Source organism: Maylandia zebra, linkage group LG4 (assembly GCF_041146795.1).
Source record: "Maylandia zebra isolate NMK-2024a linkage group LG4, Mzebra_GT3a, whole genome shotgun sequence".
Taxonomy (NCBI): Eukaryota; Metazoa; Chordata; class Actinopteri; order Cichliformes; family Cichlidae; genus Maylandia; species Maylandia zebra.
The window spans coordinates 13,001,656-13,073,744 of NC_135170.1; the positions used below are offsets into that span (position 1 = coordinate 13,001,656).

Genomic DNA, 72,089 nt, shown 5'->3' on the forward strand with positions numbered 1-72,089 from the left:
ATTTTGCTCCTTGCTATTTTTCTATTTTCTTTATTATTTTATTTTATTTTAATATATTTTCTCCTACTGTGCATGCTGCTGAGTGACTGCTGCTCGTCAAACACATTTAATTGCAATGTTGACCCTGTGCTAACTTGCATATGACAAATAAATCTGAAAACTGAAACTAAACTAAGGAAAGAAGGATGGAAGGAAAGATCACAAGCTTTGTCACAAAGGAAAGAAGGATGGAAGGAAGGATCACAAGCTTTGTCACAAAGGAAAGAAGGATGGGAGGAAAGATCACAAGCTTTGTCACAAAGGAAAGAAGGATGGATGGAAGGATCACATGCATTGTCACAAAGGAAAGAAGGATGGAAGGAAGGAAGGATCACAAGCATTGTCACAAAGGAAAGAAGGATGGAAGGAAGAATCACATGCATTGTCACAAAGGAAAGAAGGATGGAAGGAAGGATCACATGCATTGTCACAAAGGAAAGAACGATGGAAGGCAGGATGACATGCAATGTCACAAAGGAAAGAAGGATGGAAGGAAGAATCACATGCATTGTCACAAAGGAAAGAAGGATGGAAGGAAGGATCACATGCATTGTCACAAAGGAAAGAACGATGGAAGGCAGGATGACATTCAATGTCACAAAGGAAAGAAGGATGGAAGGAAGAATCACATGCATTGTCACAAAGGAAAGAAGGATGGAAGGAAGGATCACAAGCATTGTCACAAAGGAAAGAAGGATGGAAGGAAGGATCACAAGCATTGTCACAAAGGAAAGAAGGATGGAAGGAAGGATCACATGCATTGTCACAAAGGAAAGAACGATGGAAGGCAGGATGACATGCAATGTCACAAAGGAAAGAAGGATGGAAGGAAGAATCACATGCATTGTCACAAAGGAAAGAAGGATGGAAGGAAGGATCACATGCATTGTCACAAAGGAAAGAAGGATGGAAGGAAGGATCACATGCATTGTCACAAAGGAAAGAAGGATGGAAGGAAGGATCACAAGCATTGTCACAAAGGAAAGAAGGATGGAAGGAAGGAAAGATCACAAGCTTTGTCACAAGTGCAATACTTTAATTTTCTGCTGCTCATTCCTGTGCAATATCCCATCTGCCCTCCCGTCATATTTCTTTTCAAGATTTTCTTATTTAATCACTAATGTACATATATTTATATTTATAGATACATATATATTCAGTCATCTTTTCTCTTTTACCATGTCTCTCTAATATTTTGCTCCTTACTATTTTTCTATTTTCTTTATTGTTTTATTTTATTTTAATATATTTTCTCCTACTGTGCATGCTGCTGAGTGACTGTGTGACAGGTTGAATGACTATTGCATATAAAACTGTTCAGTTAATACTAATTCATATCAGTTGATATAAGGACGAAAATAATGTAAATATGGTAAGAAAATGGTTAAGAGTTTATTATTTTTCATGTTATATTAATGGCTTTCATGTTACTTAAGAGAACTGCAATCTATACATCAGTGATCGGCTAGTAAGCCTTTTCTGGGATTGATTAGTAGTGTCTCTATTCTCCACTAGGGGGCTTTCGCGCGTTCTCCTCACTGCAATAAACTACTGCATGAGAGACGCAAGTCATAATCACTCTCGTGATTCTTTTCCCCCTGTTTTCAGGTAAAAGTGTTTAAAAGTTGATATATTTCCAATGTGTACACTGTTAAGATATTTAAGAGGTAATCCTTCATTGTTTTGTAAGCGTTAAAAGCATTACATTGCAGTTTTGTGCACATATACGTGGCGGTTTTGAGCTGTGTTTTGTACTGTGTAATGGCCATTAAGATAACGGCAGGAGCTAAAAACACTGCGATTGTCAGCCATTTTGTCAGGAAACCTGCTCAAGTATATGTATAGTAAGCACTTTAGTATTTCGGTTTATTATTTAGTGTTTTTCTTCCACCATGTGACATTTAGCAGTACAGAATGTGAAACGTTTCTGCTCATTTTCACTGCAATAAACTACTGCATGAGAGACGCAAGTCATAATCACTCTCGTGATTCTTTTCCCCCTGTTTTCAGGGGTGTAACATTTTGTTTCCCTGACCGGGAATCGAACCCGGGCCGCGGCGGTGAGAGCGCCGAATCCTAACCACTAGACCACCAGGGAGGCACCGCTGGGATAGCTGCTTAGATGTCCGGTGTCCACAATCTGCACATCGTAGTCCAAGCCAGCTAAATCCCCCCCACTACAACCCAGGCAGACTTCAGTGAGGAAAGTGTTGCTGTCGAGGCAAACTGGTAGCTGTGTTTTAGCGCATGTTTCCTGAGGCCAGCCAGAGATCATCAGGGGCTGCAAAAGCGACTCAGCTCAGCGTCACCCATACATGCAAAATTCTTCCAGCCTACTGCCACAATGTCTTTGGTGGAAGAGCTGCGAGAAGAGGTTGTGCGTGAAATGCACACTCTGTCCAAAGACCAACTAGTGTCAATCTGCGAGTTCCTTGGCATTGCAGAGAAAATAGATGTTAGCAGAAAAACACGACTGTCACTGCTAACACACATCCAAATACACATTGAGAGAGAAGGTATAACAGTACTTGAGGATGAAGGAATGTCAGAACTGTTGTTGCTTAATGATAAGATTGCTGAAATAATGAAAGAGACAATTGTTGAGACTGAACCAAATGCAAATGAAGAGGGTGATTCAGGACACAGAGAGCAACCAAATACTGCAACCTCACTGGTAACAGAGACAGCTAATGCAGTTAACACAGCAATTATTTCTCACTCCCAAGGTAATCGCTTTGTCCTTAACTCATCTGTGTCAAGTACCCCCCAACGACCAAGCCCTTACTGGCAGAAAGATTTCAAAATATCAGGCCAGATTGGCGAACCAGGTCAAAAAGACAAACTGACATTTTCCAGTCTTGCTCACCAGATCGAAAATGGACTGAGCAGAGGTTACTCAGAGCTTGACATTGTAGATGCTGTCATCAGAGCTATCTTGCCAGGTCTACAACTACGCAGCTATTTGGAGGGAAAAGCTCAACTCACCCTTCCGACTCTACGCCGCATACTGCGCTCCCATTTCCAGGAGAAGAGCGCCACCGAACTGTATAAACAACTTGCCTCTGAGGTACAGACCCCAAAAGAGACTGCTCAAAGCTTCCTGATGAGAGTTTTAGATCTAAAGCAGAAAGTCTTATTTGCTTCCCAAGAATCTGAGTCAGGACTCAAATACGACCCAGCTTTAGTTCAGCGTATGTGTTTGCACACCATACTCACAGGCTTCCAGAGTGACAGTGTCAGGATAGATATGCAGCCACTCCTGTTAGACTCTAAGACACCTGATGAACTCCTGTTAGAGAGGTTAAATATGGCTTGTGCCAATGAGGCAGAAAGGAAAAACAAGAAGAGATGTTTAGCATCACAGACTGCTACAAGTGTGAGTGCAGTGCAGTCAGATGATGTGTCACCAGCTAAGAACCCTGTGAAAGAAGTTAAAGCTAAGATACCACCCGAGCTTTTAACTGAGTTAGCGGAGCTTAAGACAGGTGTAGCCTCCCTGAAAGGTCTCAGTGCAGAGATAGCTCAGATTAAAGAGACTCTACAGCAGCCGGTGGCTGGTCCTCAGTCATATGCCCCACCACCAGTTATGCAGTATGATAGGGACCAGCAGTATTATAGCTTCCAGGGCCCCCGTCAAAGGCCACCACCCCCTCAGTATCCTGTACAGCACTACACAGGTAGTCCAGCCCGCCGTGAGAGGAGGTGCCACATCTGCCAGCAGAATGGAGTCAATGAGCGCTGCACCCACTGCTACCTCTGTGGGAGTAGAGAACACTTTCAGGCTGGATGTAGAAGCAGAGGTATGAGACCATATAAAGAGAAACATTTAAACCAGCAATGGTTACCACCGAGGGACGAGTGTTAACCATGCCCATCATCCACAAGTCCCAACATTGCTCCAACTGTAAACAAGAAAAGTCAGGCATGAGACAGTGTTCAGCATGTAAAAACGCACTTTATTGTTCAAGAACATGCCAGAAACAACACTGGAGACAACATAAGAGACAATGCACTGGCTTAAAGACTAAGAAAGAAAATGAGACTGTCCAGGTACCACTGTCGCCAGCTTATGTAAATTCCCCTCACAAAGTCACATCTCTGGTGGGCAGGCAATGTCTGGTTGAGTGTTTTCTGGACGGCCACAGGCTTCAAGCTCTATGGGACTCAGGCTCACAGGTATCAATCATCGATGAGAAGTGGAAAAAGGACTATCTGCCACACACAGAGCTGAGAGATGTAGCAGATATCATGGACACATCTGAACTCACCCTGACCGCAGCAAATGGGACCAACATGCCATATCTTGGGTGGGTTGAGACAACCTTCCAACTTGTTTCTGGAACTGAACAAACTGAGAAATTGACCATCCCCATGTTGGTAATGAAAGGCTTTCAGCTCACATGCCCTATTATAGGCTACAATGTAATTGAATACATTGTGAATAAGACTGACCAAGCTAAACTGTACAGCACAGTGAGAAAAGCATTTCCCAGCCTCAAAAGACACAAGGTGAAAGCTTTTATACAGGCTGTTAGTGCAGATGCAGTTGACGAGTACAAAGTGATGACAAAGAAAGACTGTATTACTGTACCAAAAAAAAGCCACATGCATGTTGAGGGTCATATAGCAGCAGGGCCATTTAAACAAGATATGGTCATGATATTTGAGCCAGACTTAAACCCCCAGTGGCCAGACAATCTTGAGTTTTTTGACACTTTGGTTAAAGTTAAGAAGGGTACTTTACCTGTCATAACACTAGGTGTCTCTAACCCAACTGACCATGAAATTGTCATTCCAGGCCGTACATTAGTTGGCTCGGTTCAGACTATTACAGCTGTTTTACCTGCCCAGGTGTTTGAAAAAGCCACATCTGTAGCTACTGTTAACCAGACAAATACACAAGCCCAGTGTAGCGCTAGCGAAGAGTGGGACCCACCTGTAGATCTTAGCCACCTGGGTGAAGAGCAGAGAGTATTAGCAAAACAGATGCTCAGAGAGGAATGCCAGTCTTTCTCTAAAACAGAAAATGATATAGGCTGTATTGAAAAACTGAAAATGACCATATCACTCAAAGACAACGAACCAGTCAAACGAACATACCTGTCTGTGCCACGGCCGCTCTACCAAGAGATGAAAAGTTACCTGCATGATTTAATAGCACAAGGCTGGGTCAGGAAGTCAGACTCGTCATACTCCTCACCAGTTGTTTGTGTTACAAAAAAAGATGGTACTTTAAGACTGTGCATAGACTACAGAGACCTGAATCGGAAAACCCATCCTGATCGCCAGCCCATCCCACGCGTCCAGGACATTATGGACAGTTTGGGTGGAAACTCCTGGTTTTCGCTTTTAGATCAGGGGAAAGCGTACCACCAGGGGTTCATGTCAGAAGAAAGTCGTCCACTCACTGCTTTTGTGACCCCTGGGGATTATATGAGTGGATTCGCATCCCCTTTGGACTTATGAATGCCCCTGCAGCATTTCAGCGCTGTATGGAAGAGTGCCTGGATGGGCTGCGCGACAACATCTGCATCCCCTATCTGGATGACACATTAGTTTACAGCAAAACGTTCAAAGATCACTTGGAGGACGTGAGAAAAGTGCTCCAGAGATTGAGAGGCTTTGGTATAAAGCTTAAGCCAAGTAAGTGTGACATGTTTAAGTCTGAGGTGCACTATTTGGGCAGAATAGTGTCTGCAGAGGGCAGTAAAGTGGATCCTGCAGATTTTGAAGCAGTCAAAGCACTCAAAGGTATAAAACCACAAAATGTTGGTCAGCTCAGAAAAATGTTAGGCCTTCTCTCCTACTACAGACAATACATAAAAGACTTCTCCAGAAAAGCAGGTTGTTTGTATGAACTGTTAAAAGCTGACAAAACCACAGAGAACTCAGACACCACAAAAGGGACAAGGGCAAGACCAAAGAGAGCCAGTCAAGTTGTGCCCTCCTCAAAACAAATCGTGTGGACTGACCAGCATCAACGTGCGCTTGAGGAACTAATAGACTGTTTGCTCCACCCACCAGTGCTGGGGTTCCCAGATTTCACACAGCCGTTCATCGTACACACAGACGCCTCACACAAAGGGCTAGGCGCAGTGTTGTACCAGAGACAAGATGGTAAGCTGCGAGTTATTGCTTATGGCTCCCGTACTCTAACAGCGGCTGAAAAAAACTACCACTTCCATGCAGGAAAACTAGAATTTTTAGCATTGAAGTGGGCTATCACTGACAAATTCAGAGACTATTTGTACTATGCCCCAACATTTACTGTCTACAGCGATAACAACCCGCTAACGTACATTCTGTCAACAGCCAAACTGAATGCCACCACATCAAGATGGGTCGCTGAGCTCGCTGATTTTCACTTCACCATTAAGTACAAACCAGGGAAGGAAAACAGTGATGCAGATGCTTTATCAAGAATGCCACTTGATGTCGAAACCTTGATGAGAGACTGCTCTGAGGAAGTGCCACCGGACACTATTGCAGCTGCTATCCAGGCCATTGAGGTACAGAAAGACACACCTGCCGCATGGACACTCTCAGCTGCAGCAATGTCAGTCACAGCAGACGGTGAGCCAGCAGAAGCAACATTCACACCCATACCAAAAGAACAGCTTAATGAAGCGCAAAAGTCTGATCCTGTTATAAGCCCTGTATTACAGTGTAAACAGACAGATTCAAAACCACTGCCCAAAGAGCTAAGAACATTTGACCCTAAGACAAAATGCTTGTTCAGAGAGTGGGGCAAGTTAAGACTAGATAACAATGGCATCTTGTACAGGCTCACTTCTGCCCGGAAACAGCTAGTCCTGCCAGATCAGTTCAAAAAGACTGTACTTGAAGAGCTGCACAATAATATGGGCCATCAAGGTGTTGATCGCACAGTGTCTTTGATACGTGAACGCTTCTTTTGGCCACACATGCAGGCAGACATCGAGCATTATGTGACCAACGTTTGTTCCTGTGTAAAGCAGAAAAAGCCCAGCCATGAAACAAGAGCTCCTTTAACAAACATTGTAACTACGCAGCCCTTTGAGCTGGTGTGTATAGACTTTCTCCATCTTGAAAAATGCAAAGGCGGTTATGAATATATTCTAGTGATAACTGACCACTTCACACGTTTTGCCCAAGCCTATGCCACCACCTCAAAGTCAGGCAAAACTGCTGCAAACCTGATATTCAATGACTATGCCCTAAAGTTTGGCTTCCCCTGTCGCATTCACCATGACCAAGGAGGTGAATTTGAAAATCAGCTATTCAGTCAGCTCAAGAAACTGTGTGGCATGGCCGGTTCTAGGACAACACCCTATCACCCAATGGGGAACGGTCAAGTTGAACGTATGAACAGGACATTGTTGCAAATGCTTAGAACGCTAACTGAAACACAAAAGTCAAACTGGAAGGAATCTATCAACAAGTTAATGTATGCATATAATTGCACACGTTGTGAAGTCACTGGCTACTCCCCATTTTACCTACTGTTTGGACGGTCACCCAGGCTACCAGTAGATATGCTCTTTGGACTGTACTCAGAAACAGATTTTAGTGACCACAGAGACTATGTTGAAAAATGGAGAAAGGGCATGGAACAAGCATACTCTATAGCAAATGAGAATGCAAAGAAAGCTGCTGAAAAGGGCAAAAGACACTATGACACAAAAGTAAGGAGTTCTGTGTTACAACCTGGCGAGAGAGTTCTGGTCAAAAACCTGACACCTAGAGGAGGCCCAGGGAAACTGAGAGACTATTGGGAGGACACTGTTCACACAGTAGTCAGACAAATGGGGCCTGACCTCCCTATCTATGAGGTAAGACCGGAGAGAGGCAGAGGGCGCTCTAGAGTGCTTCACAGAAACTTGCTTATGTCATGTGACCACTTACCTTTTGAAAAAGTGCCTGAAAAAGATAATCGTACAAGACATGAACAGAAAAAGACTGATAAACCTGTCGCTGTTGTGCCAGACTCTGATGATGAGGGCAGTGTTGATGAATACCGCTGTCATTACACACCACCTCAACCTGTGTCCCAGCCATCAGAACAAGAACTTCTCACAGCAACGTCTCAGCCCGCAGCTTCAGTCCCTGCTCTTGCACCAACACCAGAGCCTCTTGCTGGAGACCATCTGGAGGCGCCTGACCCAGCTGCCGTGGAGACAACTTGTGAGGAGGCAGAGCCCGCTGCAGGTGACATACCTGCCCCTCCTCCACCTGTGGTACTCGAGAGACTTGAGGAGGAGACACCTCAGCGGCCACAGCGAGAGAGACACCCGCCAAGACGGATGACGTATGACCAACTGGGCACCCCATCTTGCTACAGTGTTCAGCCAGCACCGCAACTGCTTCCTGTGTACCCGGGCCTGGTTCCATGGTTTCCAGCTGTGCAGTCATACTGCACCCAGCCCATTGGTTTGTATGGACTCCAGCAAATGTAAGTTGACACTTTTCCACTGATGACTTGAGAACTGTACTTAAAGACTGTCATCAAGAAAAAGACATGAACTTTTCCCCATCTGTGGATTATAACCATAGACAATAGACTTTGTGAAGACTCACATATGGACTGGTTATAGACTTTGTCTTCAGTCACCAGTGATGGACTGTGGTGAAACAGGTGTTAAACCCACAGAATTAAGGACATTGGTTCACTCTACTGTTGATGTCCTGACTACAAGAGAATATAGACTGAAAAGCATCTTGTTGGTATAATGTCGGGACGACATTTTTTGAGTGGGGGAGAGTGTGACAGGTTGAATGACTATTGCATATAAAACTGTTCAGTTAATACTAATTCATATCAGTTGATATAAGGACGAAAATAATGTAAATATGGTAAGAAAATGGTTAAGAGTTTATTATTTTTCATGTTATATTAATGGCTTTCATGTTACTTAAGAGAACTGCAATCTATACATCAGTGATCGGCTAGTAAGCCTTTTCTGGGATCGATTAGTAGTGTCTCTATTCTCCACTAGGGGGCTTTCGCGCGTTCTCCTCACTGCAATAAACTACTGCATGAGAGACGCAAGTCATAATCACTCTCGTGATTCTTTTCCCCCTGTTTTCAGGTAAAAGTGTTTAAAAGTTGATATATTTCCAATGTGTACACTGTTAAGATATTTAAGAGGTAATCCTTCATTGTTTTGTAAGCGTTAAAAGCATTACATTGCAGTTTTCTGCACATATACGTGGCGGTTTTGAGCTGTGTTTTGTACTGTGTAATGGCCATTAAGATAACGGCAGGAGCTAAAAACACTGCGATTGTCAGCCATTTTGTCAGGAAACCTGCTCAAGTATATGTATAGTAAGCACTTTAGTATTTCGGTTTATTATTTAGTGTTTTTCTTCCACCATGTGACATTTAGCAGTACAGAATGTGAAACGTTTCTGCTCATTTTCACTGCAATAAACTACTGCATGAGAGACGCAAGTCATAATCACTCTCGTGATTCTTTTCCCCCTGTTTTCAGGGGTGTAACAACTGCTGCTCGTCAAACACATTTAATTGCAATGTTGACCCTGTGCTAACTTGCATATGACAAATAAATCTGAAAACTGAAACTAAACTAAGGAAAGAAGGATGGAAGGAAAGATCACAAGCTTTGTCACAAAGGAAAGAAGGATGGAAGGAAGGATCACAAGCTTTGTCACAAAGGAAAGAAGGATGGGAGGAAAGATCACAAGCTTTGTCAAAAAGGAAAGAAGGATGGATGGAAGGATCACATACATTGTCACAAAGGAAAGAAGGATGGAAGGAAGGATCACAAGCATTGTCACAAAGGAAAGAAGGATGGAAGGAAGGATCACAAGCATTGTCACAAAGGAAAGAAGGATGGAAGGAAGGAAGGATCACAAGCATTGTCACAAAGGAAAGAAGGATGGAAGGAAGGATCACAAGCATTGTCACAAAGGAAAGAAGGATGGAAGGAAGGATCACATGCATTGTCACAAAGGAAAGAAGGATGGAAGGAAGGATCACATGCATTGTCACAAAGGAAAGAACGATGGAAGGCAGGATGACATGCAATGTCACAAAGAAAAGAAGGATGGAAGGAAGAATCACATGCATTGTCACAAAGGAAAGAAGGATGGAAGGAAGGATCACATGCATTGTCACAAAGGAAAGAACGATGGAAGGCAGGATGACATGCAATGTCACAAAGGAAAGAAGGATGGAAGGAAGAATCACATGCATTGTCACAAAGGAAAGAAGGATGGAAGGAAGGATCACATGCATTGTCACAAAGGAAAGAAGGATGGAAGGATGGATCACAAGCTTTGTCACAAAGGAAAGAAGGAAGGATCACAAGCTTTGTCACAAAGGAAAGAAGGATGGAAGGAAGGATCACATGCAATGTCACAAAGGAAAGAAGGATGGAAGGAAGGAAGGAAGGATCACAAGCTTTGTCACAAAGGAAAGAAGGATGGAAGGAAGGATCACATGCAATGTCACAAAGGAAAGAAGGATGGAAGGAAGGAAGGAAGGATCACAAGCTTTGTCACAAAGGAAAGAAGGATGGAAGGAAGGATCACATGCAATGTCACAAAGGAAAGAAGGATGGAAGGAAGGAAGGAAGGATCACAAGCTTTGTCACAAAGGAAAGAAGGATGGGAGGAAAGATCACAAGCTTTGTCACAAAGGAAAGAAGGATGGAAGGAAGGATCACAAGCATTGTCACAAAGGAAAGAAGGATGGAAGGAAGGATCACAAGCATTGTCACAAAGGAAAGAAGGATGGAAGGAAGGAAGGATCACAAGCATTGTCACAAAGGAAAGAAGGATGGAAGGAAGGATCACAAGCATTGTCACAAAGGAAAGAAGAATGGAAGGAAGGATCACATGCATTGTCACAAAGGAAAGAACGATGGAAGGCAGGATGACATGCAATGTCACAAAGGAAAGAAGGATGGAAGGAAGAATCACATGCATTGTCACAAAGGAAAGAAGGATGGAAGGAAGGATCACAAGCTTTGTCACAAAGGAAAGAAGGATGGAAGGAAGGAAAGATCACAAGCTTTGTCACAAGTGCAATACTTTAATTTTCTGCTGCTCATTCCTGTGCAATATCCCATCTGCCCTCCCGTCATATTTCTTTTCAAGATTTTCTTATTTAATCACTAATATACATATATTTATATTTATAGATACATATATATTCAGTCATCTTTTCTCTTTTACCATGTCTCTCTAATATTTTGCTCCTTGCTATTTTTCTATTTTCTTTATTATTTTATTTCATTTTAATATATTTTCTCCTACTGTGCATGCTGCTGAGTGACTGCTGCTCGTCAAACACATTTAATTGCAATGTTGACCCTGTGCTAACTTGCATATGACAAATAAATCTGAAAACTAAAACTAAACTAAGGAAAGAAGGATGGAAGGAAAGATCACAAGCTTTGTCACAAAGGAAAGAAGGATGGAAGGAAGGATCACAAGCTTTGTCACAAAGGAAAGAAGGATGGGAGGAAAGATCAAAAGCTTTGTCACAAAGGAAAGAAGGATGGATGGAAGGATCACATGCATTGTCACAAAGGAAAGAAGGATGGAAGGAAGGAAGGATCACAAGCATTGTCACAAAGGAAAGAAGGATGGAAGGAAGAATCACATGCATTGTCACAAAGGAAAGAAGGATGGAAGGAAGGATCACAAGCATTGTCACAAAGGAAAGAAGGATGGAAGGAAGGATCACATGCATTGTCACAAAGGAAAGAAGGATGGAAGGAAGGATCACAAGCATTGTCACAAAGGAAAGAAGGATGGAAGGAAGGATCACATGCATTGTCACAAAGGAAAGAACGATGGAAGGCAGGATGACATGCAATGTCACAAAGGAAAGAAGGATGGAAGGAAGAATCACATGCATTGTCACAAAGGAAAGAAGGATGGAAGGAAGGATCACAAGCATTGTCACAAAGGAAAGAAGGATGGAAGGAAGGATCACATGCATTGTCACAAAGGAAAGAACGATGGAAGGCAGGATGACATGCAATGTCACAAAGGAAAGAAGGATGGAAGGAAGAATCACATGCATTGTCACAAAGGAAAGAAGGATGGAAGGAAGGATCACATGCATTGTCACAAAGGAAAGAACGATGGAAGGCAGGATGACATGCAATGTCACAAAGGAAAGAAGGATGGAAGGAAGAATCACATGCATTGTCACAAAGGAAAGAAGGATGGAAGGAAGGATCACAAGCATTGTCACAAAGGAAAGAAGGATGGAAGGAAGGATCACATGCATTGTCACAAAGGAAAGAACGATGGAAGGCAGGATGACATGCAATGTCACAAAGGAAAGAAGGATGGAAGGAAGAATCACATGCATTGTCACAAAGGAAAGAAGGATGGAAGGAAGGATCACATGCATTGTCACAAAGGAAAGAAGGATGGAAGGAAGGATCACAAGCATTGTCACAAAGGAAAGAAGGATGGAAGGAAGGATCACAAGCATTGTCACAAAGGAAAGAAGGATGGAAGGAAGGATCACAAGCTTTGTCACAAAGGAAAGAAGGATGGAAGGAAGGATCACAAGCTTTTTCACAAAGGAAAGAAGGATGGATGGAAGGATCACATGCATTGTCACAAAGGAAAGAAGGATGGAAGGAAGGATGACATGCATTGTCACAAAGGAAAGAAGGATGGAAGGAAGGATCACAAGCTTTGTCACAAAGGAAAGAAGGATGGAAGGAAGGAAAGATCACAAGCTTTGTCACAAGTGCAATACTTTAATTTTCTGCTGCTCATTCCTGTGCAATATCCCATCTGCCCTCCCGTCATATTTCTTTTCAAGATTTTCTTATTTAATCACTAATATACATATATTTATATTTATAGATACATATATATTCAGTCATCTTTTCTCTTTTACCATGTCTCTCTAATATTTTGCTCCTTGCTATTTTTCTATTTTCTTTATTATTTTATTTCATTTTAATATATTTTCTCCTACTGTGCATGCTGCTGAGTGACTGCTGCTCGTCAAACACATTTAATTGCAATGTTGACCCTGTGCTAACTTGCATATGACAAATAAATCTGAAAACTGAAACTAAACTAAGGAAAGAAGGATGGAAGGAAAGATCACAAGCTTTGTCACAAAGGAAAGAAGGATGGAAGGAAGGATCACAAGCTTTGTCACAAAGGAAAGAAGGATGGGAGGAAAGATCAAAAGCTTTGTCACAAAGGAAAGAAGGATGGATGGAAGGATCACATGCATTGTCACAAAGGAAAGAAGGATGGAAGGAAGGATCACAAGCATTGTCACAAAGGAAAGAAGGATGGAAGGAAGAATCACATGCATTGTCACAAAGGAAAGAAGGATGGAAGGAAGGATCACAACCATTGTCACAAAGGAAAGAAGGATGGAAGGAAGGATCACATGCATTGTCACAAAGGAAAGAAGGATGGAAGGAAGGATCACAAGCATTGTCACAAAGGAAAGAAGGATGGAAGGAAGGATCACATGCATTGTCACAAAGGAAAGAACGATGGAAGGCAGGATGACATGCAATGTCACAAAGGAAAGAAGGATGGAAGGAAGAATCACATGCATTGTCACAAAGGAAAGAAGGATGGAAGGAAGGATCACAAGCATTGTCACAAAGGAAAGAAGGATGGAAGGAAGGATCACATGCATTGTCACAAAGGAAAGAACGATGGAAGGCAGGATGACATGCAATGTCACAAAGGAAAGAAGGATGGAAGGAAGAATCACATGCATTGTCACAAAGGAAAGAAGGATGGAAGGAAGGATCACAAGCATTGTCACAAAGGAAAGAAGGATGGAAGGAAGGATCACATGCATTGTCACAAAGGAAAGAACGATGGAAGGAAGGATGACATGCAATGTCACAAAGGAAAGAACGATGGAAGGCAGGATGACATGCAATGTCACAAAGGAAAGAAGGATGGAAGGAAGAATCACATGCATTGTCACAAAGGAAAGAAGGATGGAAGGAAGGATCACATGCATTGTCACAAAGGAAAGAAGGATGGAAGGAAGGATCACAAGCTTTGTCACAAAGGAAAGAAGGATGGAAGGAAGGAAAGATCACAAGCTTTGTCACAAGTGCAATACTTTAATTTTCTGCTGCTCATTCCTGTGCAATATCCCATCTGCCCTCCCGTCATATTTCTTTTCAAGATTTTCTTATTTAATCACTAATATACATATATTTATATTTATAGATACATATATATTCAGTCATCTTTTCTCTTTTACCATGTCTCTCTAATATTTTGCTCCTTACTATTTTTCTATTTTCTTTATTGTTTTATTTTATTTGAATATATTTTCTCCTACTGTGCATGCTGCTGAGTGACTGCTGCTCGTCAAACACATTTAATTGCAATGTTGACCCTCTGCTAACTTGCATATGACAAATAAATCTGAAAACTGAAACTAAACTAAGGAAAGAAGGATGGAAGGAAAGATCATAAGCTTTTTCACAAAGGAAAGAAGGATGGATGGAAGGATCACATGCATTGTCACAAAGGAAAGAAGGATGGATGGAAGGATCACATGCATTGTCACAAAGGAAAGAAGGATGGAAGGAAGGATCACAAGCATTGTCACAAAGGAAAGAAGGATGGAAGGAAGGATCACAAGCATTGTCACAAAGGAAAGAAGGATGGAAGGAAGAATCACATGCATTGTCACAAAGGAAAGAAGGATGGAAGGAAGGATCACATGCATTGTCACAAAGGAAAGAACGATGGAAGGCAGGATGACATGCAATGTCACAAAGGAAAGAAGGATGGAAGGAAGAATCACATGCATTGTCACAAAGGAAAGAAGGATGGAAGGAAGGATCACATGCATTGTCACAAAGGAAAGAAGGATGGAAGGAAGGATCACAAGCTTTGTCACAAAGGAAAGAAGGATGGAAGGAAGGAAAGATCACAAGCTTTGTCACAAGTGCAATACTTTAATTTTCTGCTGCTCATTCCTGTGCAATATCCCATCTGCCCTCCCGTCATATTTCTTTTCAAGATTTTCTTATTTAATCACTAATATACATATATTTATATTTATACATACATATATATTCAGTCATCTTTTCTCTTTTACCATGTCTCTCTAATATTTTGCTCCTTGCTATTTTTCTATTTTCTTTATTATTTTATTTCATTTTAATATATTTTCTCCTACTGTGCATGCTGCTGAGTGACTGCTGCTCGTCAAACACATTTAATTGCAATGTTGACCCTGTGCTAACTTGCATATGACAAATAAATCTGAAAACTGAAACTAAACTAAGGAAAGAAGGATGGAAGGAAAGATCACAAGCTTTGTCACAAAGGAAAGAAGGATGGAAGGAAGGATCACAAGCTTTGTCACAAAGGAAAGAAGGATGGGAGGAAAGATCAAAAGCTTTGTCACAAAGGAAAGAAGGATGGATGGAAGGATCACATGCATTGTCACAAAGGAAAGAAGGATGGAAGGAAGGATCACAAGCATTGTCACAAAGGAAAGAAGGATGGAAGGAAGAATCACATGCATTGTCACAAAGGAAAGAAGGATGGAAGGAAGGATCACAAGCATTGTCACAAAGGAAAGAAGGATGGAAGGAAGGATCACATGCATTGTCACAAAGGAAAGAAGGATGGAAGGAAGGATCACAAGCATTGTCACAAAGGAAAGAACGATGGAAGGCAGGATGACATGCAATGTCACAAAGGAAAGAAGGATGGAAGGAAGAATCACATGCATTGTCACAAAGGAAAGAAGGATGGAAGGAAGGATCACAAGCATTGTCACAAAGGAAAGAAGGATGGAAGGAAGGATCACATGCATTGTCACAAAGGAAAGAACGATGGAAGGAAGGATGACATGCAATGTCACAAAGGAAAGAACGATGGAAGGCAGGATGACATGCAATGTCACAAAGGAAAGAAGGATGGAAGGAAGAATCACATGCATTGTCACAAAGGAAAGAAGGATGGAAGGAAGGATCACATGCATTGTCACAAAGGAAAGAAGGATGGAAGGAAGGATCACAAGCATTGTCACAAAGGAAAGAAGGATGGAAGGAAGGATCACAAGCATTGTCACAAAGGAAAGAAGGATGGAAGGAAGGATCACAAGCTTTGTCACAAAGGAAAGAACGATGGAAGGCAGGATGACATGCAATGTCACAAAGGAAAGAAGGATGGAAGGAAGAATCACATGCATTGTCACAAAGGAAAGAAGGATGGAAGGAAGGATCACAAGCATTGTCACAAAGGAAAGAAGGATGGAAGGAAGGATCACATGCATTGTCACAAAGGAAAGAACGATGGAAGGAAGGATGACATGCAATGTCACAAAGGAAAGAACGATGGAAGGCAGGATGACATGCAATGTCACAAAGGAAAGAAGGATGGAAGGAAGAATCACATGCATTGTCACAAAGGAAAGAAGGATGGAAGGAAGGATCACATGCATTGTCACAAAGGAAAGAAGGATGGAAGGAAGGATCACAAGCTTTGTCACAAAGGAAAGAAGGATGGAAGGAAGGAAAGATCACAAGCTTTGTCACAAGTGCAATACTTTAATTTTCTGCTGCTCATTCCTGTGCAATATCCCATCTGCCCTCCCGTCATATTTCTTTTCAAGATTTTCTTATTTAATCACTAATATACATATATTTATATTTATAGATACATATATATTCAGTCATCTTTTCTCTTTTACCATGTCTCTCTAATATTTTGCTCCTTGCTATTTTTCTATTTTCTTTATTATTTTATTTCATTTTAATATATTTTCTCCTACTGTGCATGCTGCTGAGTGACTGCTGCTCGTCAAACACATTTAATTGCAATGTTGACCCTGTGCTAACTTGCATATGACAAATAAATCTGAAGACTGAAACTAAACTAAGGAAAGAAGGATGGAAGGAAAGATCACAAGCTTTGTCACAAAGGAAAGAAGGATGGAAGGAAGGATCACAAGCTTTGTCACAAAGGAAAGAAGGATGGAAGGAAGGAAAGATCACAAGCTTTGTCACAAGTGCAATACTTTAATTTTCTGCTGCTCATTCCTGTGCAATATCCCATCTGCCCTCCCGTCATATTTCTTTTCAAGATTTTCTTATTTAATCACTAATATACATATATTTATATTTATAGATACATATATATTCAGTCATCTTTTCTCTTTTACCATGTCTCTCTAATATTTTGCTCCTTGCTATTTTTCTATTTTCTTTATTATTTTATTTCATTTTAATATATTTTCTCCTACTGTGCATGCTGCTGAGTGACTGCTGCTCGTCAAACACATTTAATTGCAATGTTGACCCTGTGCTAACTTGCATATGACAAATAAATCTGAAAACTGAAACTAAACTAAGGAAAGAAGGATGGAAGGAAAGATCACAAGCTTTGTCACAAAGGAAAGAAGGATGGAAGGAAGGAAGGATCACAAGCTTTGTCACAAAGGAAAGAAGGATGGCAGGAAAGATCAAAAGCTTTGTCACAAAGGAACGAAGGATGGATGGAAGGATCACATGCATTGTCACAAAGGAAAGAAGGATGGAAGGAAGGAAGGATCACAAGCATTGTCACAAAGGAAAGAAGGATGGAAGGAAGAATCACATGCATTGTCACAAAGGAAAGAAGGATGGAAGGAAGGATCACAAGCATTGTCACAAAGGAAAGAAGGATGGAAGGAAGGATCACATGCATTGTCACAAAGGAAAGAAGGATGGAAGGAAGGATCACAAGCATTGTCACAAAGGAAAGAAGGATGGAAGGAAGGATCACATGCATTGTCACAAAGGAAAGAAGGATGGAAGGAAGGATCACAAGCATTGTCACAAAGGAAAGAAGGATGGAAGGAAGGATCACATGCATTGTCACAAAGGAAAGAACGATGGAAGGAAGGATCACATGCAATGTCACAAAGGAAAGAAGGATGGAAGGAAGAATCACATGCATTGTCACAAAGGAAAGAAGGATGGAAGGAAGGATCACAAGCATTGTCACAAAGGAAAGAAGGATGGAAGGAAGGATCACAAGCATTGTCACAAAGGAAAGAAGGATGGAAGGAAGGATCACAAGCTTTGTCACAAAGGAAAGAAGGATGGAAGGAAGGAAAGATCACAAGCTTTGTCACAAGTGCAATACTTTAATTTTCTGCTGCTCATTCCTGTGCAATATCCCATCTGCCCTCCCGTCATATTTCTTTTCAAGATTTTCTTATTTAATCACTAATGTACATATATTTATATTTATAGATACATATATATTCAGTCATCTTTTCTCTTTTACCATGTCTCTCTAATATTTTGCTCCTTACTATTTTTCTATTTTCTTTATTGTTTTATTTTATTTGAATATATTTTCTCCTACTGTGCATGCTGCTGAGTGACTGCTGCTCGTCAAACACATTTAATTGCAATGTTGACCCTGTGCTAACTTGCATATGACAAATAAATCTGAAAACTGAAACTAAACTAAGGAAAGAAGGATGGAAGGAAAGATCACAAGCTTTGTCACAAAGGAAAGAAGGATGGAAGGAAGGAAGGATCACAAGCTTTGTCACAAAGGAAAGAAGGATGGCAGGAAAGATCAAAAGCTTTGTCACAAAGGAACGAAGGATGGATGGAAGGATCACATGCATTGTCACAAAGGAAAGAAGGATGGAAGGAAGGAAGGATCACAAGCATTGTCACAAAGGAAAGAAGGATGGAAGGAAGAATCACATGCATTGTCACAAAGGAAAGAAGGATGGAAGGAAGGATCACAAGCATTGTCACAAAGGAAAGAAGGATGGAAGGAAGGATCACATGCATTGTCACAAAGGAAAGAAGGATGGAAGGAAGGATCACAAGCATTGTCACAAAGGAAAGAAGGATGGAAGGAAGGATCACATGCATTGTCACAAAGGAAAGAAGGATGGAAGGAAGGATCACAAGCATTGTCACAAAGGAAAGAAGGATGGAAGGAAGGATCACATGCATTGTCACAAAGGAAAGAACGATGGAAGGAAGGATCACATGCAATGTCACAAAGGAAAGAAGGATGGAAGGAAGAATCACATGCATTGTCACAAAGGAAAGAAGGATGGAAGGAAGGATCACAAGCATTGTCACAAAGGAAAGAAGGATGGAAGGAAGGATCACAAGCATTGTCACAAAGGAAAGAAGGATGGAAGGAAGGATCACAAGCTTTGTCACAAAGGAAAGAAGGATGGAAGGAAGGAAAGATCACAAGCTTTGTCACAAGTGCAATACTTTAATTTTCTGCTGCTCATTCCTGTGCAATATCCCATCTGCCCTCCCGTCATATTTCTTTTCAAGATTTTCTTATTTAATCACTAATGTACATATATTTATATTTATAGATACATATATATTCAGTCATCTTTTCTCTTTTACCATGTCTCTCTAATATTTTGCTCCTTACTATTTTTCTATTTTCTTTATTGTTTTATTTTATTTGAATATATTTTCTCCTACTGTGCATGCTGCTGAGTGACTGCTGCTCGTCAAACACATTTAATTGCAATGTTGACCCTCTGCTAACTTGCATATGACAAATAAATCTGAAAACTGAAACTAAACTAAGGAAAGAAGGATGGAAGGAAAGATCATAAGCTTTTTCACAAAGGAAAGAAGGATGGATGGAAGGATCACATGCATTGTCACAAAGGAAAGAAGGATGGAAGGAAGGATCACAAGCATTGTCACAAAGGAAAGAAGGATGGAAGGAAGAATCACATGCATTGTCACAAAGGAAAGAAGGATGGAAGGAAGGATCACAAGCATTGTCACAAAGGAAAGAAGGATGGAAGGAAGGATCACATGCATTGTCACAAAGGAAAGAACGATGGAAGGCAGGATGACATGCAATGTCACAAAGGAAAGAAGGATGGAAGGAAGAATCACATGCATTGTCACAAAGGAAAGAAGGATGGAAGGAAGGATCACAAGCATTGTCACAAAGGAAAGAAGGATGGAAGGAAGGATCACATGCATTGTCACAAAGGAAAGAACGATGGAAGGAAGGATGACATGCAATGTCACAAAGGAAAGAACGATGGAAGGCAGGATGACATGCAATGTCACAAAGGAAAGAAGGATGGAAGGAAGAATCACATGCATTGTCACAAAGGAAAGAAGGATGGAAGGAAGGATCACATGCATTGTCACAAAGGAAAGAAGGATGGAAGGAAGGATCACAAGCATTGTCACAAAGGAAAGAAGGATGGAAGGAAGGATCACATGCATTGTCACAAAGGAAAGAAGGATGGAAGGAAGGATCACATGCATTGTCACAAAGGAAAGAAGGATGGAAGGAAGGATCACAAGCTTTGTCACAAAGGAAAGAAGGATGGAAGGAAGGAAAGATCACAAGCTTTGTCACAAGTGCAATACTTTAATTTTCTGCTGCTCATTCCTGTGCAATATCCCATCTGCCCTCCCGTCATATTTCTTTTCAAGATTTTCTTATTTAATCACTAATATACATATATTTATATTTATAGATACATATATATTCAGTCATCTTTTCTCTTTTACCATGTCTCTCTAATATTTTGCTCCTTGCTATTTTTCTATTTTCTTTATTATTTTATTTCATTTTAATATATTTTCTCCTACTGTGCATGCTGCTGAGTGACTGCTGCTCGTCAAACACATTTAATTGCAATGTTGACCCTGTGCTAACTTGCATATGACAAATAAATCTGAAAACTGAAACTAAACTAAGGAAAGAAGGATGGAAGGAAGGATCACAAGCTTTGTCACAAAGGAAAGAAGGATGGAAGGAAGGAAAGATCACAAGCTTTGTCACAAGTGCAATACTTTAATTTTCTGCTGCTCATTCCTGTGCAATATCCCATCTGCCCTCCCGTCATATTTCTTTTCAAGATTTTCTTATTTAATCACTAATGTACATATATTTATATTTATAGATACATATATATTCAGTCATCTTTTCTCTTTTACCATGTCTCTCTAATATTTTGCTCCTTGCTATTTTTCTATTTTCTTTATTATTTTATTTCATTTTAATATATTTTCTCCTACTGTGCATGCTGCTGAGTGACTGCTGCTCGTCAAACACATTTAATTGCAATGTTGACCCTGTGCTAACTTGCATATGACAAATAAATCTGAAAACTGAAACTAAACTAAGGAAAGAAGGATGGAAGGAAAGATCACAAGCTTTGTCACAAAGGAAAGAAGGATGGAAGGAAGGATCACAAGCTTTGTCACAAAGGAAAGAAGGATGGGAGGAAAGATCAAAAGCTTTGTCACAAAGGAAAGAAGGATGGATGGAAGGATCACATGCATTGTCACAAAGGAAAGAAGGATGGAAGGAAGGAAGGATCACAAGCATTGTCACAAAGGAAAGAAGGATGGAAGGAAGAATCACATGCATTGTCACAAAGGAAAGAAGGATGGAAGGAAGGATCACAAGCATTGTCACAAAGGAAAGAAGGATGGAAGGAAGGATCACATGCATTGTCACAAAGGAAAGAAGGATGGAAGGAAGGATCACAAGCATTGTCACAAAGGAAAGAAGGATGGAAGGAAGGATCACATGCATTGTCACAAAGGAAAGAACGATGGAAGGCAGGATAACATGCAATGTCACAAAGGAAAGAAGGATGGAAGGAAGAATCACATGCATTGTCACAAAGGAAAGAAGGATGGAAGGAAGGATCACATGCATTGTCACAAAGGAAAGAACGATGGAAGGCAGGATGACATGCAATGTCACAAAGGAAAGAAGGATGGAAGGAAGAATCACATGCATTGTCACAAAGGAAAGAAGGATGGAAGGAAGGATCACATGCATTGTCACAAAGGAAAGAAGGATGGAAGGAAGGATCACAAGCATTGTCACAAAGGAAAGAAGGATGGAAGGAAGGATCACAAGCATTGTCACAAAGGAAAGAAGGATGGAAGGAAGGATCACAAGCTTTGTCACAAAGGAAAGAAGGATGGAAGGAAGGAAAGATCACAAGCTTTGTCACAAGTGCAATACTTTAATTTTCTGCTGCTCATTCCTGTGCAATATCCCATCTGCCCTCCCGTCATATTTCTTTTCAAGATTTTCTTATTTAATCACTAATGTACATATATTTATATTTATAGATACATATATATTCAGTCATCTTTTCTCTTTTACCATGTCTCTCTAATATTTTGCTCCTTGCTATTTTTCTATTTTCTTTATTATTTTATTTTATTTTAATATATTTTCTCCTACTGTGCATGCTGCTGAGTGACTGCTGCTCGTCAAACACATTTAATTGCAATGTTGACCCTCTGCTAACTTGCATATGACAAATAAATCTGAAAACTGAAACTAAACTAAGGAAAGAAGGATGGAAGGAAAGATCACAAGCTTTGTCACAAAGGAAAGAAGGATGGAAGGAAGGAAGGATCACAAGCTTTGTCACAAAGGAAAGAAGGATGGGAGGAAAGATCAAAAGCTTTGTCACAAAGGAACGAAGGATGGATGGAAGGATCACATGCATTGTCACAAAGGAAAGAAGGATGGAAGGAAGGAAGGATCACAAGCATTGTCACAAAGGAAAGAAGGATGGAAGGAAGAATCACATGCATTGTCACAAAGGAAAGAAGGATGGAAGGAAGGATCACAAGCATTGTCACAAAGGAAAGAAGGATGGAAGGAAGGATCACATGCATTGTCACAAAGGAAAGAAGGATGGAAGGAAGGATCACAAGCATTGTCACAAAGGAAAGAAGGATGGAAGGAAGGATCACATGCATTGTCACAAAGGAAAGAAGGATGGAAGGAAGGATCACAAGCATTGTCACAAAGGAAAGAAGGATGGAAGGCAGGATGACATGCAATGTCACAAAGAAAAGAAGGATGGAAGGAAGAATCACATGCATTGTCACAAAGGAAAGAAGGATGGAAGGAAGGATCACATGCATTGTCACAAAGGAAAGAAGGATGGAAGGCAGGATGACATGCAATGTAACAAAGGAAAGAAGGATTGAAGGAAGAATCACATGCATTGTCACAAAGGAAAGAAGGATGGAAGGAAGGATCACATGCATTGTCACAAAGGAAAGAAGGATGGAAGGATGGATCACAAGCTTTGTCACAAAGGAAAGAAGGATGGAAGGAAGGATCACAAGCTTTGTCACAAAGGAAAGAAGGATGGAAGGAAGGATCACATGCAATGTCACAAAGGAAAGAAGGATGGAATGAAGGAAGGAAGGAAGGATCACAAGCTTTGTCACAAAGGAAAGAAGGATGGAAGGAAGGAAGGAAGGAAGGATCACAAGCTTTGTCACAAAGGAAAGAAGGATGGAAGGAAGGAAAGATCACAAGCTTTGTCACAAGTGCAATACTTTAATTTTCTGCTGCTCATTCCTGTGCAATATCCCATCTGCCCTCCCGTCATATTTCTTTTCAAGATTTTCTTATTTAATCACTAATGTACATATATTTATATTTATAGATACATATATATTCAGTCATCTTTTCTCTTTTACCATGTCTCTCTAATATTTTGCTCCTTACTATTTTTCTATTTTCTTTATTGTTTTATTTTATTTTAATATATTTTCTCCTACTGTGCATGCTGCTGAGTGACTGCTGCTCGTCAAACACATTTAATTGCAATGTTGACCCTCTGCTAACTTGCATATGACAAATAAATCTGAAAACTGAAACTAAACTAAGGAAAGAAGGATGGAAGGAAAGATCATAAGCTTTGTCACAAAGGAAAGAAGGATGGAAGGAAGGATCACAAGCTTTGTCACAAAGGAAAGAAGGATGGGAGGAAAGATCACAAGCTTTGTCACAAAGGAAAGAAGGATGGATGGAAGGATCACATGCATTGTCACAAAGGAAAGAAGGATGGAAGGAAGGATCACAAGCATTGTCACAAAGGAAAGAAGGATGGAAGGAAGGATCACAAGCATTGTCACAAAGGAAAGAAGGATGGAAGGAAGGAAGGATCACAAGCATTGTCACAAAGGAAAGAAGGATGGAAGGAAGGATCACAAGCATTGTCACAAAGGAAAGAAGGATGGAAGGAAGGATCACATGCATTGTCACAAAGGAAAGAAGGATGGAAGGAAGAATCACATGCATTGTCACAAAGGAAAGAAGGATGGAAGGCAGGATGACATGCAATGTCACAAAGGAAAGAAGGATGGAAGGAAGAATCACATGCATTGTCACAAAGGAAAGAAGGATGGAAGGCAGGATCACATGCATTGTCACAAAGGAAAGAACGATGGAAGGCAGGATGACATACAATGTCACAAAGAAAAGAAGGATGGAAGGAAGAATCACATGCATTGTCACAAAGGAAAGAAGGATGGAAGGAAGGATCACAAGCTTTGTCACAAAGGAAAGAAGGATGGAAGGAAGGAAAGATCACAAGCTTTGTCACAAGTGCAATAGTTTAATTTTCTGCTGCTCATTCCTGTGCAATATCCCATCTGCCCTCCCGTCATATTTCTTTTCAAGATTTTCTTATTTAATCACTAATATACATATATTTATATTTATAGATACATATATATTCAGTCATCTTTTCTCTTTTACCATGTCTCTCTAATATTTTGCTCCTTGCTATTTTTCTATTTTCTTTATTATTTTATTTCATTTTAATATATTTTCTCCTACTGTGCATGCTGCTGAGTGACTGCTGCTCGTCAAACACATTTAATTGCAATGTTGACCCTGTGCTAACTTGCATATGACAAATAAATCTGAAAACTGAAACTAAACTAAGGAAAGAAGGATGGAAGGAAAGATCACAAGCTTTGTCACAAAGGAAAGAAGGATGGAAGGAAGGATCACAAGCTTTGTCACAAAGGAAAGAAGGATGTTAGGAAAGATCAAAAGCTTTGTCACAAAGGAAAGAAGGATGGATGGAAGGATCACATGCATTGTCACAAAGGAAAGAAGGATGGAAGGAAGGAAGGATCACAAGCATTGTCACAAAGGAAAGAAGGATGGAAGGAAGAATCACATGCATTGTCACAAAGGAAAGAAGGATGGAAGGAAGGATCACAAGCATTGTCACAAAGGAAAGAAGGATGGAAGGAAGGATCACATGCATTGTCACAAAGGAAAGAACGATGGAAGGCAGGATGACATGCAATGTCACAAAGGAAAGAAGGATGGAAGGAAGAATCACATGCATTGTCACAAAGGAAAGAAGGATGGAAGGAAGGATCACAAGCATTGTCACAAAGGAAAGAAGGATGGAAGGAAGGATCACATGCATTGTCACAAAGGAAAGAACGATGGAAGGCAGGATGACATGCAATGTCACAAAGGAAAGAAGGATGGAAGGAAGAATCACATGCATTGTCACAAAGGAAAGAAGGATGGAAGGAAGGATCACAAGCATTGTCACAAAGGAAAGAAGGATGGAAGGAAGGATCACATGCATTGTCACAAAGGAAAGAACGATGGAAGGAAGGATGACATGCAATGTCACAAAGGAAAGAACGATGGAAGGCAGGATGACATGCAATGTCACAAAGGAAAGAAGGATGGAAGGAAGAATCACATGCATTGTCACAAAGGAAAGAAGGATGGAAGGAAGGATCACATGCATTGTCACAAAGGAAAGAAGGATGGAAGGAAGGATCACAAGCTTTGTCACAAAGGAAAGAAGGATGGAAGGAAGGAAAGATCACAAGCTTTGTCACAAGTGCAATACTTTAATTTTCTGCTGCTCATTCCTGTGCAATATCCCATCTGCCCTCCCGTCATATTTCTTTTCAAGATTTTCTTATTTAATCACTAATATACATATATTTATATTTATAGATACATATATATTCAGTCATCTTTTCTCTTTTACCATGTCTCTCTAATATTTTGCTCCTTGCTATTTTTCTATTTTCTTTATTATTTTATTTCATTTTAATATATTTTCTCCTACTGTGCATGCTGCTGAGTGACTGCTGCTCGTCAAACACATTTAATTGCAATGTTGACCCTGTGCTAACTTGCATATGACAAATAAATCTGAAAACTGAAACTAAACTAAGGAAAGAAGGATGGAAGGAAAGATCACAAGCTTTGTCACAAAGGAAAGAAGGATGGAAGGAAGGATCACAAGCTTTGTCACAAAGGAAAGAAGGATGGGAGGAAAGATCAAAAGCTTTGTCACAAAGGAAAGAAGGATGGATGGAAGGATCACATGCATTGTCACAAAGGAAAGAAGGATGGAAGGAAGGAAGGATCACAAGCATTGTCACAAAGGAAAGAAGGATGGAAGGAAGAATCACATGCATTGTCACAAAGGAAAGAAGGATGGAAGGAGGGATCACAAGCATTGTCACAAAGGAAAGAAGGATGGAAGGAAGGATCACATGCATTGTCACAAAGGAAAGAAGGATGGAAGGAAGGATCACAAGCATTGTCACAAAGGAAAGAAGGATGGAAGGCAGGATGACATGCAATGTCACAAAGGAAAGAAGGATGGAAGGAAGAATCACATGCATTGTCACAAAGGAAAGAAGGATGGAAGGAAGGATCACAAGCATTGTCACAAAGGAAAGAACGATGGAAGGCAGGATGACATGCAATGTCACAAAGGAAAGAAGGATGGAAGGAAGAATCACATGCATTGTCACAAAGGAAAGAAGGATGGAAGGAAGGATCACAAGCATTGTCACAAAGGAAAGAAGGATGGAAGGAAGGATCACATGCATTGTCACAAAGGAAAGAACGATGGAAGGCAGGATGACATGCAATGTCACAAAGGAAAGAAGGATGGAAGGAAGAATCACATGCATTGTCACAAAGGAAAGAAGGATGGAAGGAAGGATCACAAGCATTGTCACAAAGGAAAGAAGGATGGAAGGAAGGATCACATGCATTGTCACAAAGGAAAGAACGATGGAAGGAAGGATGACATGCAATGTCACAAAGGAAAGAAGGATGGAAGGAAGAATCACATGCATTGTCACAAAGGAAAGAAGGATGGAAGGAAGGATCACATGCATTGTCACAAAGGAAAGAAGGATGGAAGGAAGGATCACAAGCATTGTCACAAAGGAAAGAAGGATGGAAGGAAGGATCACATGCATTGTCACAAAGGAAAGAAGGATGGAAGGAAAGATCACATGCATTGTCACAAAGGAAAGAACGATGGAAGGCAGGATGACATGCAATGTCACAAAGGAAAGAAGGATGGAAGGAAGAATCACATGCATTGTCACAAAGGAAAGAAGGATGGAAGGAAGGATCACAAGCATTGTCACAAAGGAAAGAAGGATGGAAGGAAGGATCACATGCATTGTCACAAAGGAAAGAACGATGGAAGGCAGGATGACATGCAATGTCACAAAGGAAAGAAGGATGGAAGGAAGAATCACATGCATTGTCACAAAGGAAAGAAGGATGGAAGGAAGGATCACATGCATTGTCACAAAGGAAAGAAGGATGGAAGGAAGGATCACAAGCATTGTCACAAAGGAAAGAAGGATGGAAGGAAGGATCACAAGCATTGTCACAAAGGAAAGAAGGATGGAAGGAAGGATCACAAGCTTTGTCACAAAGGAAAGAAGGATGGAAGGAAGGAAAGATCACAAGCTTTGTCACAAGTGCAATACTTTAATTTTCTGCTGCTCATTCCTGTGCAATATCCCATCTGCCCTCCCGTCATATTTCTTTTCAAGATTTTCTTATTTAATCACTAATATACATATATTTATATTTATAGATACATATATATTCAGTCATCTTTTCTCTTTTACCATGTCTCTCTAATATTTTGCTCCTTGCTATTTTTCTATTTTCTTTATTATTTTATTTCATTTTAATATATTTTCTCCTACTGTGCATGCTGCTGAGTGACTGCTGCTCGTCAAACACATTTAATTGCAATGTTGACCCTGTGCTAACTTGCATATGACAAATAAATCTGAAAACTGAAACTAAACTAAGGAAAGAAGGATGGAAGGAAAGATCACAAGCTTTGTCACAAAGGAAAGAAGGATGGAAGGAAGGATCACAAGCTTTGTCACAAAGGAAAGAAGGATGGGAGGAAAGATCAAAAGCTTTGTCACAAAGGAAAGAAGGATGGATGGAAGGATCACATGCATTGTCACAAAGGAAAGAAGGATGGAAGGAAGGAAGGATCACAAGCATTGTCACAAAGGAAAGAAGGATGGAAGGAAGAATCACATGCATTGTCACAAAGGAAAGAAGGATGGAAGGAAGGATCACAAGCATTGTCACAAAGGAAAGAAGGATGGAAGGAAGGATCACATGCATTGTCACAAAGGAAAGAAGGATGGAAGGAAGGATCACAAGCATTGTCACAAAGGAAAGAAGGATGGAAGGAAGGATCACATGCATTGTCACAAAGGAAAGAACGATGGAAGGCAGGATGACATGCAATGTCACAAAGGAAAGAAGGATGGAAGGAAGAATCACATGCATTGTCACAAAGGAAAGAAGGATGGAAGGAAGGATCACAAGCATTGTCACAAAGGAAAGAAGGATGGAAGGAAGGATCACATGCATTGTCACAAAGGAAAGAAGGATGGAAGGCAGGATGACATGCAATGTCACAAAGGAAAGAAGGATGGAAGGAAGAATCACATGCATTGTCACAAAGGAAAGAAGGATGGAAGGAAGGATCACAAGCATTGTCACAAAGGAAAGAAGGATGGAAGGAAGGATCACATGCATTGTCACAAAGGAAAGAACGATGGAAGGAAGGATGACATGCAATGTCACAAAGGAAAGAAGGATGGAAGGAAGAATCACATGCATTGTCACAAAGGAAAGAAGGATGGAAGGAAGGATCACATGCATTGTCACAAAGGAAAGAAGGATGGAAGGAAGGATCACAAGCTTTGTCACAAAGGAAAGAAGGATGGAAGGAAGGAAAGATCACAAGCTTTGTCACAAGTGCAATACTTTAATTTTCTGCTGCTCATTCCTGTGCAATATCCCATCTGCCCTCCCGTCATATTTCTTTTCAAGATTTTCTTATTTAATCACTAATATACATATATTTATATTTATAGATACATATATATTCAGTCAACTTTTCTCTTTTACCATGTCTCTCTAATATTTTGCTCCTTGCTATTTTTCTATTTTCTTTATTATTTTATTTCATTTTAATATATTTTCTCCTACTGTGCATGCTGCTGAGTGACTGCTGCTCGTCAAACACATTTAATTGCAATGTTGACCCTGTGCTAACTTGCATATGACAAATAAATCTGAAAACTGAAACTAAACTAAGGAAAGAAGGATGGAAGGAAAGATCACAAGCTTTGTCACAAAGGAAAGAAGGATGGAAGGAAGGATCACAAGCTTTGTCACAAAGGAAAGAAGGATGGGAGGAAAGATCAAAAGCTTTGTCACAAAGGAAAGAAGGATGGATGGAAGGATCACATGCATTGTCACAAAGGAAAGAAGGATGGAAGGAAGGAAGGATCACAAGCATTGTCACAAAGGAAAGAAGGATGGAAGGAAGGATCACATGCATTGTCACAAAGGAAAGAAGGATGGAAGGAAGGATCACAAGCATTGTCACAAAGGAAAGAAGGATGGAAGGAAGGATCACATGCATTGTCACAAAGGAAAGAAGGATGGAAGGAAAGATCACATGCATTGTCACAAAGGAAAGAACGATGGAAGGCAGGATGACATGCAATGTCACAAAGGAAAGAAGGATGGAAGGAAGAATCACATGCATTGTCACAAAGGAAAGAAGGATGGAAGGAAGGATCACAAGCATTGTCACAAAGGAAAGAAGGATGGAAGGAAGGATCACATGCATTGTCACAAAGGAAAGAACGATGGAAGGCAGGATGACATGCAATGTCACAAAGGAAAGAAGGATGGAAGGAAGAATCACATGCATTGTCACAAAGGAAAGAAGGATGGAAGGAAGGATCACATGCATTGTCACAAAGGAAAGAAGGATGGAAGGAATGATCACATGCATTGTCACAAAGGAAAGAAGGATGGAAGGAAGGATCACAAGCATTGTCACAAAGGAAAGAAGGATGGAAGGAAGGATCACAAGCTTTGTCACAAAGGAAAGAAGGATGGAAGGAAGGAAAGATCACAAGCTTTGTCACAAGTGCAATACTTTAATTTTTTGCTGCTCATTCCTGTGCAATATCCCATCTGCCCTCCCGTCATATTTCTTTTCAAGATTTTCTTATTTAATCACTAATATACATATATTTATATTTATAGATACATATATATTCAGTCATCTTTTCTCTTTTACCATGTCTCTCTAATATTTTGCTCCTTGCTATTTTTCTATTTTCTTTATTATTTTATTTCATTTTAATATATTTTCTCCTACTGTGCATGCTGCTGAGTGACTGCTGCTCGTCAAACACATTTAATTGCAATGTTGACCCTGTGCTAACTTGCATATGACAAATAAATCTGAAAACTGAAACTAAACTAAGGAAAGAAGGATGGAAGGAAAGATCACAAACTTTGTCACAAAGGAAAGAAGGATGGAAGGAAGGATCACAAGCTTTGTCACAAAGGAAAGAAGGATGGGAGGAAAGATCAAAAGCTTTGTCACAAAGGAAAGAAGGATGGATGGAAGGATCACATGCATTGTCACAAAGGAAAGAAGGATGGAAGGAAGGAAGGATCACAAGCATTGTCACAAAGGAAAGAAGGATGGAAGGAAGAATCACATGCATTGTCACAAAGGAAAGAAGGATGGAAGGAAGGATCACATGCATTGTCACAAAGGAAAGAACGATGGAAGGAAGGATCACATGCATTGTCACAAAGGAAAGAAGGATGGAAGGAAGGATCACAAGCATTGTCACAAAGGAAAGAAGGATGGAAGGAAGGATCACATGCATTGTCACAAAGGAAAGAACGATGGAAGGCAGGATGACATGCAATGTCACAAAGGAAAGAAGGATGGAAGGAAGAATCACATGCATTGTCACAAAGGAAAGAAGGATGGAAGGAAGGATCACAAGCATTGTCACAAAGGAAAGAAGGATGGAAGGAAGGATCACATGCATTGTCACAAAGGAAAGAACGATGGAAGGCAGGATGACATGCAATGTCACAAAGGAAAGAAGGATGGAAGGAAGAATCACATGCATTGTCACAAAGGAAAGAAGGATGGAAGGAAGGATCACAAGCATTGTCACAAAGGAAAGAAGGATGGAAGGAAGGATCACATGCATTGTCACAAAGGAAAGAACGATGGAAGGAAGGATGACATGCAATGTCACAAAGGAAAGAAGGATGGAAGGAAGAATCACATGCATTGTCACAAAGGAAAGAAGGATGGAAGGAAGGATCACATGCATTGTCACAAAGGAAAGAAGGATGGAAGGAAGGATCACAAGCTTTGTCACAAAGGAAAGAAGGATGGAAGGAAGGAAAGATCACAAGCTTTGTCACAAGTGCAATACTTTAATTTTCTGCTGCTCATTCCTGTGCAATATCCCATCTGCCCTCCCGTCATATTTCTTTTCAAGATTTTCTTATTTAATCACTAATATACATATATTTATATTTATAGATACATATATATTCAGTCAACTTTTCTCTTTTACCATGTCTCTCTAATATTTTGCTCCTTGCTATTTTTCTATTTTCTTTATTATTTTATTTCATTTTAATATATTTTCTCCTACTGTGCATGCTGCTGAGTGACTGCTGCTCGTCAAACACATTTAATTGCAATGTTGACCCTGTGCTAACTTGCATATGACAAATAAATCTGAAAACTGAAACTAAACTAAGGAAAGAAGGATGGAAGGAAAGATCACAAGCTTTGTCACAAAGGAAAGAAGGATGGAAGGAAGGATCACAAGCTTTGTCACAAAGGAAAGAAGGATGGGAGGAAAGATCACAAGCTTTGTCACAAAGGAAAGAAGGATGGATGGAAGGATCACATGCATTGTCACAAAGGAAAGAAGGATGGAAGGAAGGATCACAAGCATTGTCACAAAGGAAAGAAGGATGGAAGGAAGGATCACAAGCATTGTCACAAAGGAAAGAAGGATGGAAGGAAGGAAGGATCACAAGAATTGTCACAAAGGAAAGAAGGATGGAAGGAAGGATCACAAGCATTGTCACAAAGGAAAGAACGATGGAAGGCAGGATGACATGCAATGTCACAAAGGAAAGAAGGATGGAAGGAAGAATCACAAGCTTTGTCACAAAGGAAAGAAGGATGGAAGGAAAGATCACAAGCTTTGTCACAAAGGAAAGAAGGATGGAAGGAAGGATCACAAGCTTTGTCACAAAGGAAAGAAGGATGGAAGGAAAGATCACAAGCTTTGTCACAAAGGAAAGAAGGATGGAAGGAAGGATCACAAGCTTTGTCACAAAGGAAAGAAGGATGGGAGGAAAGATCACAAGCTTTGTCACAAAGGAAAGAAGGATGGATGGAAGGATCACATGCATTGTCACAAAGGAAAGAAGGATGGAAGGAAGGATCACAAGCATTGTCACAAAGGAAAGAAGGATGGAAGGAAGGATCACAAGCATTGTCACAAAGGAAAGAAGGATGGAAGGAAGGAAGGATCACAAGAATTGTCACAAAGGAAAGAAGGATGGAAGGAAGGATCACAAGCATTGTCACAAAGGAAAGAACGATGGAAGGAAGGACCACATGCATTGTCACAAAGGAAAGAAGGATGGAAGGCAGGATCACATGCATTGTCACAAAGGAAAGAACGATGGAAGGCAGGATGACATGCATTGTCACAAAGAAAAGAAGGATGGAAGGAAGAATCACATGCATTGTCACAAAGGAAAGAAGGATGGAAGGAAGGATCACATGCATTGTCACAAAGGAAAGAACGATGGAAGGCAGGATGACATGCAATGTCACAAAGGAAAGAAGGATGGAATGAAGAATCACATGCATTGTCACAAAGGAAAGAAGGATGGAAGGAAGGATCACATACATTGTCACAAAGGAAAGAAGGATGGAAGGATGGATCACAAGCTTTGTCACAAAGGAAAGAAGAATGGAAGGAAGGATCACAAGCTTTGTCACAAAGGAAAGAAGGATGGAAGGAAGGATCACAAGCTTTGTCACAAAGGAAAGAAGGATGGAAGGAAGGAAGGAAGGATCACAAGCATTGTCACAAAGGAAAGAAGGATGGAAGGAAGGATTACATGCATTGTCACAAAGGAAAGAAGGATGGAAGGAAGGATCACATGCATTGTCACAAAGGAAAGAAGGATGGAAGGAAGGATCACATGCATTGTCACAAAGGAAAGAAGGATGGAAGGAAGGATCACAAGCTTTGTCACAAAGGAAAGAAGGATGGAAGGAAGGAAAGATCACAAGCTTTGTCACAAGTGCAATACTTTAATTTTCTGCTGCTCATTCCTTTGCAATATCCCATCTGCCCTCCCGTCATATTTCTTTTCAAGATTTTCTTATTTAATCACTAATGTACATATATTTATATTTATAGATACATATATATTCAGTCATCTTTTCTCTTTTACCATGTCTCTCTAATATTTTGCTCCTTGCTATTTTTCTATTTTCTTTATTATTTTATTTTATTTTAATATATTTTCTCCTACTGTGCATGCTGCTGAGTGACTGCTGCTCGTCAAACACATTTATGTGCTAACTTGCATATGACAAATAAATCTGAAAACTAAAACCAAGAGCACCTGGCTGCAGCCACTGTCCACTGTGGAGCTCCACAGTAACCGGAAACACGTGACCTCCACAGTAACCGGAAACACGTGACCTCCACACTAGCCGTAAACACGTAACTTCGGTTAAATCGACTTTGACAGCGAAAACTAAATTGCGTTTTTGTTACTATAAAATGGTTTTAAGTGGGGGGTTTTTAACACTCTGGGTTTGTTCAAAAAAAATTCACCATCCCCTAAATTGTTCGTGGCCAAAAGTGACACTTGCTGTTTCGCTGATTTATTATTATTTTTACAGTACATCGTGTTGTGCGTTCTGATTGCTGTAGACCATTGTCAATCAATCTAGTCCAGTGTCTCCTGTACAGGAGCGGTCCCTAATAGGCCCACGGACCGGTCCCGGTCCGTGAGTCCTTTGGTACTGTTCCGCGAGGGTTGATCCTCCGGTGTGAAATGTATGGTTGTAGTTGTGTGTCTTATTTTGAAAGAACTATTTACGCGTTACCATAGCGACCAGAGAGCGTTAAGAAGCAGAGAGGAGGATGTCACTGTCATTGTTGTTGGCGCACAGCTCAAGTCACGTTTATTATTATATTTACAAAATACCACAGTTTCTTTTTTTTATTCTTTTGTTGTATTTATCCGCGACACCTTAAAGGTAGTTCCCTGAAAATATTGTCTGACATTAAAGTGGTCTGTGGTGCAAAAAAGGTTGGGGACTCCCGCTGTACAGTACAGAATGCGTTTAGCTTGTCGAATTTACATAAATCTTCGATCGCTAGCAGTGTAACTCTGAAGTGCTGTACTGTACGTTTGGAAGTTTTCTCCCAAACAAACACAACAATGCCGACGAAACGTTTTGCACCCTCAAATGCACCTTTAGGTTTCATTCCATAATACTGGACTTGTGTTTCTACAAAGGTTTGAACTCTAAGAGTGTTTAAACAAAGAGAAAAGTGTGAAAATGTTCATTCCTGTCTGAGAAAAGTGTATAAAGCATGTAGTGAGGGGTTTTACAGTCTTAACATCTGTAATAATTGTAAAAAATAAAGTTGGCTATGGATTTCACCTACCGCGGGTTATTTTTTGAACGTAACACCAGCGATAAACGAGGCACCGCTGTATTATTAATAGTAGTGTCTGGGACATCTAATTGATTAACATCAACATTGATTATTATGCACTATTATTTTTGTTCAAGGAGAGCCAAAAATATACAACTCTCTCTCAGCTTGTTTGTTGCCAAAAATGGCCACTTTTTGTGTATGTTCACAAAATGCTATAAAATGTATATTTCTTAAAACATTTATCTACTTTTACCGACGTGACTCTTTAAAATAGCACCAGTCCTTTTCATCAAAATCAAAATTGTATCTAAATGTTTTACTCTTTATAGCCAGTTAGGTTATATATTACCATTAACTTTTCTGGTAAAACGGTGATAAAGTCCTAATGTTTTCATGAAACTTCCTTTTTTTCCCCATCTGAGCATCGGGGAAAAGGCCGTCTTGCAATTGTTGAGGTCACTAGTGTGTGCCCCATTTCTTCCAGGATCACTCTCTTTATAGGTTTTAGTGGACTCCTAGTACTGCGAAGTGGTTTCATGGTACAAAGGGATTGTATTCCAAGATCTGGGAGACTGTAGAAATGAGCAGTGATGCCCTTCCTACCATCTTTCCAGAAAAATAAGTGATCTGTAAGCTGTTAGGCTGACTTACAGCAGCAGCACTTTCTGCACCTGCATAAACTCCAGGACACATTTACTAACGGTGTTTGTTGCTGTATGTGCAGCTTTGAATTTTTTAATAATATATATTTTGTTAATATTTTGGCTATGGTGTCTTGTTATGAAATGTAAAAGAGTAAAAGTGTTTTTAGCAGGTGCTTCAAAGCTAAGTTTGACTGGGAAACTCAAAGCTCAATTGGCTGTATCAACAGAAATTCACTGCAGCCTATGTAATATTTCATGCGTCATAATTTATTCTACTCTATCTTGCAAATACATATTTGTGTGGCAATGTCATGCACAACACACATAACTATTAGATCCTTAAGATCAAACCCGTGTCATTGTTTTGGTCCACTGCAGTGCAGTAGTCAAAAAAAAGAATAAGTGAAGTGTCCACAGATAGCCAGGATAGAGCCCAGAGTGTTAATGTTTAAAATGTATAAAAATATTATTGATTACAATTCTTTACTGTTAATATCAACAATAAGCTTTTTATTTTGAAATTACAAGTTTAAAAAAATGCTGTTACATTTACATTTAATGCTGTTTCACTGTAATCATTTATTATAAGTATGGACACAGAATCAAGTGAACAACATTTTGAAATAAGTTTAATTGGAATTTTGTACTATGCAAAAACAAAACAACAACAACAACAACAACATATTAAACAAACACAGCCAGTGCCTTCATTTGTCCATTACATGTCAAACATAGCACTGACCCTTAGCCCCTGATCATCAGCACATGCTTTCAAAAAGAGCTCCATGTCCTTTGCAAACTGAAAAACAAAGAGGAACAAGTCCCTTGCTCCAGTGTCTTCTTCCTCTGACATGTCTCTTAAGACCCTCTGCTGGTCCCCTTGATTTAAGGACAGATATTTGGGCATTGTTACATGTGCCTTATTTTGGACAGCCCACTGCACAGCAGGACGCAGATCTTCAACAACTGCTGGCTCCTGTGTCAGGCAAATGGGGATGAAAACATAGTTATTTCTCTGTTGCAGAACAGTTTTTTAACAGTTATTCAAATGTCACTAACCATGTAATTACACTACTGTTTAAAGTGAATACTGACCTGACTGACTTCCTGGAACTTGCGCTTTTTCAGTCTGAAAATGGGCACGTGTTGTCCTTCAAGCACAGCTTTGGCTTCCTCTCTCCAGTGTGCAAATAGCTTGCCAGAGCTACGAAGAGTAAGGCCACAGTGAGGGCATGTCATTTTCATGGACTTTCCATCAGCTGCAGTTTTATTGAACACAGAGGGTAGAGCTTATGAATGTTCTAACAAAGACTCAGAAAATGGTTCAGATACCGAAGACAAAACCTTGGGGGGGGGAGACGGGTCTCCTCGAAGAGTTCAGCGGGGAGCAGTCCTGATAATGGTGGCTGACTTGGCATTGAAGAATGCTGACAAGACAATAAATGCCTTGCCATATCCCCACGCCGTATGATTGTAATCTTACAGACAGGGCAGTGAAAGTGTCCTGTTGTCCTACAAGGCTGCCTGCACCGGCATATCATTTTATCTGTAAGAGAAAAAAAACAAACAAACAAACAGATGTAATTTAAATGTAGTTGTATAGAATGCAATCAATTTGTCTAACAATCAGATTGTACATGTTAACAAAAACATCCAAGCCAACCTCAATAATGAAAGCAAAATGGTATGGATCACAAAAGTTATGTCAAGAAAAGTGGTGAAAAGTAAATAAAAATATATTTTATAAAAACACTATTTTTGTTGCAGATGAATGCACTGAACTGTACAATATCAACAGCAACTTTTAAGTCAACAAAGATACTGCAGAAGTGCTTAAAAAAGTGCATATTTATAACTATAAAGTATATTTAATACAAACATACCTTTTAAAGGCAAAGCATTTTTTATATGCACACTTAGATGCTCCTCAATCTTTGCCCTGACAGTAGGGCTGAAAGTGGGGCACAGAGGGCAGTGAAAGAGTCCTCTGCAACACGTGTTGCATTCCTGCAATTCTGGCTTTAAGCCTGAATTCCAGATTGATGTGTGCATCTAAAACACAGAGAGAAACAGATAAACACCATATACACATTTAAGTTAAGGTTTTAGCAGAAATAACAATTTACACTTGGCATGTAATAGATTTGGGAAGAAAATTCTTGAAAAAAAAACCCCAAATATTTTAAAAGACACTTTAATCTGTGAGATATGTTTCTATTGACATATAACAGTCAATTGAACAGAGGCTAACTAAAATCTGGGCAATAAAAAAGCTGTACAGAAAAGAATGACGAATAGAAGTATTGATAAATATATAAATCTGTTTGTGACGAAATTTGCAGTGTTGACGCTAACCAAAGGTGTCACAAGTACACACGTTCCTTACTACAGTTTAGATACCTCTGTTTAGAAAGCACTGGCTCGACTTTTTAGTCAAGTCGAAGTAAGAAGTACAGGGTCTAAAATATAATTTATGTACAAAATTTTGAAGTAATCTTGCGTCCAAAGCACGCGTGCTGATTTACAAATGTACGGATTACAAAGTACAGATACGCGTGCTAAAATGTGAGAAGTAGAAGTATAAAGAAGTATACAGTAGGCACAAAAAAGTACAGCAGTAAAGTAAAGATACCAGAAAATTCTACTTAAGTACAGTATTGAAGTATTCGTTATTTTGCATCTCTGACGCCAACAATAAATCATACTCTAATGCAAAATGTGGTTTTTGCTTCTTCTCGCCCACAGAAGCCGTTAATCCAGCTCTCTTACTAAAACCAGGCCCAGGAAAAAGCATATCTGTGTGTTTCTCTGCCATGGAGCACGATGAAAAAACATTAAAATAAGGAGGAATGTTGTTGTAACGCAAAAAAAGTGGAAACATGATCATTGTAAGAAAACTAGACGATTCCTAGAATTATGAAATCACTAACGGCAAATTTATATAAGAAAGACTTAACTAACCTTTGCGATCAACTTGCAAGACTTCCACGGTATCCATGCGTGTTTACGGCTACTGTGGAGGTCACGTGCTTCCGGCTACTGTGGAGGTCACGTGCTTCCGGCTACTGTGGAGCTCCACAGTGGCTGCAGCCAGACCCTTCTCACTAAAACTAAACAAAGGAAAGAAGGATGGAAGGAAGGATCACATGCATTGTCACCAAGGAAAGAAGGATGGAAGGAAGGATCACAAGCATTGTCACAAAGGAAAGAAGGATGGAAGGAAGGATCACAAACTTTGTCACAAAGGAAAGAAGGATGGAAGGAAGGATGACATGCATTGTCACAAAGGAAAGAAGGATCGAAGGAAGGATCACATGCATTGTCACAAAGGAAAGAAGGATGGAAGGAAGGATCACAAGCTTTGTCACAAAGGAAAGAAGGATGGAAGGAAGGATCACAAGCTTTGTCACAAAGGAAAGAAGGATGGAAGGAAGGATGACATGCATTGTCACAAAGGAAAGAAGGATGGAAGGAAGGATGACATGCATTGTCACAAAGGAAAGAAGGATGGAAGGAAGGATCACAAGCTTTGTCACAAAGGAAAGAAGGATGGAAGGAAGGAAAGATCACAAGCTTTGTCACAAGTGCAATACTTTAATTTTCTGCTGCTCATTCCTGTGCAATATCCCATCTGCCCTCCCGTCATATTTCTTTTCAAGATTTTCTTATTTAATCACTAATGTACATATATTTATATTTATAGATACATATATATTCAGTCATCTTTTCTCTTTTACCATGTCTCTCTAATATTTTGCTCCTTACTATTTTTCTATTTTCTTTATTGTTTTATTTTATTTTAATATATTTTCTCCTACTGTGCATGCTGCTGAGTGACTGCTGCTCGTCAAACACATTTAATTGCAATGTTGACCCTGTGCTAACTTGCATATGACAAATAAATCTGAAAACTGAAACTAAACTAAGGAAAGAAGGATGGAAGGAAAGATCACAAGCTTTGTCACAAAGGAAAGAAGGATGGAAGGAAGGATCACAAGCTTTGTCACAAAGGAAAGAAGGATGGGAGGAAAGATCACAAGCTTTGTCACAAAGGAAAGAAGGATGGATGGAAGGATCACATGCATTGTCACAAAGGAAAGAAGGATGGAAGGAAGGAAGGATCACAAGCATTGTCACAAAGGAAAGAAGGATGGAAGGAAGGATCACAAGCATTGTCACAAAGGAAAGAAGTATGGAAGGAAGGATCACATGCATTGTCACAAAGGAAAGAACGATGGAAGGCAGGATGACATGCAATGTCACAAAGGAAAGAAGGATGGAAGGAAGGATCACAAGCATTGTCACAAAGGAAAGAAGGATGGAAGGAAGGATCACATGCATTGTCACAAAGGAAAGAACGATGGAAGGCAGGATGACATGCAATGTCACAAAGGAAAGAAGGATGGGAGGAAGAATCACATGCATTGTCACAAAGGAAACAAGGATGGAAGGAAGGATCACAAGCATTGTCACAAAGGAAAGAAGGATGGAAGGAAGGATCACAAGCATTGTCACAAAGGAAAGAAGGATGGAAGGAAGGATCACATGCATTGTCACAAAGGAAAGAAGGATGGAAGGCAGGATGACATGCAATGTCACAAAGGAAAGAAGGATGGAAGGAAGAATCACATGCATTGTCACAAAGGAAAGAAGGATGGAAGGAAGGATCACATGCATTGTCACAAAGGAAAGAAGGATGGAAGGAAGAATCACAAGCATTGTCACAAAGGAAAGAAGGATGGAAGGAAGGATCACATGCATTGTCACAAAGGAAAGAAGGATAGAAGGAAGGATCACAAGCATTGTCACAAAGGAAAGAAGGATGGAAGGAAGGATCACATGCATTGTCACAAAGGAAAGAACGATGGAAGGCAGGATGACATGCAATGTCACAAAGGAAAGAAGGATGGAAGGAAGAATCACATGCATTGTCACAAAGGAAAGAAGGATGGAAGGAAGGATCACATGCATTGTCACAAAGGAAAGAAGGATGGAAGGATGGATCACAAGCTTTGTCACAAAGGAAAGAAGGATGGAAGGAAGGATCACAAGCTTTGTCACAAAGGAAAGAAGTGTGGAAGGAAGGAAAGATCACAAGCTTTGTCACAAGTGCAATACTTTAATTTTCTGCTGCTCATTCCTGTGCAATATCCCATCTGCCCTCCCGTCATATTTCTTTTCAAGATTTTCTTATTTAATCACTAATGTACATATATTTATATTTATAGATACATATATATTCAGTCATCTTTTCTCTTTTACCATGTCTCTCTAATATTTTGCTCCTTACTATTTTTCTATTTTCTTTATTGTTTTATTTTATTTTAATATATTTTCTCCTACTGTGCATGCTGCTGAGTGACTGCTGCTCGTCAAACACATTTAATTGCAATGTTGACCCTGTGCTAACTTGCATATGACAAATAAATCTGAAAACTAAAACTAAACTAAGGAAAGAAGGATGGAAGGAAGGATCACAAGCTTTGTCACAAAGGAAAGAAGGATGGAAGGAAGGATCACATGCATTGTCACAAAGGAAAGAAGGGTGGAAGGAAGGATCACAAGCATTGTCACAAAGGAAAGAAGGATGGAAGGAAGGATCACAAGCATTGTCACAAAGGAAAGAAGGATGGAAGGAAGGAAAGATCACAAGCTTTGTCACAAAGGAAAGAAGGATGGAAGGAAGGATCACAAGCTTTGTCACAAAGGAAAGAAGGATGGGAGGAAAGATCACAAGCTTTGTCACAAAGGAAAGAAGGATGGATGGAAGGATCACATGCATTGTCACAAAGGAAAGAAGGATGGAAGGAAGGAAGGATCACAAGCATTGTCACAAAGGAAAGAAGGATGGAAGGAAGGATCACAAGCATTGTCACAAAGGAAAGAAGTATGGAAGGAAGGATCACATGCATTGTCACAAAGGAAAGAACGATGGAAGGCAGGATGACATGCAATGTCACAAAGGAAAGAAGGATGGAAGGAAGGATCACAAGCATTGTCACAAAGGAAAGAAGGATGGAAGGAAGGATCACATGCATTGTCACAAAGGAAAGAACGATGGAAGGCAGGATGACATGCAATGTCACAAAGGAAAGAAGGATGGGAGGAAGAATCACATGCATTGTCACAAAGGAAACAAGGATGGAAGGAAGGATCACAAGCATTGTCACAAAGGAAAGAAGGATGGAAGGAAGGATCACAAGCATTGTCACAAAGGAAAGAAGGATGGAAGGAAGGATCACATGCATTGTCACAAAGGAAAGAAGGATGGAAGGCAGGATGACATGCAATGTCACAAAGGAAAGAAGGATGGAAGGAAGAATCACATGCATTGTCACAAAGGAAAGAAGGATGGAAGGAAGGATCACATGCATTGTCACAAAGGAAAGAAGGATGGAAGGAAGGATCACAAGCATTGTCACAAAGGATAGAAGGATGGAAGGAAGGATCACATGCATTGTCACAAAGGAAAGAACGATGGAAGGCAGGATGACATGCAATGTCACAAAGGAAAGAAGGATGGAAGGAAGAATCACATGCATTGTCACAAAGGAAAGAAGGATGGAAGGAAGGATCACATGCATTGTCACAAAGGAAAGAAGGATGGAAGGAAGAATCACAAGCATTGTCACAAAGGAAAGAAGGATGGAAGGAAGGATCACATGCATTGTCACAAAGGAAAGAAGGATAGAAGGAAGGATCACAAGCATTGTCACAAAGGAAAGAAGGATGGAAGGAAGGATCACATGCATTGTCACAAAGGAAAGAACGATGGAAGGCAGGATGACATGCAATGTCACAAAGGAAAGAAGGATGGAAGGAAGAATCACATGCATTGTCACAAAGGAAAGAAGGATGGAAGGAAGGATCACATGCATTGTCACAAAGGAAAGAAGGATGGAAGGATGGATCACAAGCTTTGTCACAAAGGAAAGAAGGATGGAAGGAAGGATCACAAGCTTTGTCACAAAGGAAAGAAGGATGGAAGGAAGGATCACAAGCATTGTCACAAAGGAAAGAAGGATGGAAGGAAGGATCACATGCATTGTCACAAAGGAAAGAAGGATGGAAGGAAGGATCACATGCATTGTCACAAAGGAAAGAAGGATGGAAGGAAGGATCACATGCATTGTCACAAAGGAAAGAAGGATGGAAGGAAGGATCACAAGCATTGTCACAAAGGAAAGAAGGATGGAAGGAAGGATCACAAGCATTGTCACAAAGGAAAGAAGGATGGAAGGAAGGATCACAAGCTTTGTCACAAAGGAAAGAAGTGTGGAAGGAAGGAAAGATCATAAGCTTTGTCACAAGTGCAATACTTTAATTTTCTGCTGCTCATTCCTGTGCAATATCCCATCTGCCCTCCCGTCATATTTCTTTTCAAGATTTTCTTATTTAATCACTAATGTACATATATTTATATTTATAGATACATATATATTCAGTCATCTTTTCTCTTTTACCATGTCTCTCTAATATTTTGCTCCTTACTATTTTTCTATTTTCTTTATTGTTTTATTTTATTTTAATATATTTTCTCCTACTGTGCATGCTGCTGAGTGACTGCTGCTCGTCAAACACATTTAATTGCAATGTTGACCCTGTGCTAACTTGCATATGACAAATAAATCTGAAAACTAAAACTAAACTAAGGAAAGAAGGATGGAAGGAAGGATCACAAGCTTTGTCACAAAGGAAAGAAGGATGGAAGGAAGGATCACATGCATTGTCACAAAGGAAAGAAGGGTGGAAGGAAGGATCACAAGCATTGTCACAAAGGAAAGAAGGATGGAAGGAAGGATCACAAGCATTGTCACAAAGGAAAGAAGGATGGAAGGAAGGAAAGATCACAAGCTTTGTCACAAGTGCAATACTTTAATTTTCTGCTGCTCATTCCTGTGCAATATCCCATCTGCCCTCCTGTCATATTTCTTTTCAAGATTTTCTTATTTAATCACTAATGTACATATATTTATATTTATAGATACATATATATTCAGTCATCTTTTCTCTTTTACCATGTCTCTCTAATATTTTGCTCCTTACTATTTTTCTATTTTCTTTATTGTTTTATTTTATTTTAATATATTTTCTCCTACTGTGCATGCTGCTGAGTGACTGCTGCTCGTCAAACACATTTAATTGCAATGTTGACCCTGTGCTAACTTGCATATGACAAATAAATCTGAAAACTGAAACTAAACTAAGGAAAGAAGGATGGAAGGAAAGATCACAAGCTTTGTCACAAAGGAAAGAAGGATGGAAGGAAGGATCACAAGCTTTGTCACAAAGGAAAGAAGGATGGGAGGAAAGATCACAAGCTTTGTCACAAAGGAAAGAAGGATGGATGGAAGGATCACATGCATTGTCACAATGGAAAGAAGGATGGAAGGAAGGAAGGATCACAAGCATTGTCACAAAGGAAAGAAGGATGGAAGGAAGGATCACAAGCATTGTCACAAAGGAAAGAAGTATGGAAGGAAGGATCACATGCATTGTCACAAAGGAAAGAACGATGGAAGGCAGGATGACATGCAATGTCACAAAGGAAAGAAGGATGGAAGGAAGGATCACAAGCATTGTCACAAAGGAAAGAAGGATGGAAGGAAGGATCACATGCATTGTCACAAAGGAAAGAACGATGGAAGGCAGGATGACATGCAATGTCACAAAGGAAAGAAGGATGGGAGGAAGAATCACATGCATTGTCACAAAGGAAACAAGGATGGAAGGAAGGATCACAAGCATTGTCACAAAGGAAAGAAGGATGGAAGGAAGGATCACAAGCATTGTCACAAAGGAAAGAAGGATGGAAGGAAGGATCACATGCATTGTCACAAAGGAAAGAAGGATGGAAGGCAGGATGACATGCAATGTCACAAAGGAAAGAAGGATGGAAGGAAGAATCACATGCATTGTCACAAAGGAAAGAAGGATGGAAGGAAGGATCACATGCATTGTCACAAAGGAAAGAAGGATGGAAGGATGGATCACAAGCTTTGTCACAAAGGAAAGAAGGATGGAAGGAAGGATCACAAGCTTTGTCACAAAGGAAAGAAGGATGGAAGGAAGGATCACATGCATTGTCACAAAGGAAAGAAGGATGGAAGGAAGGATCACATGCATTGTCACAAAGGAAAGAAGGATGGAAGGAAGGATCACATGCATTGTCACAAAGGAAAGAAGGATGGAAGGAAGGATCACATGCATTGTCACAAAGGAAAGAAGGATGGAAGGAAGGATCACAAGCATTGTCACAAAGGAAAGAAGGATGGAAGGAAGGATCACAAGCATTGTCACAAAGGAAAGAAGGATGGAAGGAAGGATCACAAGCTTTGTCACAAAGGAAAGAAGTGTGGAAGGAAGGAAAGATCACAAGCTTTGTCACAAGTGCAATACTTTAATTTTCTGCTGCTCATTCCTGTGCAATATCCCATCTGCCCTCCCGTCATATTTCTTTTCAAGATTTTCTTATTTAATCACTAATGTACATATATTTATATTTATAGATACATATATATTCAGTCATCTTTTCTCTTTTACCATGTCTCTCTAATATTTTGCTCCTTACTATTTTTCTATTTTCTTTATTGTTTTATTTTATTTTAATATATTTTCTCCTACTGTGCATGCTGCTGAGTGACTGCTGCTCGTCAAACACATTTAATTGCAATGTTGACCCTGTGCTAACTTGCATATGACAAATAAATCTGAAAACTAAAACTAAACTAAGGAAAGAAGGATGGAAGGAAGGATCACAAGCTTTGTCACAAAGGAAAGAAGGATGGAAGGAAGGATCACATGCATTGTCACAAAGGAAAGAAGGGTGGAAGGAAGGATCACAAGCATTGTCACAAAGGAAAGAAGGATGGAAGGAAGGATCACAAGCATTGTCACAAAGGAAAGAAGGATGGAAGGAAGGAAAGATCACAAGCTTTGTCACAAGTGCAATACTTTAATTTTCTGCTGCTCATTCCTGTGCAATATCCCATCTGCCCTCCTGTCATATTTCTTTTCAAGATTTTCTTATTTAATCACTAATGTACATATATTTATATTTATAGATACATATATATTCAGTCATCTTTTCTCTTTTACCATGTCTGTCTAATATTTTGCTCCTTACTATTTTTCTATTTTCTTTATTGTTTTATTTTATTTTAATATATTTTCTCCTACTGTGCATGCTGCTGAGTGACTGCTGCTCGTCAAACACATTTAATTGCAATGTTGACCCTGTGCTAACTTGCATATGACAAATAAATCTGAAAACTGAAACTAAACTAAGGAAAGAAGGATGGAAGGAAGGATCACAAGCATTGTCACAAAGGAAAGAAGGATGGAAGGAAGGATCACAAGCTTTGTCACAAAGGAAAGAAGGATGGGAGGAAAGATCACAAGCTTTGTCACAAAGGAAAGAAGGATGGATGGAAGGATCACATGCATTGTCACAAAGGAAAGAAGGATGGAAGGAAGGAAGGATCACAAGCATTGTCACAAAGGAAAGAAGGATGGAAGGAAGGATCACAAGCATTGTCACAAAGGAAAGAAGGATGGAAGGAAGGATCACATGCATTGTCACAAAGGAAAGAAGGATGGGAGGAAAGATCACAAGCTTTGTCACAAAGGAAAGAAGGATGGATGGAAGGATCACATGCATTGTCACAAAGGAAAGAAGGATGGAAGGAAGGAAGGATCACAAGCATTGTCACAAAGGAAAGAAGGATGGAAGGAAGGATCACAAGCATTGTCACAAAGGAAAGAAGGATGGAAGGAAGGATCACATGCATTGTCACAAAGGAAAGAACGATGGAAGGCAGGATGACATGCAATGTCACAAAGGAAAGAAGGATGGAAGGAAGAATCACATGCATTGTCACAAAGGAAAGAAGGATGGAAGGAAGGATCACATGCATTGTCATAAAGGAAAGAACGATGGAAGGCAGGATGACATGCAATGTCACAAAGGAAAGAAGGATGGAAGGAAGAATCACATGCATTGTCACAAAGGAAAGAAGGATGGAAGGCAGGATGACATGCAATGTCACAAAGGAAAGAAGGATGGAAGCAAGAATCACATGCATTGTCACAAAGGAAAGAAGGATGGAAGGAAGGATCACATGCATTGTCACAAAGGAAAGAACGATGGAAGGCAGGATGACATGCAATGTCACAAAGGAAAGAAGGATGGAAGGAAGAATCACATGCATTGTCACAAAGGAAAGAAGGATGGAAGGAAGGATCACAAGCTTTGTCACAAAGGAAAGAAGGATGGGAGGAAAGATCACAAGCTTTGTCACAAAGAAAGAAGGATGGATGGAAGGATCACATGCATTGTCACAAAGGAAAGAAGGATGGAAGGAAGGAAGGATCACAAGCATTGTCACAAAGGAAAGAACGATGGAAGGCAGGATGACATGCAATGTCACAAAGGAAAGAAGGATGGAAGGAAGAATCACATGCATTGTCACAAAGGAAAGAAGGATGGAAGGAAGGATCACATGCATTGTCACAAAGGAAAGAAGGATGGAAGGAAGAATCACATGCATTGTCACAAAGGAAAGAAGGATGGAAGGAAGGATCACATGCATTGTCATAAAGGAAAGAACGATGGAAGGCAGGATGACATGCAATGTCACAAAGGAAAGAAGGATGGAAGGAAGAATCACATGCATTGTCACAAAGGAAAGAAGGATGGAAGGCAGGATGACATGCAATGTCACAAAGGAAAGAAGGATGGAAGCAAGAATCACATGCATTGTCACAAAGGAAAGAAGGATGGAAGGAAGGATCACATGCATTGTCACAAAGGAAAGAACGATGGAAGGCAGGATGACATGCAATGTCACAAAGGAAAGAAGGATGGAAGGAAGAATCACATGCATTGTCACAAAGGAAACAAGGATGGAAGGAAGGATCACATGCATTGTCACAAAGGAAAGAACGATGGAAGGCAGGATGACATGCAATGTCACAAAGGAAAGAAGGATGGAAGGCAGGATGACATGCAATGTCACAAAGGAAAGAAGGATGGAAGGAAGAATCACATGCATTGTCACAAAGGAAAGAAGGATGGAAGGAAGGATCACATGCATTGTCACAAAGGAAAGAACGATGGAAGGCAGGATGACATGCAATGTCACAAAGGAAAGAAGGATGGAAGGAAGAATCACATGCATTGTCAGAAAGGAAAGAAGGATGGAAGGAAGGATCACAAGCATTGTCACAAAGGAAAGAAGGATGGAAGGAAGGATCACAAGCATTGTCACAAAGGAAAGAAGGATGGAAGGAAGGATCACATGCATTGTCACAAAGGAAAGAACGATGGAAGGCAGGATGACATGCAATGTCACAAAGGAAAGAAGGATGGAAGGAAGAATCACATGCATTGTCACAAAGGAAAGAAGGATGGAAGGAAGGATCACATGCATTGTCACAAAGGAAAGAAGGATGGAAGGAAGGATCACATGCATTGTCACAAAGGAAAGAACGATGGAAGGCAGGATGACATGCAATGTCACAAAGGAAAGAACGATGGAAGGAAGAATCACATGCATTGTCACAAAGGAAAGAAGGATGGAAGGAAGGATCACAAGCATTGTCACAAAGGAAAGAAGGATGGAAGGAAGGATCACATGCATTGTCACAAAGGAAAGAAGGATGGAAGGAAGGATCACAAGCAATGTCACAAAGGAAAGAAGGATGGAAGGAAGAATCACATGCATTGTCACAAAGGAAAGAAGGATGGAAGGAAGGATCACATGCATTGTCACAAAGGAAAGAAGGATGGAAGGATGGATCACAAGCTTTGTCACAAAGGAAAGAAGGATGGAAGGAAGGATCACAAGCTTTGTCATAAAGGAAAGAAGGATGGAAGGAAGGATCACATGCAATGTCACAAAGGAAAGAAGGACGGAAGGAAGGAAGGAAGGATCACAAGCTTTGTCACAAAGGAAAGAAGGATGGAAGAAAGGAAGGAAGGATCACAAGCTTTGTCACAAAGGAAAGAAGGATGGAAGGAAGGAAAGATCACAAGCTTTGTCACAAGTGCAATACTTTAATTTTCTGCTGCTCATTCCTGTGCAATATCCCATCTGCCCTCCCGTCATATTTCTTTTCAAGATTTTCTTATTTAATCACTAATGTACATATATTTATATTTATAGATACATATATATTCAGTCAACTTTTCTCTTTTACAATGTCTCTCTAATATTTTGCTCCTTACTATTTTTCTATTTTCTTTATTGTTTTATTTTATTTTAATATATTTTCTCCTACTGTGCATGCTGCTGAGTGACTGCTGCTCGTCAAACACATTTAATTGCAATGTTGACCCTGTGCTAACTTGCATATGACAAATAAATCTGAAGACTGAAACTAAACTAAGGAAAGAAGGAAGGAAGGAAAGATCACAAGCTTTGTCACAAAGGAAAGAAGGATGGAAGGAAGGATCACAAGCTTTGTCACAAAGGAAAGAAGGATGGGAGGAAAGATCACAAGCTTTGTCACAAAGGAAAGAAGGATGGATGGAAGGATCACATGCATTGTCACAAAGGAAAGAAGGATGGAAGGAAGGAAGAATCACAAGCATTGTCACAAAGGAAAGAAGGATGGAAGGAAGGATCACAAGCATTGTCACAAAGGAAAGAAGGATGGAAGGAAGGATCACATGCATTGTCACAAAGGAAAGAACGATGGAAGGCAGGATGACATGCAATGTCACAAAGGAAAGAAGGATGGAAGGAAGAATCACATGCATTGTCACAAAGGAAAGAAGGATGGAAGGAAGGATCACATGCATTGTCACAAAGGAAAGAACGATGGAAGGCAGGATGACATGCAATGTCACAAAGGAAAGAAGGATGGAAGGAAGAATCACATGCATTGTCACAAAGGAAAGAAGGATGGAAGGAAGGATCACAAGCATTGTCACAAAGGAAAGAAGGATGGAAGGAAGGATCACAAGCATTGTCACAAAGGAAAGAAGGATGGAAGGAAGGATCACATGCATTGTCACAAAGGAAAGAACGATGGAAGGCAGGATGACATGCAATGTCACAAAGGAAAGAAGGATGGAAGGAAGAATCACATGCATTGTGTCGAGAAGGGAAATTATTTTACTGCTATAGTTAAATAATTGTCATCATTACCATTGCATTAATAATAAAATCTGGAGTTTATATTGCATTCAGGGGTTAAACAGTGTCTCTTTCAGAAGGACTGAGTTGCAGGCTGACAGGAAGTTGTATGCAGAAGTGAAAGCAGATAGTTATTTTGAGCCGCAGGCTAAGACGAGGCTTTAACAATGTAACAGATAGCTTTAAGAAGGCCTTAAGCAGTTATGACTATTTCATACACAATGCATATCTGTGCTTATTAAAGAGTTGGAGCTCGGTCAATTAATTGGGGGTCGGAAGCTTTGTTCGGCGCGAGGTTCGGACAATCTATTGTGCAAGTGACTTGGAGCCATAGAAGGAATTGCAATACATGCTTACAAAACACTTATATATCAGATTATTTTATATTAAGGTTTTAGTAGAGGTTCTTGGTTAAAACATTTATTTAGTAGAAGACATACACATAGTCTCAGTGAGCTTCTGGTCTGGTAAAAGGTCAGAAGTGCAACAGGTGAATTGAGAAAGAGCATTTGAGGACGAGACACAGACAGTAGGTGAAGAGGTGACACAAAGAGCATGTGAGGTCGTGACACACACACATAGAGTTAAATTTATTCAGAGGAACCGTTTCTTGTTGTCTCGGCAAGAAAGAGGAACAATTCATTTTAAGATAAGAACGGAAAGTACCACGCCATGAAAATAGAAGATGATTTTCTAGGTGAAAAGTCATGATGATGTTGATCTGATCTATGTATAAAATGTACCGGTGACGCATGAAGGGGCGTCAGTAAACAAACCCTGATGCTATAAAATATCTGTTCATGCTTTGATTAAGTCGAAGACTACTTCCTGTCTGCGTACAGAGTGTCTTCCCACGCGTGTATTCATTAAAATCATCGTTTGACTTCACCCGGCCGGATCGGTGTGGTTATTCTTCGATCACCTCTTGTACCCTTCCTCAATATTGAATCTTAACATTTGGGGGCTTCGTCCGGTTATTGAGGAGGGAGAGTTGGAGGTTTAGACGGAGAAATCCGGGGTCTTAGGTGGTCTGACGGGCAGACATGAATTCCAGTGGTCTAAGTGAGTGGGCATAAGCCGGCTTATCCAAAAGGTAAGGCACTACCTGTTGAATTATTTCCAAAGTGTGCCAAATTGGATATGATAAAATTTAAGTCTACTCACTGAAGTTACTGGTGGATGTCTGTTTTGATTTTGATGAGAATGTCATGACAGTACTGAGGATTTAAAACAGTTGGACTGCTGGAAAGGATTTAATGCGGTTGGACCGCGGGAAGCAGTTGGACTGCTGGAAATGATTTTAGTATGTTAGGGAATTTGGTTATTTTTTGGTTATAAGGTTGGACCTGCTTCAGTCTTACACTTTGTTGGGTGTTTTACTGTTGTTCCAAAGTATTATAAATTACTCAAGAACGCCAGTTGGACTGGTAGGAAGCGCAGAGCCCGGAGGTTACGCTCCCTCCTTGTCGTGGACGCGCGACATTGACCTCTCGGCGAAGAGGGATAGTTCAGTGTGGTTTAACTGTGGGGTACAGGGCAGCCTGGAATTAAACTAGGAGCTAGAGTCTCCTTACCGTTTGGAACGGTACCTGCGCTTTTTTTGGACAGGAGAAGTTGGTCTTCGGGCGTGCAACTTTAACTTAACACTTCGAGGTAAGCCTTGGCTGTGAAATGCCAAAAATAGAGCTTCAGGCAAAGTTTGGGTTGGTTGACGCTTTTAAATTGAGTTAGGGATTTTAGAAATGAGGCCAGAAACAGTTAAAGTCTTGATACTGGTTAATTGGTGGGCGGTTATTTTAAATTTGTCTAAATTGGTTAGGCGCTAAAGCTGACAGATCTGACAGTAGTTGTAAATATAAGACGTCTTTGTAATATAAAAAGATCTGTGTGAAAGGAGTCTGAGGCAATGCTGCTGCTATTTTTAGACGGTGTGTGTGTGAGTGAAAATGCAAATGAGTAAGCAGTGAACTGTTTAAGCCACAGTTGGTTTTACAAATACTGCTGCAAACAGTGTTGAGTGTGTGTTTCAAATGCCATTTATGTTTATTAGAGGACTATAAATAAAGTTTTGAGTTGCCGTAGTGGATGTATAGTAATTGACTGAGTTTGGATGTAGATATATAAATATATTGAGTGCACTGTATATACTTAAGACTAACACATCACTTTCAGTAGTAACTGTTCTCCAGCATTAGTTGCTGGTGGGTTTTATTTTTTCAATTTCTTGTGTGTGCGGTGAGAATTAATAGAGGTTTCAATTTTTGTTTGTTTGTTTTTTACTTGCTTTTTTTGATTATGACAACCATGTCTAAAATACTCTTAGGAAAGTGGGTTTTGAGTTATATCCCTCAACTCTAGTCACACTTTAAGTGTGAATGCGGTGACTAGAAGGTTTTGAATGATGAATAAAGGTATGAGAGGTATTTCTTTGGTGATGTAAAGTAGGAGGTTTTAAAGTTTGAAAGTGTTTTTAATTTGAGAGAGGCATGAGTGATGTTATAAGAGTTTGAGTTTCTTTTTCTTTCAGTTTAAAACACATAAGTACATACACTTGGTACACCTGTTTACTCTTTGACTTTATTAAAACAAACGGTGTATTTGAGTTTGAATTTCAGTAATTGTATGTTGATATGGTAATTTAGTTTTATGTTAGGTGAAGGAGATGTCCATCTCTGCGTCTTGCAGGATCGAAAGTGAAAGTTGAAGGTTGTGATGTGAATGCTGTGAGTACTCGATTTGAATGATTCTGTGTGAGGTGTACAAAATACTAAATAATAATAACACTATGAAAGTTGATAGTAGAGTGAGTGCAAGGTGATGTGTGAACAGAGGAAGTCTAAGAGAGAAGTGTGTGCGTAGGCAAAATGCAGAGTGTGTGCGTGAAATAAGGGAGTATTGTTTTTACATCAAGGTTTAGTAGAACTAAAGTAGAACGTTACAAACAAACAGATAAATAAAGTAAAATGAAGAGAGAAAATAACTGACAATTACATTAATGAATAGAAAACACACATACACAAAGTGCCATAGGTGAAATTATTCTAGGAAGGAGTCAGAAGTAAGATAGTTTAATATAAGATGCAATGAAGGAAGCAGCTTACATTCCTTTAATTCCCAGAGCCAGTGTGTTCCCTCCCCTGCCCACTTGGGCCCCGTATCAGGCGAGTATGGAAGGCTGGATAGCCCATGACGGGTAAGATCCCACCTCGAAACCCTGGGACAACCTAAGGCAGGCACAGTCACGATTACTCTCGGCTTCAGTAAGAAGACGGGACCTGACGGGTAAGGCCGCTGGGCTAGGGTGGAGGTGGAAAGTGGCAAGTGGAGCCCTACCTTCTGGCTGAGGACAAGGAATGCTGCTATTTAAGGTAGGAAATCAGAATTTGGGTTAGTAAATTTGGGGAGGAGAAAATTGACTGTTTAAAGGCAAAATTATGAAGGAGTCTGACACACTGCAAAAGCACCATATGCAAATTCACACACACAAACAGAAAATGCATTAAACTTATAAAGACAAGACAAGCTCATGGAGTTTAATGCATAGACACTGATTAAACCTGGCTAAGAACACAAACATAGGCAATGAAGAACAGCTTGCTATTTTGTATGAATGATACAATGGTGTGAATGTTTAATAAAATACATTTGAGTTTGTAATTGAGGAATAGAATAAGCCATATGACAAAGGGAGTTATGAAAACAAAAAAGGGATTAAAGTAGTTTTAAAAAGAGTGACTTAGGAGTGCTCTCGTACTGAGTGATCAACACTAGTGATCACTGTTGGAAGAAATAAAATGATTTAATGAGTTGGGAATGTTTAAACATATGTTTCTGTTGTTACAGCTTCTTGAGAAATGACTCAGTATGCAAATTAGCTGGAGTGTGTGGTGACGAAGGAACTTCCTGAGTGTGTGTGTGACTGTGACTTTCAGGAAGAGGAAGCATAGCAGAGACGAGAAGTGCAGATTGGGGTGGGGAATTTATAGTTTAGTGATTATATGATGTCGTAAGGGGTCTTATGCTGAATTTAAGAGTATAAGGGGGTGATTTTTGTGTGCAAATTGTGTGGTTTTAATGAGACTTTTGGTGTATTGAGGAGGTGAAATTATGTGGTGGCAAGATTTGTGTGTTTAAGGTTGTTGTGGTGATGGGTTGATTCTGTCAGGTAGGTTGTTGTTGGTATTTTTGTTTTTAATAGAGGGAGTTTTAGGAAACAGGGACATGTCTGGGAGGAGCCCATTATTTTGTAACAGTGCACTTAAAGAAAACCGGTCAGGTGACTTTGTTTTGTTTTTATGAGCTAACAATCAGCTCTATTTTTTCATTTCTGTTTTAAGCAGGCCTGCAACAGTGAATAACGGCGCTGAAAATTCTCGGGGAGAGCAAATATAAGGCGGCTTTCCAGATTATAATTGGCTGAGGAGAAAGCTACCTGGGGACTGATCAAGGTCGTAAGTCCCTGTAAAAAGGATTTTATGCGAGTCAATCCAGTCCAAAAGCATAAAGAAATATTTTCCTATGGAAAATAAAAAATGACTGAGCTCATTTTGCTGAGGGTGGAGAATCTGACGCGGGAAGCTCCACCATTAGCAAATATATGGTGTGACTGCATGTGAGTGAATGTGTGACTGGATGAAGGTGAGGATGAATAAATGTGGATAAACAATTTGCTTTTACCAGAAAAATTTTTGTTTTGTTGACTGGGGTTAGATTATGGGATTATAGTATATTGTTGGGAGAATGCCAAATGCTAAAGGGGAAATATTTTTGATGTAACTCAGTCACCATTAATTGAAGAAACACATGACTGATAACTGTTCTGTTTTAAGTTTATTTTTATGACATAGATTGGATCATGAGTGGGGAAACTGAGCATTTTAAGTTTTGTATAGTATCTTGACACATGAAATGTATCAAGATAAAGGGGGGTTTAGGGTTTAATAATTTAATTGTTTAATAATTTAGGATCATTTTAGGACCTTTTGGGTTTTTGATCATTTGGATATGGTAAAACTGAAACTGTTATTTTAAGTTAAGGTTAAAGGATTAAAAGTGAACTTGTCACGGTTTGCGAGGCAAGCCGTGTGGAGTTGTAGAAAAGGACCCAAAAGGCGGCAGCTCTGGTGCAGGTGAATATTTATTTACAACGGTGGGCACAAAACAGCACTGGTGGAAAAACAAGAAACCGGAAACCTAAACTGGGTAAGCTAATAACACAAACCAGAAACGAGACGCAGGGAGACCGAGGGGAAACAACACAGACAAACCAGCAACTACCATAACAGAAGACACAACTTAAATACACCCAGAGCACGGGGAGAACACAGACATAACAGGCTGGGGGAAACATGGAATAAACACAAAGAGAGACGAGAGCTCATAAATAGACAGAGGGGCACAAGGGGGTAAGAGTCACAAAGGGAAAAACACTTAGGGAACACCACAATAGGACACCTCAGAAAACCTGGTCTAAATAAGGAGCGAAAATACAAGGAACCAAGAATGCTGGGCCAACATGGCCCAGGACCATGACAGAACTGAATCCTGTTTAGAAGATACAATGCCGGTTTTTCAAAGCCGTGAATAAATATTAGAGGGAAAATTAGTGAGGGTTGAAGGAGTAGAACAGCTTTGATTTCTTTTTGATTTCTAGAAGTAGTGGTTATAATGTAGGCTTACACATACAGATATTACATAGGTTTATTTTTAGGATAAAGGGGGAGCTTATAAATAGAAATGATTTTTATACATATTGCATTTTGTGCTTTTAAAGGAGTTGTGGCTCAAATTTGTCTCTGGAGGGTCACGAGCCTTTGGCTAGCGCTATGATTAGCCAATCTACTGTGAGGATAATATGAGTTCATGAAGGATTGCACACGCTTACAGACACAGAGTTAAGAAACACACATGACAGTATTGATTCCAGACAAAAGGCCTTAAATTCATTTAGCTTTTAACTGAACTTAAAGAAGGACCAAAGAGGAAGGAAAGCATATATTTTGGTTAAGTCTGATAAATTAGAATTAGAAGGTATTGTTACATTAAAAGAGCAAAATGAAATAAAAAGGCTATACCAAAATGGGTTATAACATAGGAAATGTATACAGGAGTAATTGCTTATATGCTTAAACTTAATTGATTAAAGTGGTTGTTTTCTTTTAGAGTAGAGGAACTTGCAGCAGCGACAATTTGTGCACAGGATGTTGATGATCAGATAAGGGAAAGTAGAGCGAGCAACTGGACGTGAAAGCAGGGCTTAAAAGAATTTTAAAGTGATGAGTAACGTTGAAGAATATACATAAATACAAGTCAATAAGTTAAGAAGATAATTAGGATCAGGCTTTTGATTAAAGAGTCCCAGATAGGATAAGTTAGGGAGATGCAAGAAAAGGTGTTTTGTTTCCTTTGCAGAAGATCGATCTCGGCGACCACAGGAGGGGCGAGGATCCTGGAGATCTCGAGGTTCGAGACCACCAGAGAAGGGTCTGCGTGAGGACACAATGTATTGTGACCTCTGGTGTTCCAGAGGTCATGAGAGGGAGTGTCGAGAAGGGAAATTATTTTACTGCTATAGTTAAATAATTGTCATTGTTACGACCCGGCTCAAAAGCCGCAACATAAAAACAGAGATGAATAACAGAGTGTGGGTGAGAAGAGGTTTCATCCTAAAATGGAAAACCAGGTTGGCTAAAATGGCTGGTGCCACCAAGGCAAAGACTAGTGCACTGCCAGAAAGCTTGCCTTAGGTATGCTTTTATCCACACCTGACTAGGTGTGGCCAATTAGCACCAGCTGAAAACACTGAGACGATTAAAAGCTGCAGAGGGACGTAACACCTCCTCCCTTAAAAGGGTTCCTCTAGGACCCTTAAATTTATTAAAAGCCCCTCTGAAGCCTTCAGTTCCTTGACCCACAAACCTGGAATAAAAGTTAAAGCTAACAGAAGCACAGTGTTCACGTTATAGTTGGCATCTCTAAGCATGGATGGGCATGATTTGAAGTTGCCACACTGAACAGACAAAAAGTAACATGTGACCAACACAAAGGAGCACAACAGTCACAAACCCAAAATGATTACCTGATCTGCTACAACACAAAACCAGAAGTAGCAACAAATAATCACAACTAAGTGATCTGTTGTCTCCACCACACAAACAGTCACATACAAGTGGCCCTATACCACAACAAGTTACTTTAATCCAAAAAGTTCAGTAAATCAAGCATACTAGTGACCAACCACAAAATGGAGAGCTATGGCCACACAATGATCACATCAAGGGTGGCTCAGCAGCCCACAGTGTTATTGCCATCACCTGGCCAACAACACTCACAAGTGATCCAACAAAATAGCCATATTCCCCACAACACTAAAGGTCACAGCACAAAACACTCACCTCACAAGGATCTCATTAGCATCCATCCACACTGACATATGCACACACAGGGTGTGCACACAATGCCAACTTAAAAACAGCCTACCTGCCTCAGCTACAGACCATAATCAAGAATGGTCTCAAACCTCCTACCAAGTTTGGTGCCACTGATTTACTATGTGCAACTCCCATCCTAAAATGCTAAAAAACAATAAAACTTTACCTGTCTAGTCTTCAGTGGTGTACCGGGCTCGAGGCACCTTTAAACGCAAACTCAAGGATAGGCAGCAGACCGGGGTACAGTCTCCCACCAAACCCTGAAGGATCACATGCATTGTCACAAAGGAAAGAAGGATGGAAGGAAGGAAGGATCACAAGCATTGTCACAAAGGAAAGAAGGATGGAAGGAAGGATCACAAGCATTGTCACAAAGGAAAGAAGGATGGAAGGAAGGATCACATGCATTGTCACAAAGGAAAGAAGGATGGGAGGAAAGATCACAAGCTTTGTCACAAAGGAAAGAAGGATGGATGGAAGGATCACATGCATTGTCACAAAGGAAAGAAGGATGGAAGGAAGGAAGGATCACAAGCATTGTCACAAAGGAAAGAAGGATGGAAGGAAGGATCACAAGCATTGTCACAAAGGAAAGAAGGATGGAAGGAAGGATCACATGCATTGTCACAAAGGAAAGAACGATGGAAGGCAGGATGACATGCAATGTCACAAAGGAAAGAAGGATGGAAGGAAGAATCACATGCATTGTCACAAAGGAAAGAAGGATGGAAGGAAGGATCACATGCATTGTCATAAAGGAAAGAACGATGGAAGGCAGGATGACATGCAATGTCACAAAGGAAAGAAGGATGGAAGGAAGAATCACATGCATTGTCACAAAGGAAAGAAGGATGGAAGGCAGGATGACATGCAATGTCACAAAGGAAAGAAGGATGGAAGCAAGAATCACATGCATTGTCACAAAGGAAAGAAGGATGGAAGGAAGGATCACATGCATTGTCACAAAGGAAAGAACGATGGAAGGCAGGATGACATGCAATGTCACAAAGGAAAGAAGGATGGAAGGAAGAATCACATGCATTGTCACAAAGGAAAGAAGGATGGAAGGAAGGATCACAAGCTTTGTCACAAAGGAAAGAAGGATGGGAGGAAAGATCACAAGCTTTGTCACAAAGAAAGAAGGATGGATGGAAGGATCACATGCATTGTCACAAAGGAAAGAAGGATGGAAGGAAGGAAGGATCACAAGCATTGTCACAAAGGAAAGAACGATGGAAGGCAGGATGACATGCAATGTCACAAAGGAAAGAAGGATGGAAGGAAGAATCACATGCATTGTCACAAAGGAAAGAAGGATGGAAGGAAGGATCACATGCATTGTCACAAAGGAAAGAAGGATGGAAGGAAGAATCACATGCATTGTCACAAAGGAAAGAAGGATGGAAGGAAGGATCACATGCATTGTCATAAAGGAAAGAACGATGGAAGGCAGGATGACATGCAATGTCACAAAGGAAAGAAGGATGGAAGGAAGAATCACATGCATTGTCACAAAGGAAAGAAGGATGGAAGGCAGGATGACATGCAATGTCACAAAGGAAAGAAGGATGGAAGCAAGAATCACATGCATTGTCACAAAGGAAAGAAGGATGGAAGGAAGGATCACATGCATTGTCACAAAGGAAAGAACGATGGAAGGCAGGATGACATGCAATGTCACAAAGGAAAGAAGGATGGAAGGAAGAATCACATGCATTGTCACAAAGGAAACAAGGATGGAAGGAAGGATCACATGCATTGTCACAAAGGAAAGAACGATGGAAGGCAGGATGACATGCAATGTCACAAAGGAAAGAAGGATGGAAGGCAGGATGACATGCAATGTCACAAAGGAAAGAAGGATGGAAGGAAGAATCACATGCATTGTCACAAAGGAAAGAAGGATGGAAGGAAGGATCACATGCATTGTCACAAAGGAAAGAACGATGGAAGGCAGGATGACATGCAATGTCACAAAGGAAAGAAGGATGGAAGGAAGAATCACATGCATTGTCAGAAAGGAAAGAAGGATGGAAGGAAGGATCACAAGCATTGTCACAAAGGAAAGAAGGATGGAAGGAAGGATCACAAGCATTGTCACAAAGGAAAGAAGGATGGAAGGAAGGATCACATGCATTGTCACAAAGGAAAGAACGATGGAAGGCAGGATGACATGCAATGTCACAAAGGAAAGAAGGATGGAAGGAAGAATCACATGCATTGTCACAAAGGAAAGAAGGATGGAAGGAAGGATCACATGCATTGTCACAAAGGAAAGAAGGATGGAAGGAAGGATCACATGCATTGTCACAAAGGAAAGAACGATGGAAGGCAGGATGACATGCAATGTCACAAAGGAAAGAACGATGGAAGGAAGAATCACATGCATTGTCACAAAGGAAAGAAGGATGGAAGGAAGGATCACAAGCATTGTCACAAAGGAAAGAAGGATGGAAGGAAGGATCACATGCATTGTCACAAAGGAAAGAAGGATGGAAGGAAGGATCACAAGCAATGTCACAAAGGAAAGAAGGATGGAAGGAAGAATCACATGCATTGTCACAAAGGAAAGAAGGATGGAAGGAAGGATCACATGCATTGTCACAAAGGAAAGAAGGATGGAAGGATGGATCACAAGCTTTGTCACAAAGGAAAGAAGGATGGAAGGAAGGATCACAAGCTTTGTCATAAAGGAAAGAAGGATGGAAGGAAGGATCACATGCAATGTCACAAAGGAAAGAAGGACGGAAGGAAGGAAGGAAGGATCACAAGCTTTGTCACAAAGGAAAGAAGGATGGAAGAAAGGAAGGAAGGATCACAAGCTTTGTCACAAAGGAAAGAAGGATGGAAGGAAGGAAAGATCACAAGCTTTGTCACAAGTGCAATACTTTAATTTTCTGCTGCTCATTCCTGTGCAATATCCCATCTGCCCTCCCGTCATATTTCTTTTCAAGATTTTCTTATTTAATCACTAATGTACATATATTTATATTTATAGATACATATATATTCAGTCAACTTTTCTCTTTTACAATGTCTCTCTAATATTTTGCTCCTTACTATTTTTCTATTTTCTTTATTGTTTTATTTTATTTTAATATATTTTCTCCTACTGTGCATGCTGCTGAGTGACTGCTGCTCGTCAAACACATTTAATTGCAATGTTGACCCTGTGCTAACTTGCATATGACAAATAAATCTGAAGACTGAAACTAAACTAAGGAAAGAAGGAAGGAAGGAAAGATCACAAGCTTTGTCACAAAGGAAAGAAGGATGGAAGGAAGGATCACAAGCTTTGTCACAAAGGAAAGAAGGATGGGAGGAAAGATCACAAGCTTTGTCACAAAGGAAAGAAGGATGGATGGAAGGATCACATGCATTGTCACAAAGGAAAGAAGGATGGAAGGAAGGAAGAATCACAAGCATTGTCACAAAGGAAAGAAGGATGGAAGGAAGGATCACAAGCATTGTCACAAAGGAAAGAAGGATGGAAGGAAGGATCACATGCATTGTCACAAAGGAAAGAACGATGGAAGGCAGGATGACATGCAATGTCACAAAGGAAAGAAGGATGGAAGGAAGAATCACATGCATTGTCACAAAGGAAAGAAGGATGGAAGGAAGGATCACATGCATTGTCACAAAGGAAAGAACGATGGAAGGCAGGATGACATGCAATGTCACAAAGGAAAGAAGGATGGAAGGAAGAATCACATGCATTGTCACAAAGGAAAGAAGGATGGAAGGAAGGATCACAAGCATTGTCACAAAGGAAAGAAGGATGGAAGGAAGGATCACAAGCATTGTCACAAAGGAAAGAAGGATGGAAGGAAGGATCACATGCATTGTCACAAAGGAAAGAACGATGGAAGGCAGGATGACATGCAATGTCACAAAGGAAAGAAGGATGGAAGGAAGAATCACATGCATTGTGTCGAGAAGGGAAATTATTTTACTGCTATAGTTAAATAATTGTCATCATTACCATTGCATTAATAATAAAATCTGGAGTTTATATTGCATTCAGGGGTTAAACAGTGTCTCTTTCAGAAGGACTGAGTTGCAGGCTGACAGGAAGTTGTATGCAGAAGTGAAAGCAGATAGTTATTTTGAGCCGCAGGCTAAGACGAGGCTTTAACAATGTAACAGATAGCTTTAAGAAGGCCTTAAGCAGTTATGACTATTTCATACACAATGCATATCTGTGCTTATTAAAGAGTTGGAGCTCGGTCAATTAATTGGGGGTCGGAAGCTTTGTTCGGCGCGAGGTTCGGACAATCTATTGTGCAAGTGACTTGGAGCCATAGAAGGAATTGCAATACATGCTTACAAAACACTTATATATCAGATTATTTTATATTAAGGTTTTAGTAGAGGTTCTTGGTTAAAACATTTATTTAGTAGAAGACATACACATAGTCTCAGTGAGCTTCTGGTCTGGTAAAAGGTCAGAAGTGCAACAGGTGAATTGAGAAAGAGCATTTGAGGACGAGACACAGACAGTAGGTGAAGAGGTGACACAAAGAGCATGTGAGGTCGTGACACACACACATAGAGTTAAATTTATTCAGAGGAACCGTTTCTTGTTGTCTCGGCAAGAAAGAGGAACAATTCATTTTAAGATAAGAACGGAAAGTACCACGCCATGAAAATAGAAGATGATTTTCTAGGTGAAAAGTCATGATGATGTTGATCTGATCTATGTATAAAATGTACCGGTGACGCATGAAGGGGCGTCAGTAAACAAACCCTGATGCTATAAAATATCTGTTCATGCTTTGATTAAGTCGAAGACTACTTCCTGTCTGCGTACAGAGTGTCTTCCCACGCGTGTATTCATTAAAATCATCGTTTGACTTCACCCGGCCGGATCGGTGTGGTTATTCTTCGATCACCTCTTGTACCCTTCCTCAATATTGAATCTTAACAATTGTCACAAAGGAAAGAAGGATGGAAGGAAGGATCACATGCATTGTCACAAAGGAAAGAAGGATGGAAGGAAGGATCACAAGCATTGTCACAAAGGAAAGAAGGATGGAAGGAAGGATCACATGCATTGTCACAAAGGAAAGAACGATGGAAGGCAGGATGACATGCAATGTCACAAAGGAAAGAAGGATGGAAGGAAGAATCACATGCATTGTCACAAAGGAAAGAAGGATGGAAGGAAGGATCACATGCATTGTCACAAAGGAAAGAAGGATGGAAGGATGGATCACAAGCTTTGTCACAAAGGAAAGAAGGATGGAAGGAAGGATCACATGCATTGTCACAAAGGAAAGAAGGATGGAAGGAAGGATCAAAAGCATTGTCACAAAGGAAAGAAGGATGGAAGGAAGGATCACAAGCATTGTCACAAAGGAAAGAAGGATGGAAGGAAGGATCACAAGCTTTGTCACAAAGGAAAGAAGGGTGGAAGGAAGGAAAGATCACAAGCTTTGTCACAAGTGCAATACTTTAATTTTCTGCTGCTCATTCCTGTGCAATATCCCATCTGCCCTTCTGTCATATTTCTTTTCAAGATTTTCTTATTTAATCACTAATGTACATATATTTATATTTATAGATACATATATAGTCAGTCATCTTTTCTCTTTTACCATGTCTCTCTAATATTTTGCTCCTTACTATTTTTCTATTTTCTTTATTGTTTTATTTTATTTTAATATATTTTCTCCTACTGTGCATGCTGCTGAGTGACTGCTGCTCGTCAAACACATTTAATTGCAATGTTGACCCTGTGCTGACTTGCATATGACAAATAAATCTGAAGACTGAAACTAAACTAAGGAAAGAAGGAAGGAAGGAAAGATCACAAGCTTTGTCACAAAGGAAAGAAGGATGGAAGGAAGGATCACAAGCTTTGTCACAAAGGAAAGAAGGATGGGAGGAAAGATCACAAGCTTTGTCACAAAGGAAAGAAGGATGGATGGAAGGATCACATGCATTGTCACAAAGGAAAGAAGGATGGAAGGAAGGAAGAATCACAAGCATTGTCACAAAGGAAAGAAGGATGGAAGGAAGGATCACAAGCATTGTCACAAAGGAAAGAAGGATGGAAGGAAGGATCACATGCATTGTCACAAAGGAAAGAACGATGGAAGGCAGGATGACATGCAATGTCACAAAGGAAAGAAGGATGGAAGGAAGAATCACATGCATTGTCACAAAGGAAAGAAGGATGGAAGGAAGGATCACATGCATTGTCACAAAGGAAAGAACGATGGAAGGCAGGATGACATGCAATGTCACAAAGGAAAGAAGGATGGAAGGAAGAATCACATGCATTGTCACAAAGGAAAGGAGGATGGAAGGAAGGATCACAAGCATTGTCACAAAGGAAAGAAGGATGGAAGGAAGGATCACAAGCATTGTCACAAAGGAAAGAAGGATGGAAGGAAGGATCACATGCATTGTCACAAAGGAAAGAACGATGGAAGGCAGGATGACATGCAATGTCACAAAGGAAAGAAGGATGGAAGGAAGAATCACATGCATTGTCAGAAAGGAAAGAAGGATGGAAGGAAGGATCACATGCATTGTCACAAAGGAAAGAAGGATGGAAGGAAGGATCACAAGCATTGTCACAAAGGAAAGAAGGATGGAAGGAAGGATCACATGCATTGTCACAAAGGAAAGAAGGATGGAAGGAAGGATCACATGCATTGTCACAAAGGAAAGAACGATGGAAGGCAGGATGACATGCAATGTCACAAAGGAAAGAAGGATGGAAGGAAAAATCACATGCATTGTCACAAAGGAAAGAAGGATGGAAGGAAGGATCACATGCATTGTCACAAAGGAAAGAAGGATGGAAGGAAGGATCACAAGCATTGTCACAAAGGAAAGAAGGATGGAAGGAAGGATCACAAGCATTGTCACAAAGGAAAGAAGGATGGAAGGAAGGATCACATGCATTGTCACAAAGGAAAGAACGATGGAAGGCAGGATGACATGCAATGTCACAAAGGAAAGAAGGATGGAAGGACGAATCACATGCATTGTCACAAAGGAAAGAAGGATGGAAGGAAGGATCACATGCATTGTCACAAAGGAAAGAAGGATGGAAGGAAGGATCACAAGCATAGTCACAAAGGAAAGAAGGATGGAAGGAAGGATCACATGCATTGTCACAAAGGAAAGAACGATGGAAGGCAGGATGACATGCAATGTCACAAAGGAAAGAAGGATGGAAGGAAGAATCACATGCATTGTCACAAAGGAAAGAAGGATGGAAGGAAGGATCACATGCATTGTCACAAAGAAAAGAAGGATGGAAGGAAGGATCACAAGCATTGTCACAAAGGAAAGAAGGATGGAAGGAAGGATCACATGCATTGTCACAAAGGAAAGAAGGATGGAAGGAAGGATCACAAGCTTTGTCACAAAGGAAAGAAGGATGGAAGGAAGGATCACATGCATTGTCACAAAGGAAAGAAGGATGGAAGGATGGATCACAAGCTTTGTCACAAAGGAAAGAAGGATGGAAGGAAGGATCACAAGCTTTGTCACAAAGGAAAGAAGGATGGAAGGAAGGATCACAAGCATTGTCACAAAGGAAAGAAGGATGGAAGGAAGAATCACATGCATTGTCACAAAGGAAAGAAGGATGGAAGGAAGGATCACATGCATTGTCACAAAGGAAAGAAGGATGGAAGGAAGGATCACATGCATTGTCACAAAGGAAAGAAGGATGGAAGGAAGGATCACAAGCATTGTCACAAAGGAAAGAAGGATGGAAGGAAGGATCACAAGCATTGTCACAAAGGAAAGAAGGATGGAAGGAAGGATCACAAGCTTTGTCACAAAGGAAAGAAGGATGGAAGGAAGGAAAGATCACAAGCTTTGTCACAAGTGCAATACTTTAATTTTCTGCTGCTCATTCCTGTGCAATATCCCATCTGCCCTCCCGTCATATTTCTTTTCAAGATTTTCTTATTTAACCACTAATGTAAATATATTTATATTTATAGATACATATATATTCAGTCATCTTTTCTCTTTTACCATGTCTCTCTAATATTTTGCTCCTTACTATTTTTCTATTTTCTTTATTGTTTTATTTTATTTTAATATATTTTCTCCTACTGTGCATGCTGCTGAGTGACTGCTGCTCGTCAAACACATTTAATTGCAATGTTGACCCTGTGCTAACTTGCATATGACAAATAAATCTGAAGACTGAAACTAAACTAAGGAAAGAAGGATGGAAGGAAAGATCACAAGCTTTGTCACAAAGGAAAGAAGGATGGAAGGAAGGATCACAAGCTTTGTCACAAAGGAAAGAAGGATGGGAGGAAAGATCACAAGCTTTGTCACAAAGGAAAGAAGGATGGATGGAAGGATCACATGCATTGTCACAAAGGAAAGAAGGATGGAAGGAAGGAAGAATCACAAGCATTGTCACAAAGGAAAGAAGGATGGAAGGAAGGATCACAAGCATTGTCACAAAGGAAAGAAGGATGGAAGGAAGGATCACATGCATTGTCACAAAGGAAAGAACGATGGAAGGCAGGATGACATGCAATGTCACAAAGGAAAGAAGGATGGAAGGAAGAATCACATGCATTGTCACAAAGGAAAGAAGGATGGAAGGAAGGATCACATGCATTGTCACAAAGGAAAGAACGATGGAAGGCAGGATGACATGCAATGTCACAAAGGAAAGAAGGATGGAAGGAAGAATCACATGCATTGTCAGAAAGGAAAGAAGGATGGAAGGAAGGATCACAAGCATTGTCACAAAGGAAAGAAGGATGGAAGGAAGGATCACAAGCATTGTCACAAAGGAAAGAAGGATGGAAGGAAGGATCACATGCATTGTCACAAAGGAAAGAACGATGGAAGGCAGGATGACATGCAATGTCACAAAGGAAAGAAGGATGGAAGGAAGAATCACATGCATTGTCACAAAGGAAAGAAGGATGGAAGGAAGGATCACATGCATTGTCACAAAGGAAAGAAGGATGGAAGGAAGGATCACAAGCATTGTCACAAAGGAAAGAAGGATGGAAGGAAGGATCACATGCATTGTCACAAAGGAAAGAACGATGGAAGGAAGGATCACATGCATTGTCACAAAGGAAAGAACGATGGAAGGCAGGATGACATGCAATGTCACAAAGGAAAGACAGATGGAAGGAAGAATCACATGCATTGTCAGAAAGGAAAGAAGGATGGAAGGAAGGATCACAAGCGTTGTCACAAAGGAAAGAAGGATGGAAGGAAGGATCACATGCATTGTCACAAAGGAAAGAACGATGGAAGGCAGGATGACATGCAATGTCACAAAGGAAAGAAGGATGGAAGGAAGAATCACATGCATTGTCACAAAGGAAAGAAGGATGGAAGGAAGGATCACATGCATTGTCACAAAGGAAAGAAGGATGGAAGGAAGGATCACAAGCAATGTCACAAAGGAAAGAAGGATGGAAGGAAGAATCACATGCATTGTCACAAAGGAAAGAAGGATGGAAGGAAGGATCACATGCATTGTCACAAAGGAAAGAAGGATGGAAGGAAGAATCACATGCATTGTCACAAAGGAAAGAAGGATGGAAGGCAGGATGACATGCATTGTCACAAAGGAAAGAAGGATGGAAGGATGGATCACAAGCTTTGTCACAAAGGAAAGAAGGATGGAAGGAAGGATCACAAGCTTTGTCACAAATGAAAGAAGGATGGAAGGAAGGATCACATGCATTGTCACAAAGGAAAGAAGGATGGAAGGATGGATCACAAGCTTTGTCACAAAGGAAAGAACGATGGAAGGAAGGATCACAAGCTTTGTCACAAAGGAAAGAAGGATGGAAGGAAGGATCACAAGCTTTGTCACAAAGGAAAGAAGGATGGAAGGAAGGATCACAAGCTTTGTCACAAAGGAAAGAAGGATGGAAGGAAGGAAAGATCACAAGCTTTGTCACAAGTGCAATACTTTAATTTTCTGCTGCTCATTCCTGTGCAATATCCCATCTGCCCTCCCGTCATATTTCTTTTCAAGATTTTCTTATTTAATCACTAATGTACATATATTTATATTTATAGATACATATATATTCAGTCATCTTTTCTCTTTTACCATGTCTCTCTAATATTTTGCTCCTTACTATTTTTCTATTTTCTTTATTGTTTTATTTTATTTTAATATATTTTCTCCTACTGTGCATGCTGCTGAGTGACTGCTGCTCGTCAAACACATTTAATTGCAATGTTGACCCTGTGCTAACTTGCATATGACAAATAAATCTGAAAACTGAAACTAAACTAAGGAAAGAAGGATGGAAGGAAAGATCACAAGCTTTGTCACAAAGGAAAGAAGGATGGAAGGAAGGATCACAAGCTTTGTCACAAAGGAAAGAAGGATGGGAGGAAAGATCACAAGCTTTGTCACAAAGGAAAGAAGGATGGATGGAAGGATCACATGCATTGTCACAAAGGAAAGAAGGATGGAAGGAAGGAAGGATCACAAGCATTGTCACAAAGGAAAGAAGGATGGAAGGAAGAATCACATGCATTGTCACAAAGGAAAGAAGGATGGAAGGAAGGATCACATGCATTGTCACAAAGGAAAGAAGGATGGAAGGCAGGATGACATGCAATGTCACAAAGGAAAGAAGGATGGAAGGAAGAATCACATGCATTGTCACAAAGGAAAGAAGGATGGAAGGCAGGATGACATGCATTGTCACAAAGGAAAGAAGGATGGAAGGATGGATCACAAGCTTTGTCACAAAGGAAAGAAGGATGGAAGGAAGAATCACAAGCATTGTCACAAAGGAAAGAACGATGGAAGGCAGGATGACATGCAATGTCACAAAGGAAAGAAGGATGGAAGGAAGAATCACATGCATTGTCACAAAGGAAAGAAGGATGGAAGGCAGGATGACATGCAATGTCACAAAGGAAAGAAGGATGGAAGGAAGAATCACATGCATTGTCACAAAGGAAAGAAGGATGGAAGGCAGGATGACATGCAATGTCACAAAGGAAAGAAGGATGGAAGGAAGAATCACATGCATTGTCACAAAGGAAAGAAGGATGGAAGGCAGGATGACATGCATTGTCACAAAGGAAAGAAGGATGGAAGGATGGATCACAAGCTTTGTCACAAAGGAAAGAAGGATGGAAGGAAGGATCACAAGCTTTGTCACAAAGGAAAGAAGGATGGAAGGAAGGATATTTTGCTCCTTGCTATTTTTCTATTTTCTTTATTATTTTATTTTATTTTAATATATTTTCTCCTACTGTGCATGCTGCTGAGTGACTGCTGCTCGTCAAACATGTTGGTCAGTCACAGGAGCTCGTTCAGTGAGAGACTGAGATTACCGAAAAGCACCACTGAACGACACAGGAAATCATTCCTGCCTGTGGCCATCTCCCTGTACAACGCATCCACTTAACACACTGTTTGCTGCTACAACTACACATGTTTCTTTTCCAAATATTTATTTATAAGTGACTTATGTATGTATGTATGTATATATATGTATATATTGTACTATTCTTAGTTAGCGTATTGTCTGTCTTGTCTTAATGTTGGTTTAAAATGGAGCACTGTAACAAAAAATAATTTCCCCCAGGGATCAATAAAGTATTCTGATTCTGATTCTGATTCTGATTCTGATTCAAACACATTTAATTGCAATGTTGACCCTGTGCTAACTTGCATATGACAAATAAATCTGAAAACTAAAACCAAGAGCACCTGGCTGCAGCCACTGTCCACTGTGGAGCTCCACAGTAACCGGAAACACGTGACCTCCACAGTAACCGGAAACACGTGACCTCCACACTAGCCGTAAACACGTAACTTCGGTTAAATCGACTTTGACAGCGAAAACTAAATTGCGTTTTTGTTACTATAAAATGGTTTTAAGTGGGGTTTTTTTTTTAACACTCTGGGTTTGTTCAAAAAAAATTCACCATCCCCTAAATTGTTCGTGGCCAAAAGTGACACTTGCTGTTTCGCTGATTTATTATTATTTTTACAGTACATCGTGTTGTGCGTTCTGATTGCTGTAGACCATTGTCAATCAATCTAGTCCAGTGTCTCCTGTACAGGAGCGGTCCCTAATAGGCCCACGGACCGGTCCCGGTCCGTGAGTCCTTTGGTACCGTTCCGCGAGGGTTGATCCTCCGGTGTGAAATGTATGGTTGTAGTTGTGTGTCTTATTTTGAAAGAACTATTTACGCGTTACCATAGCGACCAGAGAGCGTTAAGAAGCAGAGAGGAGGATGTCACTGTCATTGTTGTTGGCGCACAGCTCAAGTCACGTTTATTATTATATTTACAAAATACCACAGTTTCTTTTTTTTATTCTTTTGTTGTATTTATCCGCGACACCTTAAAGGTAGTTCCCTGAAAATATTGTCTGACATTAAAGTGGTCTGTGGTGCAAAAAAGGTTGGGGACTCCCGCTGTACAGTACAGAATGCGTTTAGCTTGTCGAATTTACATAAATCTTCGATCGCTAGCAGTGTAACTCTGAAGTGCTGTACTGTACGTTTGGAAGTTTTCTCCCAAACAAACACAACAATGCCGACGAAACGTTTTGCACCCTCAAATGCACCTTTAGGTTTCATTCCATAATACTGGACTTGTGTTTCTACAAAGGTTTGAACTCTAAGAGTGTTTAAACAAAGAGAAAAGTGTGAAAATGTTCATTCCTGTCTGAGAAAAGTGTATAAAGCATGTAGTGAGGGGTTTTACAGTCTTAACATCTGTAATAATTGTAAAAAATAAAGTTGGCTATGGATTTCACCTACCGCGGGTTATTTTTTGAACGTAACACCAGCGATAAACGAGGCACCGCTGTATTATTAATAGTAGTGTCTGGGACATCTAATTGATTAACATCAACATTGATTATTATGCACTATTATTTTTGTTCAAGGAGAGCCAAAAATATACAACTCTCTCTCAGCTTGTTTGTTGCCAAAAATGGCCACTTTTTGTGTATGTTCACAAAATGCTATAAAATGTATATTTCTTAAAACATTTATCTACTTTTACCGACTTGACTCTTTAAAATAGCACCAGTCCTTTTCATCAAAATCAAAATTGTATCTAAATGTTTTACTCTTTATAGCCAGTTAGGTTATATATTACCATTAACTTTTCTGGTAAAACGGTGATAAAGTCCTAATGTTTTCATGAAACTTCCTTTTTTTCCCCATCTGAGCATCGGGGAAAAGGCCGTCTTGCAATTGTTGAGGTCACTAGTGTGTGCCCCATTTCTTCCAGGATCACTCTCTTTATAGGTTTTAGTGGACTCCTAGTACTGCGAAGTGGTTTCATGGTACAAAGGGATTGTATTCCAAGATCTGGGAGACTGTAGAAATGAGCAGTGATGCCCTTCCTACCATCTTTCCAGAAAAATAAGTGATCTGTAAGCTGTTAGGCTGACTTACAGCAGCAGCACTTTCTGCACCTGCATAAACTCCAGGACACATTTACTAACGGTGTTTGTTGCTGTATGTGCAGCTTTGAATTTTTTAATAATATATATTTTGTTAATATTTTGGCTATGGTGTCTTGTTATGAAATGTAAAAGAGTAAAAGTGTTTTTAGCAGGTGCTTCAAAGCTAAGTTTGACTGGGAAACTCAAAGCTCAATTGGCTGTATCAACAGAAATTCACTGCAGCCTATGTAATATTTCATGCGTCATAATTTATTCTACTATCTTGCAAATACATATTTGTGTGGCAATGTCATGCACAACACACATAACTATTAGATCCTTAAGATCAAACCCGTGTCATTGTTTTGGTCCACTGCAGTGCAGTAGTCAAAAAAAAGAATAAGTGAAGTGTCCACAGATAGCCAGGATAGAGCCCAAAGTGTTAATGTTTAAAATGTATAAAAATATTATTGATTACAATTCTTTACTGTTAATATCAACAATAAGCTTTTTATTTTGAAATTATAAGTTTAAAAAAATGCTGTTACATTTACATTTAATGCTGTTTCACTGTAATCATTTATTATAAGTATGGACACAGAATCAAGTGAACAACATTTTGAAATAAGTTTAATTGGAATTTTGTACTATGCAAAAACAAAACAACAACAACAACAACAACATATTAAACAAACACAGCCAGTGCCTTCATTTGTCCATTACATGTCAAACATAGCACTGACCCTTAGCCCCTGATCATCAGCACATGCTTTCAAAAAGAGCTCCATGTCCTTTGCAAACTGAAAAACAAAGAGGAACAAGTCCCTTGCTCCAGTGTCTTCTTCCTCTGACATGTCTCTTAAGACCCTCTGCTGGTCCCCTTGATTTAAGGACAGATATTTGGGCATTGTTACATGTGCCTTATTTTGGACAGCCCACTGCACAGCAGGACGCAGATCTTCAACAACTGCTGGCTCCTGTGTCAGGCAAATGGGGATGAAAACATAGTTATTTCTCTGTTGCAGAACAGTTTTTTAACAGTTATTCAAATGTCACTAACCATGTAATTACACTACTGTTTAAAGTGAATACTGACCTGACTGACTTCCTGGAACTTGCGCTTTTTCAGTCTGAAAATGGGCACGTGTTGTCCTTCAAGCACAGCTTTGGCTTCCTCTCTCCAGTGTGCAAATAGCTTGCCAGAGCTACGAAGAGTAAGGCCACAGTGAGGGCATGTCATTTTCATGGACTTTCCATCAGCTGCAGTTTTATTGAACACAGAGGGTAGAGCTTATGAATGTTCTAACAAAGACTCAGAAAATGGTTCAGATACCGAAGACAAAACCTTGGGGGGGGGAGACGGGTCTCCTCGAAGAGTTCAGCGGGAAGCAGACCTGATAATGGTGGCTGACTTGGCATTGAAGAATGCTGACAAGACAATAAATGCCTTGCCATATCCCCACGCCGTATGATTGTAATCTTACAGACAGGGCAGTGAAAGTGTCCTGTTGTCCTACAAGGCTGCCTGCACCGGCATATCATTTTATCTGTAAGAGAAAAAAAACAAACAAACAAACAAACAGATGTAATTTAAATGTAGTTGTATAGAATGCAATCAATTTGTCTAACAATCAGATTGTACATGTTAACAAAAACATCCAAGCCAACCTCAATAATGAAAGCAAAATGGTATGGATCACAAAAGTTATGTCAAGAAAAGTGGTGAAAAGTAAATAAAAATATATTTTATAAAAACACTATTTTT

At 40.0% G+C, this 72,089-nt stretch overlaps 2 long non-coding RNA genes and 1 other non-coding gene across 3 annotated transcripts; all 3 read right to left on the reverse strand.

Annotated features, from left to right (window-relative positions):
* Positions 1 to 2,065: 2,065 nt before the first annotated feature.
* Positions 2,066 to 2,137, reverse strand: trnae-cuc (transfer RNA glutamic acid (anticodon CUC)). Its single transcript has one exon. It is a non-coding gene; the product is annotated as a tRNA-Glu (tRNA).
* A 33,785-nt stretch (positions 2,138 to 35,922) lies between these two features.
* LOC143418486 (uncharacterized) lies at positions 35,923 to 37,363 on the reverse strand. The gene is made up of 4 exons (XR_013098478.1): positions 37,237 to 37,363; positions 36,686 to 36,899; positions 36,449 to 36,557; positions 35,923 to 36,329 (listed from the first exon to the last, which is right to left on the reverse strand). It is a non-coding gene; the product is annotated as an uncharacterized LOC143418486 (long non-coding RNA).
* A 33,563-nt stretch (positions 37,364 to 70,926) lies between these two features.
* Positions 70,927 to 71,688, reverse strand: LOC143418487 (uncharacterized). Its single transcript, XR_013098479.1, has 3 exons — positions 71,658 to 71,688; positions 71,421 to 71,529; positions 70,927 to 71,301 (listed from the first exon to the last, which is right to left on the reverse strand). It is a non-coding gene; the product is annotated as an uncharacterized LOC143418487 (long non-coding RNA).
* Between the last annotated feature and the right edge of the window lie 401 nt (positions 71,689 to 72,089).